Genomic DNA, 71642 nt, shown 5'->3' with positions numbered 1-71642 from the left:
CAGGTCTGCAGGTGTCTGTCTTTCTCTCCTCCTCTCTGTCTTCCCCTTCTCTCTCCATTTCTCTCTGTCCTATCCAACGACAGCAACAACAACAACAGTAATAATAACCATAACAATGATAAAACAACAAGGGCAACAAAAAGAAGAAAAAAGTGTTCTCCAGGAGCAGTGGATTTGTGGTGCAGGCACTGAGTCCTGGCAATAACCCTGGAGGCAAAAATGAATAAATAAATAAATAAATAAATAAATTTTTAAAAAGAGGTAAGTGGGGGAGAGAGAGGCCTACAGTGCTGTTTCACAGCTCATAAAGCTTTCCCACTTCAAGTGAGGGCTGAGGTCTTGAACCCAGGTCCTCTTGCACATTGTAACATGTGCACTGTAATGGGTGCACCACAGACCTAACTCAGCATTTTCTTTGAAATGAATCTTTGGCTAACCTGTGATCTGAGGGGTAACCACATCTCTGAATTGCAGGTTCTCTTCAGGAGTGTGATAATCCTCTCTCTAAAAGGCTGGAAGATGGTGTGGCTTTTGGTCTTTGAGAGCTAGAAGCGGTAAGATGAAGACATAAGAGGATTCCATCTTTTTTTTTTTCTTGCCTCCAGGGTTATTGCTAGGACTCGGTGCCTGCACTAGGAATACACTGTTCCTGAAGGCCATTTTTCCCATTTTGTTGCCCTTGTTGTTGTTATTATTGTTATTGTTGTTGGATAGAACAGAGAGAAATCGAGAGGGGAGGGGAAGACAGACACCTGCAGATTTGCTTCACCACTTGTCAGGCGACCTCTCCCCCACCTCCAGCAGTTGGGGAGTCAGGGGCCAGGGGCTCGAACCGGGATCCTTACGCCAGTCCTTGCACTTCTCCCCATCTAAGCTTAACCTGGTGCACTACCATCTGGCCCACCAGATACCGTCTTTTTAAACACACATTCCCCAGCAGGAGAGTGGATGGCATTTAATAGTGATTTCCAAAATTAGACCATAATAGGGGTGCTGTTCTGCACCACACTCACTGCCAGAGTTCTGTGTCCTCATCTCTCGCCATTGGAAACTGCACCAGTTCTCCCAAGGTCACAGATACGGGTTGACTGTGTCTCTATATCCACTTCTGTTATGCCCGGAGTTTTAGGTCCCGTTCCCGCAGAGAGGAGGCCAGAGTCACATGGAAAAACAGGAGCCTTTATTGAAACAAGCTGAAGCCTGGGCTACAAGCACTTTCCCAATAGTGGCTTGTGAGCCCTGAAGAGACGCAGACGGAATCTTTTTATCCACATCAGGAAGGGGAACTTGGGGGGGGAGGGGTCACTTAAAGTTCAGACCTGTTTGTCAGGGAAGTTTTGACCACAGTCCCTGGCAGTTTTGTCAGTTAAGCAAATTTGGGGTTTGGGGGCTATCATGACCTCTGTTTACAGAACAACTGCTGATAGGCAGAAACGTTGAGACTAGTTTTTCAAGGGTAACGTGCAGCTGCACTGCAGCAGTTGGGTTATGAGGTTTTTCTTGGCTGCCTTAGACAATATGGAGTAACAGTGGCCCCCACAATTTCTACGTCTATGTCTGTATCTTGCCTGTTTTTACTCATTTCAACAGCCCTGTCTTCACTTTCCTTCTAAGTCACACGAACTTATTACTACTTCCAAGTGTCCCTTCTTTTCCCTCTTCCCTCTCAGATAAGTGAAACAGTATCTGATTTCCTCTGGTGTCTTTCCAGATTGGAGGTATTTTTATTATCATTAGTAGTAGTAGTAGTGGTAGTGGCAGTAGTAACTTGACATTGATTTAAAATGCTAGGACAAGAAGGGTCTAATTCCACTCTGTCCCCACCACCAGAGCTCTGTGTCCCCATTCCCTCCACTGGAAACTGCAGTAGTTCTCCCAAGGTCCCAATAGGTTGACTATTGTTTCTCTAACTATCTATATTTTTAAATATTTAACCACTTTTTCCTGTGGTCCTGCCTTTACTTCCTTTTTAAGTCACACCTACACCTATTACTACTTCTGAATGTCCTTTTTTCCCTCTTCTATCCCCGGGTCCTGATGGAGTTGGAGTTCAGAGCCCTCTGGTCATCTTCCTCTATCATTCCTCCCCCACTGGACCAAAATTCTTTTTTGGGCGTGCAAAAGGTGGAAGAGAGGTTAGTGTAAGTAAGAAATTAACTGGGGGGCAGGTGGTGGCACACCTCGTTAAGCGCACACACTGCAGTACGCAAGGACCTGGATTCAAGCCCCTGGTCCCTACCTGCAGGGGGGAAGCTTATAAATAATGAAACAGAGCTGAAGGTGTCTCTGTGTCTCTCTTTCTCTATATTGTCCCCTCCCCTCTCAATTTCTCTGTCTCTATCCAATAATAAATAAATAATTTTTAAATACCTTTCAAAAAATTAACTGAGGAGTTTAAAATTTTGAAAAAAAAAACAACAGCATACTGATTTCCTGATTTGATAACTCTAGTGTGGTTTTGTAAGAGACATCCTTGTGGTAGATGTTGATGTACACTATTGACTGGAGGGGAAATTTGTTGTCTATGCATAAGGATAGGAAAAGTTCCCAAGACGGAGACCGGAAACAAAGAGAACTATTTCAGTCTCCACAGGAAGTTCTATCTAGGTCAGTCTCCACAGTGTGGGTCTGCTTCTAAATTCTGCTTCTAAGACCCCTTCTGTTGCACTGCTTAACTGCTGTGGCCTATGTACATAATCACTGTGTTACCTGGGAACTGCCCACTGGTTGGAGCTCTCTTTTTGCTCCATCCCCTTTCCTAGTCACACCCTGTTCTCCACCACTAGTTTGCATTCTTTTTTGACTCCACCCTCTCTATGTCACATCCTGTTTCCACCCTACTTGGCGAATATAAATACAGCTGCTCTTCTGATATAACACACAGTGGAATTGCCTTCCAACTCTGAGAGTCCCAGAGTCTCTCCTGCAAAGCTAGCACGAAATTAAGATCGAACTGCATCCCACTCAGCCACGAGTCCCTGGTCATCTCTCTCCTGCCTGCTAAGCTAGCCTGACACCACAGGAAGTTCTATCTAGGTCAGTCTCCACAGGAAGTTCTCTCTTGGTCAATCTCCACAGGAAGTTCTCTCTAGGTCAGTCTCCACAGGAAGTTCTCTCTAGGTCAATCTCCACAGGAAGTTCTCTCTAGGTCAGTCTCCACAGGAAGTTCTCTCTAGGTCAGTCTCCACAGGAAGTTCTCTCTAGGTCAGTCTCCACAGGAAGTTCTCTCTAGGTCAGTCTCCACAGGAAGTTCTCTCTAGGTCAGTCTCCACAGGAAATTCTCTCTAGGTCAGTCTCCACAGGAAGTTCTCTCTAGGTCAGTCTCCACAGGAAGTTCTCTCTAGGTCAGTCTCCACAGGAAGTTCTCTCTAGGTCAGTCTCCACAGGAAGTTCTCTCTAGGTCAGTCTCCACAGGAAGTTCTCTCTAGGTCAATCTCCACAGGAAGTTCTCTCTAGGTCAATCTCCACAGGAAGTTCTCTCTAGGTCAGTCTCCACAGGAAGTTCTCTCTAGGTCAATCTCCACAGGAAGTTCTCTCTAGGTCAATCTCCACAGGAAGTTCTCTCTAGGTCAATCGCCACAGGAAGTTCTCTCTAGGTCAGTCAGAAACTGAGGGAAGAAGAGGTATCAAGGGAGAGATGGCAGCCTATGCTGTGACTTATATCCTTGTGGCCACAGACATGAGGTGAACAGAGAGAGCCAACAACTGGAGTTTGACCCAAGGAAACACAGTTATTGTACCACTGGTTGCCTGGCTATGAGACCCTCCTATGATGCTGACAGACCATAATGAAGCAACCCATAGTAATCAAGGTAAACAGTAATTACTGGCAGGCCCATGAGAGGTCTACTTAGCTCTGTCCCGGAGAATGTCTGGGGAAGAATTCAGCCGTGGATTGTTCCTTAAGCTAAGGAGTGAGTGAGTGAGACGCCTTCAACATAATAAAACCATGTCCTTGAGAGATTCTAGGTGCTACTGATCTGACAGTTGCAAATGCATATGGTCTCACTTGTTCTAATCGTTGGCTTTGCTCTCTCTTTCTTAATTAATTCATTTTATTTACATATTTTTCTTTTTCTAATACATTTATTTATTTATTATTGGATAGAGAGAGAGAGAAATTGAGAGAGGAGGGAAAGAGAAAGAGACAGAGAGACGCCTGCAGCCCTGCTTCACCACTCGTGAAGCTTTCCCCCTGCAGGTGGGGACCAGGGGCTTGAACCTGTGTCCTTGAACATTATAGTGTGTGCACTTAGCCAGGTGTACCACCACCTGGCCCCTATTTCATTTTTCACCACTCCTGTCATCAAAGGTTTGTGTCCCCCTCCCCACTGCCATAGAAAACCACTCTAGTTCTCCCACAGTCCCAGGCATAGGCTGACATTTTGTTTTCACATGTGTATTCAGTTCTCTAGATTCCTCGTAGGAGTGAGGCTGTTCTGTAGCCGTCCTTCACCTCCTGAGTGGCTTCACTGAGCATGACCTTCTCCCATTCCATCTTCTTTATCCCAAAGGACACAAGAGCATCCTTTTTTTATTGCTGAATAATACTCTGTTGTGTATGTGCCCCATAAGTTTTTTTAAATATATTTTTAATTACTTTTTATCTTTTTATTTACTTATTAGTGATAAATATAGGAGAGAGAGAGAGACAGAACCAGACATCATTCTGGTACATGTGCTGCCAGGGATTGAATTTAGGACTTCATCCTTGAGAGTCCAATGCTTTATCCACTGTGCCTCCCGGACCACTATCCCATAAGTTTTGGGTTTTTTTAAAATATTTATTTATTTATTCATTCCCTTTTGTTGCCCTTGTTTTACTGTTGTTGTTATTGATGTTGTCATTGTTGGATAGGACAGAGAGAAATGGAGAGAGGAGGGAAGACAGAGAGGAGGAGAGAAAGACAGACACCTGCAGACCTGCTTCACCGCCTGTGAAGCGACTCCCCTGTAGGTGGGGAGCCGGGGGCTGGAACCGGTGTCCTTATGCCGGTCCTTGCACTTTGTGCCACCTCCACTTAACCCGCTGCGCTACCGCCCGACTCCCCCCATAAGTTTTTTATCCAGTCATCTGTCCAAAGGCATTTGGTTGTTTCCAGGTTTTTGCTATTGTGAATAAAGGCCTCTCCATCTTTAGGGAAGCCGGGTCTAAAATAAAACCAAGTACGACTCCTGGGGCCCAGGTGAAATCTCCCAGAGTTCAGAGAAAAGAAAGTCACCTCTTTCCCACTTATCACCAAGAGGGCTGCATTCCCAAATGGGCGACTTAATACCAAGATGTCCCCCTAAACTTAGAGTGGAAGCAACTGCAGGTCCTCCCCCCTTTTTTTTTAGTTACCTCCTTTCCCCTGCAACCTGGTCTCTAGCCCAGTACACACAACCTCTTGTTAATAGCTCGAATTTGACACTCCAGAAATTCTCTGAATGCATGTCCTTCTATTAGGATAGTTCCAGCCAGGCATTCCAATTATGTAGTGAATAGGTAACACCGCCTTTCTCAAGTTAAATCTCCTCACTTGTTTTTCCTAAATTTGAAGACTGTTTAGACCTCATTTACAATGTGGTAGGAGATTCTACAAAGCAAAGTAATTGTCTACTCGACATTATTTACCATTTACTGTGAAAGTTCTGACATGCTAGAATAAGCACGATCTAAATTTATTCCGTGATCACATTTTAACACTAGGCAAACTGAAAACATCTACAAAGGCCTCTTGAATAGTGAGTTCTCTTCTGTCAACATTTCATCCAGGAACATCAACATTTGCACTGGGTTATGTATAAACGACAGTTTCAAATCACGCTTGGCAGACACTCTTCTCTGCTTTTTTCTACCTAGAGACGCCAGAGTAGAGTGGTCAGGATTCTCTACACATGAGCATTTAGTATTTGTTTGATGCTAAAAAACTTTTACATATTATCTCCTAGTATATATGGAGTGGAAGTTTTTCAAAAAGTTGCATTTTATAGGCCCAAAAAGGATGACAGAGGACATAGTGGGGGCTGTATTGTTATATGGAAAACTGGGAAATGTTATGCATGTACTAACTATTGTATTTATTGTCAAATATAAAACATTAATTCCCCAATAAAGAAATTTTTTAAAAAGTTGCATTTTATTACACACCACCGCCACCACTATGTTAGAACTAATTAAAAAATAAATAAATTTCAGGATGTAAAAATCAACATTCAGCAGGGCCAGGTGGCAACTATTCTTTTGAACCTGGGTTCAAGTCCCCAGTCTCCACCCAAGGGAGAATACTTCATGAATGGTGACACAGTGCAGGTGTCTCTCTTTCTCTCTGTCTCTCCCTCACCTCTTGACTTCTACTTGTCTCTATCCAATAAATAAATGAAAGTTATTAAAAGAAATTCTGGTATGCAACCACTGTGTAATCTCTCTGGTCTCCTAATAAAATAAATCTTAAAAAAAACCAGGGGGAGTTAGGCGGTAGCGCAGCGGGTTAAGTGCATGTGGTGCGGCACTCAAGGACGGGCGTAAGGATCCCAGTTCAAGCCCCCGGCTCCCCACCTGCAATGGAGTCACTTCACAAGCAGTGAAGTAGGTCTGCAGGTATCTTTCTCTCCTCCTCTCTTTCTTCCTCTCCTTTATCCATTTCTCTCTGTCCTATCCAACAACGATGACATCAATAACAACAACAAGCACAACAAAAGGGAATAAATAAAAAAATTATAACAAAAAAAGACTAGTATAACCACAGGCCCTTTGGAATATAACTAAAATATGCCTACTAGCTATCTACAGAACGAAAATCCCCCCAACTCTTCATCTGCACTACTCCAGCCTTTAGGTCCATGATTAGTCAACAACTTTTTTGCTTTATATGTTAACTCTCTTTTCAGTCACCAGGTTCCAGATGCTAGCATGATGCCAACCAGACTTCCCTGGACAAACAACCCCACCAATGTGTCCTGGAGCTCTGATTCCCCAGAACCCTTCCCCACTAGGGAAAGAGAGAGACAGGCTGGGAGTATGGATCGACCTGTCGATGCCCATATTCAGCGGGGAAGCAATTACAGAAGCCAGACCTTCCACCTTCTATATCCCACAGTGACCTTGGGTCCATACTCCCAGAGGGGTAAAGAATAGGAAAGCTATCAGGGGAGGGGATGGGATACAGAGCTCTGGTGGTGGGAATTGTGTGGAGTTGTACCTCTCTTATCCTATGTTTTTTTTTTAACTTTAAATCTTTATATATTTATTGGGTAGACACAGCCAGAAATTGAGAGGGAAGGGGGAGACAGACAGGGAGAGAGACAGAGACACATGCAGCACTGCTTCATCACTCATGAAACTTTCCCCATGCAGGGGGGTACTGGGGACTCGAACCTGGGTCCTTGCACACTGAAACATGAGCACTCAACTAGACGCGCCACCACCCAGCCCCTATCCTATGGTTTTGTCAGTGTTTCCTTTTTTATAAATAAATAATAATAATAAAATTACCAGATGTGGTCCGGGAGGTGGCACAGTGTTAAAGCTTTGGACTCTCAATCATGAGGTCTCAAGTTCGATCTTCAGCAGCACATGTGCCAGAGTGATGTCTGGTTCTTACTCTCTCCTCCGATCTTTCTCATAAATAGATAAAACCTAAAAAAAAAAAGTTACCAGATACAGAATTTTCTATATTTCTTCTGTTAAACTTTTCTTGAATAAAAAAAACCTTATCATGCACTTCACTGTCTCTCCCTCTAAGTACAGAGACCATAAACCACGCTGTCCACTATTACTATACACCTGCATGCGTTTATAGACAGATAGATAGATCCCCCTTTATTAGGATTGCCAGAGAAATAAAATCACTAAGACATTAGACACAGAAGTGGCTAAGGATATCCTCTTTTTTTTTTTTTTTTTGCCTCCAGGGTTATTGCTGGGGCTCAGTGCCAGCACTATGAATCCACTGCTCCTGGAGGCCATTTTCCCATTTTGTTGCCCTTGTTGTTGTTATAGTTGCTGTCGTTGTTGTTGGATAGGACAGAGAAAAATCAAGAGAGGAGGGGTAGTCAGAGAGGGGAAAAGAAAGACAGACACCTGCAGACTTGCTTCGTCGCTTGTGAAGTGACCCCCCCCTTTAGGTGGGGAGCTGGGAGCTCAGACCAGGAGCCTTACACCAATCCTTGCACTTTGCACTATGGACACTTAACCTGCTGCACCACCGTCCAGCCCCCTAGGATGTCCTATTACATATGTGTTATATGACATCTAGATCTTGTGCACCCATATACATGCATGTCTGATTTATCTTGAGTAATTTGTTCATATGGTGACAAAGACTAAATCTTTTGATCTGCGTTGATCAACTGCAGGCCTGGAAGTTTGCTGGGGAAATTCCAGTCTGATCCTGAATGTCTGAGAACCAGGGCAGACAATGAGATAAATCCCAGTCCAAGCACGAGAGAAAATGTCCCAGCTCAAGCAGGCAGACAGGGAAAGAAAAAGAAAAAAAAACCATGTTGGGCAGTACACAAGCTTCCCCCTGATTATCCCTGCGGTCTATTTACATAACCAGTTACCTAGGAACAGCCCTGCCTGCAGGGCATTGGTTTAATCCCACTGGTTCATGATGTCTTTTTGCTCCGCCCCCTCTCGTAGTCACCCTGATTTCCACCAGTCTCTTTGCGCTCCACCCTCTCTACCTCACATCCTGTTTCCACCCTACTTGGCGAGTATATATACAGCTGCTCTTCTGTTTTAACACACAGGGGATTGCCTTCGAGCTCCGAGAGTTCCAGAGTGTATCTCCTGCGATGTTAGCCCAGCACGAGTTCCTGATCCCTCTCCTACGCAGCAGCCTACAACAATAAAACAAGGGCAACAAAAGGGAATAAATAAATATTTTTTTAAAAAAAAGACTCAGGAAGGGTGAGGATATTGGTCTGTTAACCATCCACAGATGTTAGCCATCCACAGACTATCCAGTGTCATGATGCTGACTTGTAGCCTGAGTCACTGGGAGACCAGAGGAGAATAAGCCCACTCAGAGCCATGCTGTAGATGTCTCTTCCCCTCTCTCTATCCCCCCTTCCCTCTCAGTTTCTCTCCATCTCTATCCAAATGATTTTTTAAGAGATACGTTTCTCCAATTAAAAAAATATATGGGCAAGGAAATAGCTCAACTGACTGATCATTAAACTTGCATGACTATGGTTCCCCAACACTGCATGTACCAGAGTGGTGCTCTTGCTTCTCTCTCTCCTCTCCCTCTTTCCTTTCTTCCCCTCCCTCTTCTCTCTCTCTCTCTCCCTCCCTCCCTCTCTCCCTTTCCCTCTCTCCATCCCCCTTTACACACACACATATATGTCTCATGTGAAACTTTCTTTCAGTATGTAATAAATGAAACCATTTTCTAAAGTTATTTCTGGAGGTATCACTAGCTCTAAGTAATCTGTATTCCTGAAGCTTGCTTGCAGTTCACGGTTCCTCCTGTGGCCCATGACATCTCAGAAGACCTTAGTCTCACATACCAAACGGTTACATATTAGAAATAGCATATGCTGGACTATATAGAAACATGCCTGTGTGGAATCTGTGGGGGCGAGAGTACTCTTGGTGCCTGCGACAAATGCCAGATGGCATCACCATGGGAGATGAGGGCTTCCCAGCAGAGCAGGCTTTGGGGAGCTGTGGTCTAGACGGACTGTTTTGTTTGATGCAGAGTAGTGTCTCTGCATGTGCTCCTGGGACTGCTGACAGCCAGCTGCTCTGCCACTTACTCTATGAACAGCTTGGCGATTTCAGAGAACAAAAACTTTAGTAAAAAGAATGTGTTTGGGGCCAGCAAAATAGCTCGCTTAGATAGCGTTCCTGCGTTATCATGCACAGAATCCAGGCTCAAGCCCAACCCCAGCTGCAGTGGAGGAAGTTTCAGTGCTGTGATGTTTTGGTTTTTTCTCTCTCTTTTTTTCTCTTTCTCTCTCTCTCTCTCTCTCTCTCTATCTCTCTCTTGTGCAGTTAAACCCTGATGGTGACAACAACAGCAACAAAAAATAGTGTGTTTACATACACTCCAACTTTGAATATAAAACTGATTACAATTTTCAAAGAAATTCCACAGTCTAAAAAGTTTACATGGTTGTAAGTTGCAGACACTACCATGACACTATCCTGACCTCCCTGCACAGACAACCTCACCAATGTGTCCTGGAACCCCACCTCCCCAGAGCCCTACCCCACCAGGGAAAGACAGAAACAAGCTGGGAATATGGATCCACCTGCCAACACCTATGTTCACCCAGAACTCCCACCTTCTGCACCCCATTAAGATCTTTACTCCACACTCCCAGAGAGAGATAAAGAATAGGGAAGCTTCCAGTGAAGGAGATGGATGCAGAACTATGATACTCTGATGGGGGAAACTGTGAAATTACACCTCTGTTACAACTATACACACTCCTCACGACCTTGTAAATCAATGTTAAATCACGAATAAAAATAAAACATTAAAAATTTACTTGGTTGCAAGGACTATTGGTCTGTCATTTTACTTAATTGTTTGAAGTTAGTCTGCTAACAGAGTCTGATGTTATTTTGGTCATTTCTATTCACTAGATTGGCAATTTTCATTCTTTCTCTTATGTATCTTTTATCTAAAAATTCCCAAGTGTGAAGAAGTGACTGAAAAGTAAATCATCAGGTAAAGCTAGTGCTGGGAATGCCAAAGCAACAGGATGCCAATACTATTGTAAAAACATACTTGAACATGATTTCAGTGAGAATGCAAAAATGTAAATCGGGCACCGAGCCCCGGCAATAATCCTAGAAACAAAAACAAACAAACAAACAAAAAGGAATAGGAGTCCTATGAGTAGAAATTTGAATATAGATTCAGAATAACCAGGTAGCTTAGTCATAGCAACAATGTAATGCCATTATCAAGTTTATATAGTTTATTGCTATATCATCTAAGATAAAATGTTTCCAAATTTGAAGATTGCTATATGATTTTAAATTTCTCATAATCTTCTGGTAGACAAATTATGGAATTTCTTTTAGAGATTATGGTGACTTTCCATATGGTCTTGACTCAGAACTAAACTGAAATTAATCTACCTTTCCTCTTCCAAATCAGAGAGCACGATTTGTCCTTCAAAGCTCCGAAGCATAGGAGAACTACTCTTAACACCCAGTGCTGTGTTTTGTCTTTTTACTAGAATACTGCTTAGCTCTGGCTTATGGTGGCATGGAGACTTGAACAGAAATCCAAAATATCAAGCTAGGTTTCCACGAACAACTATAATGCCACCAAGCTAGAAAACCTGGGAGAAAAGAAAAAGTTCCTAGAAATATATAAGCTTCCAAAATCTGAACTAAGAAGAACTAGACAATAGAATCACAGCCAAAGAAATTAAAACAGTTATCAAGAATCTTACCAACAATAAAAGTCCTGGGCCAGAGAGTTTTACAAATGAATTCTACAAAACCTTCAAGGACAATTAACTTTTTAAGCTCTTCCAGAATATTAAAGACACAGGAACACTCCCTTCCACCTTCTATGAAGCCAACATTATCTTGATACCAAAAGCAGACAGGGACACAACAGCAACAGCAACAAAAGAAAACTACAGACCAATATCTTTGCTGAACATAGATGCTAAAATATTGAACAAAATTCTAGCCAACCAGATTCAGCAGTATATTAAAAAGATTCTGGATCTTAGCTAAGTAGGATCTACCCTAGAGATGCAAGTCTGGTTCAATATATGTATTATATTTTTACAGACTTCAAAGATGAGCAATTTGTGCAATTATTGTGACAGTTTTCCAGAAGATGGCAGTAATGTATCTTGTTTTTAACAAAATCAATTTACATGGCCATTTTTGATAGAAAGTAGAATATGTGTGGTTTCTTTGTTAACTCATAAAGAGGGAACCAGCCAATAGTCAAAGGCTTGTTGCTCTGGCTCAGATTTTCTTTTTTTAATTTTTTATTTATAAAAAGAAAACATTGACAAAGCCATAGGATAAGAGGGGTGCAACTTCACACAATTCCCACCACCAGAGCTCTGTATCCCATCCCCTCCCCTGATAGCTTTCCCATTCTCTATTCCTCTGGGAGCATGGACCCAGGGTCATTGTGGGTTGCAGAAGGTGGAAGGTCTGGCTTCTGTAATTGCTTCCCTGCTAAACATGGGTGTTGACAGGTGGATCCATACTCCCAGCCTGTCTCTCTCTTTCCCTAGTGGGGCAGGGGACTCTGGGAAAGCGGAGCTCCAAGGCAAATTGGTGGGATTGTCTGTCCAGGGAAGTCTGGTTGGCATCATGCTGGCATCTGGGAACCTGATGGCTGAAAAGAGAGTTAACATACAAAGCCAAACAAATTGTTGAACAATCATGGTCCTAAAGGCTGGAATAGTGCAGATGAAGTGTTCGGGGAATCCTCCCTTTTGTAGACAGCCAGTAGTAGGCATATTTTAGTTATATTTCAAAGGGCCTGTAGCTATACTAGTATTTTTTTTTGGTTTGTTTGGTTGGTTGGGGTTTTTTTGTTGGTTTTTTTTTTTTTTTTTTTTTTCCTGAGCCTGAAATCTGATGTGCAGGTGGATCCAAGTTAAGTCTGAGCTTTTAAGTGAGGAATCTTAGGCCTTTTCAGTCTGCTGCACGAGTCAGCACTGTCTCCTCTGCCCATATTGCTATCAGTGCGCATGCTCAGCTTTGCCTACTTTCGAGTCATTGACTAGAGGTTCGCTAGAACAAAGTAGTATGAGCGAGTGCACAGTTTACATACACAATGCTTCCCTTAAAATAAAATGCCTAAAAGGAAACTTTCATGTGCCATTAGCAATCCATAAATAATATATTTTATAATATTGTGACTGTTTCATTTGTTTTTAGGGACACTTTCTCAATGGAAAAGTGCCACTGAAATTAAGAGAGTTGTTAAGGACATATTTTAAGTGAAAAAGCTCTACCATAAAAATTTTAACTATTATGTTATTTCTCCCCAAAATGGCAAGAAATTACTTTTTTGTTATCACTGGGACTTCACCTCTCTGAATCAACTGTTTTCAGATGGGGGGGGCGGGGACATGAGGTGGCGCACTTAAGAGTACACATTACAGTGCGCAAGGACCTAGGTTCGAGTCCCTGGTCCTCACTTGCAGGGGGAAAACTTCACAAGTGGTAAAGCAGGGCTGCAGGTGTCTCTCTGTCTCTTTCCCTTTCTATCCCCCTCCCTTCTTGATTTCTCGCTGTCTCTATCCAATAATAATTTTTTTAAATAATTTGATATGGATCAACCTGTTAACGCCCATGTTCAGCAGGGAAGCAATTACAGAAGCCAGACCTCCCACCTCCTGCAACCCACAATGACCCTGGGTCCATACTCCCAGAGGGATAAAAAATAGGAAAGCTGTCAGGGGAGGGGATGGGATACAGAGATCTGGTGGTGGGAACTGTGTGGAGTTGTACCCCTCTTATCCTATGGTTTTGTCAATGTTTCCTTTTCATAAATAAAAAGATAATAATAATAATAATTTTAAAATGTTGTTAACAATAAAAATAATAATAATAATTTGAAAAAAGAGAAAGGCAGAGGGAGAGACATCATGGCTCCAAGGCATCCTCCAGCATGGTGGGGGCGAGGCCTGGACCTTGCACATGTGGCAAAGCGAGCAAATCACCTAGGTGAGCCATTTTATCAGTTCAGGGGGAAAACGCAGGAGAATCAGAAAACAAACAAACAAAAATGATTACAATTATTTTGATCCCTAAGTAAACCTTTGAAAAAGGTAAAAGGGGGCCAGGCAGTGGCACATCTGGTTAAGTCTATATAATATAAAGCGCAATGACTAGGGTTCGAGACCCCGATCCCTACCTGCAATGGGGTCACTTGACAAGTGGAAAAGCAGATCTGCAGGTGTCTAGCTTTCTCTCTTCTTCCCTATTTCCCCCTCCTTTCTCAGTTCTCTCTATCCTATCCAAGAAATGTAAAAAAAGGAAGGAAGGAAAAGGTAAGTAAAAAATGAGAAAGTCAAGCAACTGCAGAGAAAACTGCAACACTTGTTTCTCCCATAAGCAGGGTATGGCTGTAGGTTTTGATTTCAGTCATAGTTGACAATTACAAGGAAAGCTGCAAGAAAAAAATTTAAGGCAAGCATTAAACCAAATACATGTTCTTCCCACCCAAGTACATAATCCTACCATTAGAATGTTCCAAACCAGATCCTCCTATTGGAAACTACCTACTTCAATAAGAAAATGTACTTTTTTATGAGTTTTTTTTTTTTAACTTATTCTTGGCAAGCGAGGGAGTGTCACATGAGACAGAAAGAGAAGGAAAGAAAGAAGAGTCAGAGAGCCACTCTGGTACCTGAAGTAGTAGGAATTTGACCCTTTAGGGACCAGGCGGTGGTGCACCCGGTTAACAGCACACATCACAGTGCACAAGGAGCAGGTTCAAGCCCCCGGTCCCCACCTGCAAGGGGAAAGCTTCACAAGTGGTGAAGCAGGGCTGCAGGTGTCTCTCTGTCTCTCTCCCTCTCTATCTCCCTTTCCCTTCTCAATTTCTCTCTGTCTCTATCTAATAATAAAGAAATAAATATATTTTTTTAAGAAGTAAAATTTGACCCTTCTGGTAATAGTATAGGTAAACATGGTGATCACAGAAATTGTATTTAGATACTAGGTCACAGTCTACTTTGGTCCCTATGCCTCCTTAATATGACCCTAAATGTGGCTTATCACTTGCCGAGCTATCTCACAGGAGGTCTGACAAGACCAGCTTACAATGGTCAGCTTTTGTGATTCACAGTTAGGAAATGAATCTCTGCTAGGGCATAGGAGCACAATAGGGATTGTTTTTTTAAAGTTAAAAGTTCTCTGCTGCACTAAGTTACATCAGAACTACAAAGACATACAAGGCAGTGGCCCCAGAGATGGTACAACAGATGCGCTGCTGGGCTTTCAAGCATGAGGTCCTGAGTTCAGTCCCTGTCAATGCATATGCTAGCAATGTTTCAGTCCTCCCCATTAAAAAATAAACCAGGGAAGAGGGTAGATCTCTCTCTCTCTCCCTCTCTCATTAATAAATAAACCAGGGCAGAGGGTAGATCTCTCTCCTCTCTCTCTCTCTCTCTCTCTCTCTCATTAATAAATAAACCAGGGCAGAGGGTAGATCTCTCAATATCTCTCTCTCATTAAAAAATAAACCAGGGCAGAGGGAAGATAGCATAGTGTTTATGCAAACAGACTCTCATGCCTGAGAGTCCCAGGTTCAAGCCCCCACACCACCATAATCCAGAGCTGAACAGTAAAGAAAGAGAGAGAGAATAAATAAATAAACCAGAAGAAGAAGAGGAGGAGGGTGAAGACAGAGAAGGAAAAGAAGGGAAAGAGAAAGAGGAGGATGAAGGAGAAGGAGAAAAAGGAGGAGGAAGAGAAGGAAGAAGGAGAAGAAGAAGAAGAAGAAGAAGAAGAAGAAGAAGAAGAAGAAGAAGAAGAAGAAGAAGAAGAAGAAGAAGAAGAAGAAGAAGAAGGTGGCAGGCCCCCTACCCACTAGGGGTGATCTTCTAATGGCATCAGTTCTGTTGAGTAAAATGGTCTGATGAAGGGTGTCATGGATGCATTGCAGAACTCTCCCTTATACTGAGCTCCACTGAAATCTGGCAGCCTCTTCTTCTTCTAGCGTTTGCCCTTCTTCCGTAGCCAGTCAACAGCGTCAGGTTGAGCCTGATGTCAAGTTTCGAGACCTCCTTTGAATCTGGAGAGGGGGCAGTCGTTGACTATGTGGATCATAGTCTGTCTGGAGCCGCAGGGGCAGTTAGGGTCGTCTCTGGCTCCCCAGTGATGGAACATAGCGGCACACCGGCCATGGCCTGTTCCATAGCGATTGAGGAGGGCCCAATCATAACGTGCTAGGTCAAAGCCGGGTTGACGCTTGCAGGGGTCTGTGATGAGGTGTTTGTTCTTTACCTCAGCTGATTGCCAACTCTGTTTCCAAGAGTCTGGAACAGAGAAGTTCAGTGTAGGCATAGGGGACCAGATTGGGTGACGAGACGTCAAGCGTTGGACAGGGTGGGCGAAGATATCCGCGTATATTGGCAGGTCCGGTCGAGCGTAGACGTGGGAAATGAACTTAGATGATGCCGCATCCCGATGAATATCTGGCGGGGCGATGTTGCTAAGAACTGGCAGCCATGGAACCGGGGTGGAACGGATGGTTCCAGAAATGATCCTCATGGAGGAATATAATTTGGAATCGACCAAGTGGACATGGGGGCTACGGAACCATACTGGGGCACAGTATTCTGCAGTGGAATAGCATAATGCCAGAGATGATGATCGTAGTGTGGAAGCGCTCGCGCCCCACGAGGAGCTGGCCAGTCTTGCAATGATGTGATTCCTCGCGCCCACCTTTGCTGCAGTTTTTATGAGATGTTCGTGAAATGACAGAGTGCGATCGAGAGTAGCGTCAAGATAGACTGGCTGGGCTTCATGCTGCATTCTTGTATCGCCAAGCTGTATATTAAGCTCACGCGAGGCCAAGGCATGGTGTAGATGGAAAACAGATGATACTGTTTTTGCAGTGCTAGGGATTAGTCGCCATTTTTTACAGTAATCAGATATCAGAGACATGTCTTTCGTGAGTGTTTCCTCGAGGATGTCAAACTTGGATGCCTGAGTTGCACAGCAGATGTCATCGGCGTAGATGATCTTCCTTGAAGAAGTTTCTGGGAGGTCATTGATGTAAATATTAAATAGCGTAGGAGCCAGAACAGAGCCCTGAGGGAGGCCACTTGAGACAAGTCTCCATCTGCTAGACTTGTCACCCAGATGCACCTGGAATCTTCTGTTTTGGAGAAGAAACAATATAGTGTTGGCCACCCATGGAGGCAGGCATCTTGAGATCTTGACTAGGAGACCACGGTGCCAGACCGTGTCACAGGCTGCTGTGAGATCAACAAAGACAGCACCCGTCTTTAAATTCTTCTGGAATCCATTTTCAATGTAAGTTGAGAGGGCCAGGACTTGTTTGCAGGTAGATCTTCCTGGGCGGAAACCAGCTTGGGCGGGTGATAGGAATTTCTCTGTAAGAGGAGAAATTCATGACAGAAGCAGCCTCTCAAGGAGTTTGTAACACACGGAGAGGAGAGAAATTGGTCTATAGCTGGCGGCCAGTGTTGGGTCTTTCTTTGGTTTCAAAACCGCTATAATCTTCGCACGACGCCAAATTTTGGTCATAGATTCGGATTCCAAGATGTGGGACAGGAATGTAGTGAGCCACTTCTTTGCCGCAGGGCCCAAGTTAAGAATGAGTTCTGGGGTGATGTTATCATAGCCAGCAGCCATTCCCGGTTTAACCCTCTTCAAAGTGTCTTCCAGTTCAGACAGTGTAAAGGGAGAGAGTTTTGGAGATGAACAAGATAAACGGAAGTGGGATGACCACTCATGGGAAATTTCTCTTTTCCAGACTAGGTCGATCTTAGCACGTCCAACTTGAGTTAGGTGACTGGCCACTGAGTTTGGAGATACAGGAGGATGGGAGAAGGGAGAGGGTTGGCTACCGGCACCCAGACTATGAAGAAGCTTCCAGGCCTTCCTACTTGAGTGGGTGAAGTTCAGACTTTCCGTGAGTTGTTGCCAGCGGGCTTGGCGTGCTGCATCCAGGGAGGCAATGAGATGGTCAGCCACATCTGGGCCGCCCGACTCATCATACTGCTTTAGTAGTTGCTCGCATTCAGCATCAAGACAAGGCGTATAGTTAGCATGTCTCCCACGAGGAATGGCTTAGGAAGCTGCTTTGAAGATGGCTTGGCGGAAGCGCCTGTAGGAATCTTCAGAGGGGATAGAGTTAATTGGAATTGCAGGAATAGATTTGTTGGTAAGATCACTGAACAGAAGCCAGTTTGCTTTCCAAAAGTTCCATCTTAGTTTCTCCGAGCACAGAATCAGTGGGAGCTGGAGACCAATGTGGATGATAGCTGGGCGGTGATGACTGTGCGGGAAGACCTTGAGAACTTGTCTCGTAGTGGGAAAGGCTTGGCCGTTGACTGTGCTAATCCAGCACAGGTCGGGTGACGAGTCTTTGGCAGCCTCTGAAATCACCAGATAAGTAGTGCTCCTGTGTGTGCTATGTGGTATGTCTCAAGTCCACAGAGGCTCACCTTGTGTTTTGTTTTGTTTTGCTCTGGCAAAGTATATAGCCAACCACTTCCCCTTTTTCTTCTTGCCTCAAATCACTAGATCAAAAAAAAAAAAAAAACCTTTATGATTTTTAGCAGATTTTGCATCTTTATGGGGGTTATTTCTTCCTCTCAGTTATATTTTACCAGAGTAACTAGATTTCTGACAATTTATAGCAGATTCAGTTAACATGTCATCAACAAAACGGGCCAGCACTGTGGTTTGTGGAGGGTCCGGATCATCACCGTTCCTATTGAATGTGTCATGATAAAGATTTTAAGGGATCAGGAAAGTACCAATAAACTTCCCTATGGATACTTTGAATAAAAATTTAAAAAGCAAACCCCTTTTGCATTCTTACTGATAATCATTGAGGAAAATCAATTGTGACATGACAAGTGCCAAAAAGAACTAGCCTGTTCCAAGAGTGGTGGGTGGTACTGTATTTATCACAGCCACCGCAACTCACTACAATTTGTTTAATTCTCAGCAACCCACTGGCATTTGCCATGATCTGCTGGACTGTCTAGGACTCTGACAGGGCATGGAACAGCACGCGAAGGGGCTCACCCTCCCCACATCTTCTGGTTTGACTGTAGCGGTAACCACTGCAATGTCTTCCAGGATGTGGTGTTGCTTTTGGCTTCCTGTCTAGACCAAGCAGTAAAAGGGGGAAGTTCTCATAGTCCACTGGTCCAGGATTCCTCACCAGGGTTAACTCCTGCATGCCTGGGTGATCATGCACAGGTGCTAAGCAAATGTCCTCATAGGGACCTGAGTGGGCATCCTGGGGTAGGGAGTGTGAGACATGGATATGGACCTGCCAGCTTGTGGCTTCACAGAGTTGGGCAGAGCCTGCACTGCTTGTCTGGCTGTGGTGATGCTGGAGTACCAAGCGTGGCTGGAAAGACCTGAAACAGCTCCAGGGATACTCAGTACACTGAATACTTGGTACGCCGGTAGGCAGATATGGAAAGACACATGCATTCTGAGTTGTTTAAAGACACTAATTCTTGGGAGTCGGGTGGTAGCGCAGTGGGTTAAACACAGGTGGCACAAAGCACAAGGACCAGCATAAAGATCCCAGTTCGAGCCCCCAGATCCCCACCTGCAGGGGAGTCACTTCAAAGGTAGTGAAGCAGGTCTGCAGGTGTCTGTCTTTCTCTCCCCCTCTCTGTCTTCCCCTCCTCTCTCCATTTCTCTCTGTCCTATCCAACAATGACGCCATCAATAACATCAACAATAATAACTACAACAATCAAACAACAAGGGCAACAAAGGGGAATAAGTAAATAAATATTTAAAAATACATATCTTTAAAAAAGACACTAATTCTTTTCTAAATCTCTATCAGCCAGGACAAGACTGTCAAGTAGGTGAACTCAATACCATGCGTTGGATACATAAACTAAGAAGTTAATTCAATAAGACAATATTGGAATGAAAGATGAAGGTCACATTAAAATCTGTGGCAATATAGTTTGCCAGACCGCACAACATTAAATGCTGTGCTTATGCCAAGATAGCCCCAGTAAGCTGGTGCAGAACTAGACAAGGAGGGCAGTGGGCAGTTGGGCATCTGTCTTGATACAGACTAGGGAACTCAACATAGTCCTGACTAAGGACTCATGCAAGGAGAACCCCAACAGATAAACCCTCTGCACCTGGCAGAGAAACCCATTTGCACTCTTCAAATCTCATTAATACATAGTCAGAGCTAAGAAACTGGAACTGTCATCAGGAAGCAAAGACAAAGCTTTAATCCATTCATCAGAAAGGTCAGGTGACTTTCTGTGGCAGAAGGCCATGGCTGGAGCACAGAGTGAGGATTTTCTCTGTCTTCTGCTCAGACAGCAGGATGGAAGGACACAAGGAGGTAGGCACAGACCTTTATTTCTGACTGCTGGTTCCTCTAGCCTCCATTCCTTACCGGGAGAGGTCAGTCACTGGGCAAATGCTAAGACGTCTGTGGGCCCAACACTCAGGTGGGTGCCTTGCTTACTATATGGAGAGACTGTGGCGGGGAGAGAATGAAGAAGAAAGAAATGGGTGAAAGGGGGCTAGAAATTAGATTTCTGGGAGTCGGGCGGTAGCGCAGAGGATTAAGTGCACATGGCATGAAGCATAAGCACCGGCATAAGGATCCCGATTCAAGCCCCCGGCTCCCCACCTGCAGGGGAGTCGCTTCATAGGCGGTGAAGCAGGTCTGCAGGTGTCTGTCTTTCTCTCCCCCTCTCTGTCTTCCCCTCCTCTCTCCATTTCTCTCTGTCCTATCCAACAACGATGACAGCAGTAACAACAATAATAACTACAACAATGAAACATCAAGGGCAACAAAAGGGAATAAATAAATTAAATAAATGTTTTTTAAAAAACAGGAATTAGATTTCTTTTAACTTGTTCCATGTGTGGCAGGAAAGCACCGTTCCCTCATTAACAAGCCATTTGTCTAATAAAAGGGAGACTCCCAGTTACTGGGGAACAGCAACTTCAGACTTTGGGGGTGAAGTCTAGGTGACAGCGGGACTCAGACCCATGATCTTGCAAACACGTAGCGTGGAGCAGCTTCTCTTGGACTGACGGATCCACAGGTGTGAGCGCTCGGTGCAGGACAGAGTCACCTGGAGAGCCATCACTGCAGATCACAAACACCTGTGAGCACATTCTGTGACTACGATTTGAATTGAACCTTCAAATCACAATGTTTCCTTTAAGGATGATCGTGAAAAAATATTTTTTAATTGCACGACCTCAGTGAGTAAACCCAGGAGAATATTTGAAACCAATAATAAATCTCTGATCTTGGTTAGGAAACTAATCTTGCAAGGTTTTAAAATCATTTATGAACCTTTTTCTTTCTTGTTTGAGGTAGACACTGATTCATTATAGCACCATATTTTTTTCTTTTTTTTTAATTTGATAGGACAGAGAGAAATCGAGAGAACAGAGAGGAGAGGAGGAGTTGCAAATCCACCACTTCCAGCAGCCATTTTTTCCTTTTTTTTTTTTTTTCTATTTTATTTGATAGGACAGAAATGGAGAGAGGAGGGGGAGATAAAGAGGGAGCGAGAGAAAGAGAGACACCTGCAGACCTGCTTCACCAACAAGCATCCCCTCTGCATGTAGGGAGCAGGGGATTGAACCTGGGTTCTTGTGCATGGTACCTTGTGCCCTCAACCGAGCACACCACCCGGCCCCTGTGTTTGTGCTTTTGTAATGGGAGATGGTTTCAATCAGAATACAGCTGGGGAAGAAAAAGCATGAACAGAAACAAAGTGAGAAAAAAATTATAAAGCTTTATTTATTTATTAGTAAAAAAGAGAACCAGAGCATCACTCTGGCATATGTAATGAATAATTACATATCATTCATTGAATTTCAGACTTGATGCTATTTTTTTCCAGATAGATGTTGAAAGAGAGAGAGGAAAGACAGGTACCACAAAACTTGTCTACTGGGAGTTGGGCGGTAGCGCAGCGAGTTAAACGCATGTGGTACAAAGCACAAGGACTGGCATAAGGATCCCAGTTCAAGCCCCCGGCTCCCCACCTGCAGGGGAGTCACTTCACAGGTGGTGAAGCAGGTCTGCAGGTGTCTGTCTTTCTCTCCCCCTCTGTCTTCCCCTGCTCTCTCCATTTCTCTCTGTCCTATCCAACAACAATGACAACAACAATAACTACAACAATAAAAATGAGCAACAAAAGGGAATAAATAAATAAATAGACAAACTTGTCTATCACTCATAAGGTTTCTTTACTCTGTGAGTGGCAGTCCTATGTAGTGATAGGGGCTCGAACCCGGGTCCTCACACATGTGTGCTCTCAGGTGAGTCACCTCCAGTCCCTCTCCCTAAATTTGATTTATTTTATTTTATTTTTATTTGTGATTATAGCGGTGTTACAAAGCTGTGGGACTATAGGATATACTTCCACACTACACCCACCGCCAAAGCGCTGTGTACCCACCTCCCACCTCCCAGAGATCATCACCAGAGGTCTCACAAGTCTTACAACTAGGTTGCTTGCTTTTTTTTTTTTCCTTCTTTTTTGCAAGACTGTACGTACCAGTTCTCTAGATACATAGGAGTGAAACCACCCAATAACCGTCTCTCATCTCTTTACTTATTTCGCTAAGCATAATCACCTCCAATTCCATCCATTTTCCCCCAAAGGATACAATATCAGATACAATATCCTTTTAAATTTCAATATATACATAGTCTCTATCTCTATCTCATAGAAAGATAGAGTCTTGAAAGAGAAAGAGGGTGGGAGAAAGAGAGAGGAGCCAGAAGTTACTCTAGTTTGTGTGGTGTCAGGGATCAAACCTGGAGCCTCAAGCATGCAAGGGCCATGTTCCACCATTGAGTTATATCTCCCCAGCTGCAATAAAAAAAAAAAATTAAATCTTTGAAAAAGACTAACAATTCCTTTTTCTTTTTTTACCAGAGCACTGTTCAGCTCTGGACTATGGTGGTGCTGGCCTTTCTACCAAGTGATTCTTCTCATCCCTGAGTGTTCTCTGACAACCAAGGCAAGCTATTTAGGCAGTGGTTCCCTTCACTGAACTTAACGAAAGACTGAGAGAGCTGGGCCTATGTTCCTGTAAAGACACTGGTACTTGTCATTCTCAGCCCCACTCACTTAAATGCTTAGAACTGAGACGGCCTTACATAATCCCTCTGTGTACACTGGTCACAGCAGTTCTTGTCTTATCACTAGTCACAGCATGCCACAGAAGGAGTGGGCACTGCTGCACTACTGTCTTCTCTGTCTCTCTCAAGTGAAATAAATAAATCTGGGGGAAAAAACAACCCTACAAACACAAAGTTACACATGATGTTTGTAACCAGTGGAGTCAGTTGAATGAATAAAAAGTAACTGGCTTCCTAAAATTGGGGATCTCTGGGATGGACCAGGTCTGGGTACTTTGGAGTACACTTAGTGATTATGTCTGATTGGTCTTGGTGAGAAATAACTGGGAACAGAAATGTGACATCAGCTCACAGGGTTGCCATGCCTGAGACCTAAGGATTGAATCACACAAGAGAAGACTGAATGTTTTAATACTGTATATGTTTTCAATTCATGGGTGAATCATATAAAAATAAAGTCATAATCAAACCGTGTTTTTAAACTTGCATGATCAAGTATTTTATTCAATTAAGACATCTCCTAAACTCTATTTCCATGGTTTCAAATTATTCCATCAGAGGGAAATACCATTTATTTTTTCATCAATTCTCTGTTGTTGGATGTATAAGTCCCCACCAACTTTAATAAGGTGACTGTTACAGTGTGTTCCCAGTTTCCAAGTCTGTCTATGTGACACTATTGATAGAACCTTTGCTTGAAAGATGGAAATGAGTGAAAGTGTTTTGCTTTGTTTTGTTTTGCTTTCTACATAGACGCCAACCGTGAACCACAATGAGCTAGTCATTCATTGCAAGACTCTACAGACCTGGCACTGAAACATTTGAGATTTCTCTAAAGGCACTGGGTTGAGAGTAAATGTGAATGACTCTTTTCACAGCCAAGTTTCAGAAACAATTCAGTTAAATATCATCCAACAGTTCTAGACTGTGTTGGGAAAGAGATGAAAGGAGGTTGGTCAGTTATGTACCTCATTATGCAGTCACTGGGTGAAATGGCATATTATGAGTGTAGAAGTTACATTGTCTTCTTTTTTTTATTTTTTATTATTTATTTATTTTATTTTCCCTTTTGTTGCCCTTGTTGTTTTATTGTTGTAGTTATTATTGTAGTTGTTGTTGATGTTGTTGGATAGAACAGAGAGAAATGGAGACAGCAGGGGAAGACAGAGAGGGGGAGAGAAAGACAGATCTACTTGCAGACCTGCTTCACCGCCTATGAAGCGACTCCCCTGCAGGTAGGGAGCCAGGGGCTTGAACCAGGATCCTCACGCCGGTCCTTGCCCTTTGCGCCACATACACTTAACCCGCTACGCTACCACCCAACTCCCACATTGTCTTCTTGGGCATGTAGACTCACCTCTCTCTTTTTAATTTTTTTTTATTATGTTTATTTATTGGATAGAGACAGCCGGAAATTGAGAGGGGATAGGGAGAGACAGAGAGACACCTGCAACAATTTCACCACTTGTAAAACTTTCTCCCTGCAGGTGAAGACTTGGGGCTCGAACCCAGGTCCCTGCACATTGTAACATGTGGGCTCAACCAGGTGTGCCGCTGCCCAGCCCCAACCCAGCTTTCTCTCAGTCATCAGTTAAAGTCAGTGAAAGGAAGGACCACCAACCCAGCTTTCTCTCCGCCGTCTGTGAGTGTTGAGAGAAGAGTAGCAGCATGTTGGGAACAGGGCCAGGCTGACAGACGGTGACAGACTGTTGGATATGCAAGTCTGAGGTCTCAAGATTGAATCCAAACCTCTCTTCTCTGCCGTGATTCCACCTGACACCAGGACTGCCAAACTAATGACAGAGGGAGAGAGAGGCAAGATAAAGAAGGCAGAGGGGAGAGAGAGGCCACCTCCTAATACATCTTTTATTACTTTTAAAACCTTTTAGTATGATAAATGAATTTCATAGGAGAAATTTGAAAAATATTAAATGAATATTCTACAATGCCCATATGACCCTGCTAATGTCTCTTAAATGTGACTAGGAATTGTCCTTTCTCCGTGAAAAAACAATTTTCAAAATCCTGATGATTATCTTTCAGTGGTGTGATTATGGGTCTCCCGGCTCTTTGTGTTTGTAGGAGGAAGCAGACAGCTGTAATCTGTGCCTCCCGGCTGGCTGACCACAGCATCTACACTGCTCACCTACACGTTTTCTACCGCCCAACTCACGTCTAGTTAACTTCTAAGGTAACTGGGGGCTAGGATTGCAACACATGAATTGGAGAGACTAGAAGGACAAAATTCATACCAAACACTCTGCTTCTTTTTTATTATTATTATTGCAAGTTATTATTGTTATTGTTATTGATGTCGTCATTGCTGGATAGGACAGAGAGAAATGGAGAGAGGAGGGGAAGACAGAGAGGGGGAAAGAAAGACAGACACCTGCAGACCTGCTTCACTGCCTTTGAAGCGACTCTCCTGCAGTTGGGGAGCCGGGGGCTCGAACCCAGACCTTTCCACCAGTCCTTGCGCTTTGCGCCACATGCACTTAACCTGCTTCACTACTGCCTGACTCCCAGCATTCTGCTTCTAGTTTCCAGTTCCTGACTGCAGCACCTCCTGAGGCCTGGTTGCACTGCCCACCATTGGGGACCAAGATAACTGTAGTGATCATTGGAATAGATTCACGGTCTTGCCAAACCAATCATTCCTGACAAAGATGACTCCTCTCCTCTATCAACAACTCTGTGAGGACCAGAAACACTAATTCTGCATTCACACACAACGCTGAAATAGCAACAGATTCTGCTTTGCTCTCTTATGTTTGGCTTTGAACAGAGCTGAACCTTTTCCAAATTTCTTCTTCCAGATAAAATTTACCTTCCAGTGTCTGTGTAATGTGCCACAGCCAAACTGCTGTCCTCAACAGTCCTGCCGTCACTAAAGCCATCGATCGTCAGAGACGTTTGGTAATCGCACTGCAGTTCCCATTCTCTGAAAACTGGGTGCTCAGAACACTTTCCTGATTAAGTACTTGGTTTTTTCAAGAAGAACTAAGATTTTTGTTTTTAATGGAGGAAAATGGCAATGAAATAGTATTTTGCTCAGTTCTGTCTCTTGTTTTTTATACTGTTTTTTTGTTTTGTTTTGTTTTATTTAAGAAAGGATTAATTAACAAAACCATAGGGTAGGAGGGGTCCACACAATTCCCACCACCCAATCTCCATATCCCACCCCCTCCCCCAATAGCTTTCCCATTCTCTATCCCTCTGGGAGCATGGACCCAGGGTCATTGTGGGTTGCAGAAGGTGGAAGGTCTGGCTTCTGTAATTGCTTCCCCGCTGAACATGGGCGTTGACTGGTTGGTCCATACTCCCAGTCTGCCTCTCTCTTTCCCTAGTAGGGTGGGTCTCTGGGGAAGCTGAGCTCCAGGACACATTGGTGGGGTCTTCAGTCCAGGGAAGCCTGGCCAGCATCCTGGTGGCATCTGGAACCTGGTGACTGAAAAGAGAGTTAACATACAAAGCCAAACAAACTGTTGAGCAATCATGGACCCAAAGCTTGGAATAGTGGAGAGGAAGTGTTAGGGGGGTACTCACTGCAAACTCCAGTGTACTTCTGCTTTCAGGTATATATTTTGCAGTAGTTTACAAATACATGTGAAGATATGCTCTCTCTCACAGAAACTGGTGTATATCTAGGTTTTGGGACTTTGTTAGAAAGTGAACCACCTGAGATGAAATTAGAGTGTACTATGAAAGGGAAGGTCTCACCCGAGTAATGAAGCTGAAGGGTTGTCATTCCACACGTGAAGTCTCTGGACACAGTCTGAAGTGAAACATGTTGAGGTGGCAATCGTTGCGTTTGTCTCTTTCTTTTTTAAAGTGAGTTCTAAAATTTATTTATTTTGGGTCGAGACAGAAATTAAGGGGGAATGGGGAGTAGAGAGGGAAACAGAGAGACACCTGCAGCCCTGCTTTGCTGCTCGAGAAATTTCTCCCCTGTAGACAAGAACACCATTTTCTTTTTTTAATTTTTTATTATCTTTATTTATTTATTGGATAGAGACAGCCAGAAATCTAGAGGGAATCGGGAGATAGAGAGGGGGAGAGAAAGAGAGAGAGAGAGAGACCTGCAGCCCTGCTTCACTACTCATGAAGCATTCCCTCTGCATGTGGGGACTGGGGGTTCGAACCTGAGTCCTTGCTCACTGTAACATGTGTGCTCAACCAAGTGCACCACCACCTGGCCCCTCATTTTTGTTTTTCTAGTGCTGGTGAGAAGACAACAATTTCAGCCTATATGCACAAAACAATGCTACTCAAGAAACCTACTTTCATGATCTGTCCTTTGACTTACAGTTTCCTTTTTATATTAGTGATTTAATATTGATTTATAAGACTATAGGGAGTATAATTGTAATAGAGTTATAATTCTAAACAGTAAAAAAATTATATATATATATATATATATATATATATATATATATATAAAACCTCCCAACACCAGAGTTCCGTGCCCCATCCCCTCCATTGGAAGCTTCCCTATTCTTTATCCCTCTGGGAGTATGGACCAAGGATCTTTATGGGGTGCAGAAAGTGGGAGGTCTGGCTTCTCTAACTGCTTCTCTGCTGGACATGGACACTGACACATTGACCCATACCCCTCAGTCTGACAGTTTCAGTTTCTCCTTGATCCTGAAGGTCATAAAATGGGTAGATCACAGACTTGCAAACAGGAGATTCCAAGTTCAAGTTCTGCCTTCACAAATTCAGTGATGCTCTTGTTTTTTCTTGTTCTTTCTTATGTAAATAAGCCTTTTAAAATTAAAATAAAGTTTTAGTTTCCAAGGGTAAATGGGCAATATATTTTTTTCAACCAAATCAATTAATTGAGGAAATGTTGATTTACAAGACTGTTATCACAGGGCTATGACATTACACCTCTTCAACACACCTCGCTTGTCACCAAATTGTCATCTCCCTCCACGCTAGGACATGGGGCTCTCAACTCTCTTTCAACTCTTAAATCTTTGGGTCTTCTGAAATAGATGCCAGTCGATTCATCTTTCACCTTTCCTTTCCATTACTTTGTTTCCTAAATCCCACCTGTGAGTGCAAACATCCCTCTGGCACTCACATATGAAGGATATTAAATGAGGACTTACCTTCTATGATGAGATTAAAGGAATTCCAAGGAAACAAACATGACCACAAGGTGGCAGTAACACACAAACAGGCTCCATCAGGTTCCACTTTTGGTTTGATTTTTTGTTTGTTTGTTTATTTGTTTACCAGAGCACTGCTCAGCTCTGGCTTATGGTGGTGCAGGGGATTGTACCTGGGACTTTGGAGCCTCAGGAGTGTGAGTCTCTTTGCATAACCATTATGCTGTCCCTCCCACCCCCACTTTGGTTTGCATGCAGGAAGTCCCTCACCACAGGAAGAAGTCCAGAGACTGCACAGAGACAAGCATGGAGAAGAGGGAGGGACGAGGGAAGCCCCTCAGGACAAAGGAATAAAAGGAAGGGCTTGTTTACCTAGGTGATGCGAGACTCAGCAGCACAGCAGAAAGTCTCTGTGTCGGAAAGTTTTGGACTACAGTACAGCAGTGACTTTGGGGGCTTTAAATCTGTTTTATCTGTGGTTATCAGGGGGTCATGGAATTTTCTTTTTTTTTTTTTAAACTAGAAACACTGTTCAGTCTGACTTATGGTGACGCTGGGGAATTGAATCTGGGACCTCACTCAGAGCCTCAGGCTTGAAAAAAGAAAAAGAGAAGGAAGGAGGGAAGGAAGGAAGGAAGGGAGGAAGGAAGGGAGGAAGGAAGGAAGGAAGGAAGGGAGGAAGGGAGGGAGGGAGGAAGGAAGGGAGGAAGGGAGGAAGGGAGGGAGGGAGGGAGGAAGGAAGGAAGGAAGGAAGGGAGGAAGGGAGGAAGGGAGGGAGGGAGGGAGGAAGGAAGGGAGGGAGGGAGGAAGGGAGGAAGGAAGGGAGGGAGGGAGGAGGGAGGAAGGGAGGAAGGAAGGGAGGGAGGGAGGAGGGAGGGAGGGAGGAAGGGAGGAAGGGAGGGAGGAGGGAGGAAGGGAGGGAGGAGGGAGGAAGGGAGGAAGGAAGGGAGGGAGGGAGGAGGGAGGGAGGGAGGAAGGAAGGAAGGAAGGGAGGGAGGGAGGAGGGAGGGAGGGAGGAAGGGAGGAAGGGAGGGAAGGAGGAAGGAAAGAAGGGAGGGAGGGAGGGAGAGAAGGAGTTGGAAGGACGAAGGGGAATTCCAAAGCCCCATCAGAGAGTAAGACGGTTTTGAAGTCTGACATCTTCTCAGGTTGTTCGATGGAGGAGGGCCCGATCATAACGTGCTGGGTCAAAGCCGGGTGGACGCTCGCAGGGGTCTGTGATGAGGTGTTTGTTCTTTACCTCAGCTGACTGCCAACTCTGTTTCCAAGAGTCTGGAACAGAGAAGTTCAGTGTAGGCGTAGGGGACCAGATTGGGTGACGAGACGTCAAGCGTTGGACAGGGTGGGCGAAGATACTAATGATAATTAACATTAAATGACATTTTGGAAAAATGTCCTACTGGACGTAATGTTTACACATAGCACAGTGAAATGACTGAGAAGATGGAGCAGCCTGGGAGATGGCACAGTGGGTAGAGTGCTGGTCCTGGAGACACCACGGGTCCTAGACCCAACCCCTGCATTGTATGGGCCAAAGTGATGCTCCGGTTGTCGCCTTCTCCCTTCTTTTTCCTCTTCCTCTTCCTCCTCCTTCTTCTCCCTTCCTTTTCCTCCCCTCCTCCTCCTCTCCTCTCTCTCTCTAGTTCTTTCATTAATAGTAAAAGAAGGGGAATCGGGCAGGAGCGAAGCTGCGCAGCGGGATAAGCGCACGTGGGCGCAAAGCTCAAGGACCGGCATAGGGATCCCCACCTGCAGGGGAGTCACTTCACAGGCGGTGAAGCAGGTCTGTAGGTGTCTGTCTTTCTCTCCCCCTCTCTGTCTTCCCCTCCTCTCTCCATTTCTCTCTGTCCTATCCAACAACAACGACAACAACAACAATAACTATAACAACAATAAAAAAACAAGGGCGACAAAAGGGAAAATAAATATATATAATTTTAAACGCTTTTTAAAAATAGTAAAAGAAGGGGAAGAAGAGGAAGAACAGCAACATGTTAAAAGCATAAGAATTTGTGGTCCAGGAGGTGATGTAGTGGATAAAGCATTGGGTTCTCAACCATGAGGTCCTGAGTTCGATCCCAGCAGCTTACATACCAGAGTGATGTCTGGATCTTTCTCTCTCTCTCCTCCTATCTCTCTCATGAATAAATATTTTTTTAAAAAAAAGTATAATAATTCACCAGGCTACAGAAGCAATATGCACTCCTAGACTGGCATCACCATAAGCCAGAACTGAGCAGTGCTCTGGTACAAAAAAATGAGAAAGATGTTCACTCCTTGTGACATGTTATATCAATATAGCAAGAAGATAAAGAACCTTGTTAGTGTTTTTACAAAGATTTAATACACACTGCTTAAAAATTTTTTTTCCACCCAGTGGCTATATTTTAATTTTTTGTTTTTGAAAGAGAAAGAGAATTGATAGGGAAGAGGGAAATATATATATATATATAGAGAGAGAGAGAGAGAGAGAGAGAGAAAGAGAGAAAGAGAGAGAGAGAGAACTACAGCACTGCTTCACCACTCATGAAGCTTCGCCCCCTGTAGGTGAGGACTGGAAGCTTGAACCCAGGTCCTTGTGCATGGTAATATCTATCTTCTTGTTTGTTTTTTTAAATTTTTTTATATTTATTTATTTTCCCTTTTGTTGCCCTTGTTGTTTTTTGTTGTTGTGGTTATTATTGTTGTTACTAATGACATTGTTGTTGGATAAGACAGAGAGAAATGGAGAGAGGAGGGAAAGACAGAGAGGGGGAGAGAAAGACAGACACCTGCAGACCTGCTTCACCGCCTGTGAAGGGACTCCCCTGCAGGTTGGGAGCCCGGGGCTTGAACCGGGATCATTACACCAGTCCTTGTGCTTTTGAGCCACCTGCATTTAACCCGCTGCACTACCGCCCGACTCCCGGTAATATGTATCTTCTATAAAGTGTACTACAGCCCAGTCCCTTAAATGTCTCTGTGTGTACATGTGTGTCTCTGTGTGTGTCTATGTATGTAGTGCTAGAAATCAAACCCATGCTTCACACATGCTAGGCATGTGCTCTACTGAGCTACATTCTTGGGCAAGATAATATAATTAGATTGGTCATGCTTCTCTCTTTTTAATGATTTTTTTCCCACTAGGATTATCACTGGGGTTGGGTGCCTACTCAGTAAATCCACCACTCCCAGCAGCCTTTTTTTTTTCCTTTATTTTTAAATTTTATTTTATAGGACAGAGAGAAATTGAGGGGAGGGGGCGAGAGAGAAAGAGAAAGAGAGACATCTGCAGACCTGCTTTACCCCTTATGAAGCGTTCCCCCACACACTCCCCTTACAGGTAGGGCACAGGAGCTTGAACCTGGGTCCAACCTCCTGGCTCCCTCACTACAATCATTTCTATTAAAAAGAAAGAAGAAGGAGAAGAAGGAAAGAAAGAAAGAAAGAATAAATTCACAGCTCTGTGTGGATCTGTGACTTTAAGTGATAAAGCTGTGTTTAAAATAATAGAGAATCCATCGTATTTTAATTATTACAAAATGTAGTGAAAAGACTCTTGCTATGATTAGTTTTGAAAACCTAAGACTTCTCCTAAATGATTGTTTCTTTCAATATTCTTGAGGGAAATGATAAATTATTAAAAACCAGGCTTGAGACATGCTTGATGTCCTATGCATTACTACAGCAAGTTCCTACAGCGAGTTCTAAATAAAGCTGAAATTTGGTGAGTAACGTGACCATTCTTGGCAGATGTGTCAGCTCCTATCATATTCAGAACCCTGCGTTCTGAGGTGCTCAAGTTCACACTGAGGAATTTGCTAAACAAGTCCCTGGCAAGGAATCAGGGTCGTGCTTTTCTGTATCTTTAAGTCCTGTAAAATGGCAAAACATTTTTATCCAAGTCGATAATCCCAAAACTTCAAGAGCTTCAAACTAGAGAGTTGTTTTGTGTTTTTTTTTTTGTTTTTTGTTTTTGACCACTAAGTTTTGGAAACTGAAACAGGTGTTGTTGCCAGGTGTCACGGTGAGGCCCATTTCAGAAATTGCGAGGCTCCATTTTGAGTCTGCAGCCACGATTTAGAGGCTATCTCATGAGAGTGAGCATCTAAGGTTTCAGAGGAAAGAGGAGTCCCTAACTAATAATGTGTGTGGGGTGGGGAAAGGAAGAACTGAAAAGGGGGAAAGGGAAAAGGGCTGGGGGAGGTGGTGCACCTGGTTAAGCGCTCACATCACAGTGCTCAAGGACCCAGGTTCAAGCCCCTGGTCTCCACCTGCCGGAAGAAAGCTTCACAAGTGGTGAAGCAGGGCTGCAGGTGTCTGACTCTTTCCACTATCTACCTCTTCCGTCCCTCTCAATTTCTTTCTGTCGCTATCCAATAATAAATAAGTAAACATACAATTTTTAAAAACTTAAATAAAAGTTGCAAGGACCCAAGTTCAAGCCCCTGGTCCTCGCCTGCAGGGACAAAGCTTCAACCGAGAGGTGAAGCAGGGCTGCAGGAGTCTCTTTGTCTCTCTCTCTCTCTCTCTCCCTCTCCCCTCTCGATTTCTGTCTATATCCAGTAATAAATAAGTAACTGTATAATTAAATAAATAAAACTGTGCAAATACCCAGGTTCAAGCCCCTTGTTCACACCTGCAGGAAGAAAGCTTCAACCGAGAGGTGAAGCTGGGCTGCAGGAATCTCTGTCTCTCTCTCTCCCTCTCTCTCCCCCTCCCTTCTAGATTTCTGTCTATATCAATAATAAATAAGCAAATGTATAGTTAAAAAAATAAATAAATAAAACTGTGCAGAGACCCAGGTTCAAGCCCCTGGTCCACACCTGCAAGGAGAAAGCTTCAACCGAGAGGTGAGGCAGGGCTGCAGGAATCTCTGTCTCTCTCTCTCCCTCTCTCTCCCCCTCCCTTCTAGATTTCTGTCTATATCAATAATAAATAAGCAAATGCATAGTTAAAAAATAAATAAATAAAACTGTGCAGAGACCCAGGTTCAAGCCCCTGGTCCACACCTGCAAGGAGAAAGCTTCAACCGAGAGGTGAGGCAGGGCTGCAGGAATCTCTGTCTCTCTATCTCCTCCCGCTCTCTTCCCCTCCCCTCTCGATTTCTCTGTGTCTATATCCAATAACAAATAAGTAACTGTCTAACTAAAAAAATACATAAATAAAACTGTGCAGAGACCCAGGTTCAAGCCCTTCGTCCCCACCTGCAAGGAGAAAGCTTCAACCGAGAGGTGAAGCGGGGTTGCAGATGTCTGCCTCTCTCCCTATCTACCTCCCCTTCCCCTCTCTGTCTTTAACCAATAATAGATAAAAATAATTTTTAAAATTAAAAAAGAAAAGAAACGGGGAAAGGGGGAACGAGCAAGCGAAGGACCGCGAAGAAGAGAGCCCCCAGGAGCGGCGGCGGGGTAGCGTAGGCCAGCGGGGCGCGCGGTCCTCCCGCCGGCAGGGGGCGCCCGAGCTCCGGGCCACGCAGCGGGCGCCGGCCCCGCGCCCCGCCCGCGCAGCCCCGCGGCGGAGCTTCCTGCCCCTCCTCGTCCGGGATGCTTCTGCCGCTGCTGCGGAATAGCTGCTTCCCTCCCTCCTCTCCCGGCGGCGGCGTGGACGGCGGCGCCCAGCACCGGCCGGCGGCGCAGGGGCCTCGCGAGCGGGGCGGGGAGCCCGGGCCCGGGGCGGCGCGCGGCCGGGGGCAGCCGTGTGCGCGCATGGATCCGGGCGCCGCGCTGCAGGGGCGGGGGGCGGCGGGCGGCGGGCTGGGCCCGGGCTCCCCGGCGCTGTCGGGCGGCCAGTCGCGCCGGAGGAAGCAGCCCCCGCGGCCGGCGGACTTCAAGCTGCAGGTCATCATCATCGGCTCCCGCGGGGTGGGCAAGACGAGCCTGATGGAGCGCTTCACCGACGACACCTTCTGCGAGGCCTGCAAGTCCACCGTGGGTAAGGGCGCCGCCGGCCGGGGCTGGGGGCTTGCGTCCTCCCGGGCTGGGTGGCCCTGGGGTCTGGCCTCCCCCCTCGGGCCCGGGACTGGGGGGCTTGCATCCTCCCGGGCTGGGGGGCCCTGGGGTCTGGCCTCCCCCCTCGGGCCCGGGACTGGGGGGCTTGCATCCTCCCGGGCTGGGGGGCCCTGGGGTCTGGCCTCCCCCCTCGGGCCCGGGACTGGGGGGCTTGCATCCTCCCGGGCTGGGGGGCCCTGGGGTCTGGCCTCCCCCCGCCGGGCCCGAAGCTGGGTCCTCTCGGCCGGGTGACCCTTGGGGGGCTTGCTTGCATCCCGGGCTGGGGGGCCTGGGGTCTGGCCTCCCCCCTCGGGCCCGGGACTGGGGGGCTTGCATCCTCCCGGGCTGGGGGGCCCTGGGGTCTGGCCTCCCCCCTCGGGCCCGGGACTGGGGGGCTTGCATCCTCCCGGGCTGGGGGACCCTGGGGGTCTGGCCTCCCCCCGCCGGGCCCGAAGCTGGGTCCTCTCGGCCGGGTGACCCTTGGGGGGCTTGCTTGCATCCCGGGCTGGGGGCCCTGGGGTCTGGCCTCCCCCCTCGGGCCCGGGACTGGGGGGCTTGCATCCTCCCGGGCTGGGGGGCCCTGGGGTCTGGCCTCCCCCCTCAGGCTCGAAGCTGGGTCCTCTCGGCCGGGTGACCCTTGGGGGGCTTGTTTGCATCCCGGGCTGGGGGCCCTGGGGTCTGGCCTCCCCCCTCGGGCCCGGGACTGGGGGGCTTGCATCCTCCCGGGCTGGGGGGCCCTGGGGTCTGGCCTCCCCCCTCGGGCCCGGGACTGGGGGGCCTGCATCCTCCCGGGCTGGGTGGCCCTGAGTTCTGGCCTCCCCCCTCGGGCCCGGGACTGGGGGGCTTGCATCCTCCCGGGCTGGGGTAGCCCTGGGGGTTTTGCCTCCTCCCCCACCTGGGCCCACTCCCGGGCTGGGCAACCCTGGGGGCCTTGCCTCCCCTCTCGGGGCCTGGGCCCTCTCCTGCCGGGTGGCCCTGGGGGCCTTGCCTCCCCTCGCCGGGTAGCCCTTAGAGGGTTTGCACTCCCGGCCTGGGAGGCTTTGGGGACTTTGCCTCCCCCGTCGGACCCGAAGCTAGGCCCTCTCCGCCGGGTTCCCCGGGGGCAGGGGGAGGCTTGCACCCCCGGGATGGGTTGCGCTGGGGTCTTGCCTCCCCACTCGGACCCGAAGCTAGGCCCTCTCACTCCGCCGGGTTGCCCTGAGGGGCTTGCATTCTCCAGCCGGGTGGCCCTGGGGGGGGGGCTTCCATTCCTGGGCTGGGGGGCCTTGCCCTCCCCCCTGCCGGGTGGTCCTGGGAGCCTTGCGCTCCCGGGCTGGGTGACAGTGGGGCCTTGTATTTGCGGCGCGGGCAAATACAAGATGGGAGCACAGTCCCCCCTTAGAAGCCCGTTGATCCCATTCCCAAAGACAGACGTGTAGACACCACTGACACTTGTCCTTGGGGCCTCCGAGTCCTCATACTTTCTTTTTTTTTTTCACCGTATTTATTGATTGATTGGTAAGAGACAGCCAGACATTGAGAGGGCGAGAGAGACAGACACCTGCAGACCTGCTTCACCACTTGCAAAGCTTTACCCCTTCCGGTGGGGGTCGGGGGCTTGAACCTGGGTCCTTGCACATTGTAACATGTGCATTCAACCAGGTGCACCGCCACCACCCGGCCCTTCGGGTCCCCCATCCTCTCCTGGCACATGTCCTGAGCCTCTATGAACCTTTTCCTCTCCCACTGGGTGGCCCCGTATGGCACAGTCCCCTTAGAAGCCCGTTCCCAAAGGCAGCAGTGTAGTCTCCACCGACACTTGTCCTTGGCCTCGGGGTCCCCAATTCTCACCTGGCATCTGCCCCTAAGCTCCGACCTATATCCCGAGCCCCGGTCAAGAGTCCCCGCCTGCACCCATGAGGCGGGAGGGATGCCTTGGTTCACAATTGGGCTCTAGGAAGCAGTGCTAACAACGCCTCTTTCTGGAAGCCCCTAGTCCTGCCTTTTTCGATCTCGAAAAAGCAAAAAGGTGGAGGTGGGAGGCAGGCCGTGTGAAATTGTGTGCCCCTGGCTAAGATAGCCAAGGCAGCTAGGTTATTTGTTACCCGTGTTGATGTCTTTGCCTTGATGGAGAGGAGTGTTTGCACTGTAAGCCAAGGCTTTTTTTCTTTTTCTTTTTTTCTCATTTGAATCTTATTTCTATAGTGCACAGAAATAATAAAGTTTAAAACTGTGAAGGACTGGTGGAGAATATTAATACCTGTGTAGACTATGCAGTTTTGTTTGTTTTAATTACAGTTGTGCACATGACTGGGGGGGGTGCTTATACTTGGCAATGACCTCGAATAACCCAGGGCCTCTAACCGGTAGGGAAGAGTTCTCCCTCTGCCACCCCAGGTCAGTACAATAATGAACTAAATACAGTAGCTCCAGGTCAAGAAGTATAATGTCCTCCAGCTCTAAACTTGAAACTGCAAAGGAAGCAAAGGAAGTTTAATAATGAAGTCAAACTTGTAGGACTTAACTTTGAGGTTTGTCATGTTAGAGAGGGAGAGGAACCATTGCTTTTATGGAAAATGCCTTTAAAAGCTGACAAAGTTAGGGGAATCCCATAGATTAATGGTTCTTCAAAATAAAGGCCAGCCACCTTCCCTGGTGGACAGTGAGGCATTCCTCCCCAAGAAAGGGCCAAAAACAGTGAATTGCACTTAAATTCGAGAGGCAGAATTAAGTTTCTTTTCATATACTTGTGTGTTTAATTAGCTTTGTCAACTGGTTGTTTCGAAGGTTGCTTAGTTTTACACTCTCATGAAACAGATCTGTATTGCATTTAAAATTAATTAGAAAGAATTTTAAATTATTAAGTTGTTTGGCTTTGTTTGGTGTTTTGAGAACATGTTCCCCCTAATACTCATCCTTTTAATAGGCCATTTTGGAAATGTGTGTGCTGGCTGTTCCCTAGTTGTTTTTAAGTTTTAAAGATTTATTTATTTGTTGGCACGAGTTAGAAAGGATCAGAGGGGCTTGGGAGACAGTATAATGGTAATACAAAATGACTTTAGTGCCTGAGGCTCTGATGTCACAGGTTCAATCTCCAGCACCACCGTAAGCCAGAGCTGAGCGGTGCTCTGGTAAAAACAAACTAATAAAAAACTACTTATTTGTGGTCCGGGAGGTGGCACAGTGGTTAAAGCACTGGATTCTGGAGGGTGGGGTCCCGTGTTCAGTCCCTGGCAGCACATGTACCAGAGTGATGTCTGATTCTTTTTTCTCTCTCTCCTGTCTTTCTCATGAACAAATAAATAAAATCTTGAAAGGAAGGAAGGAAGGAAGGGTCAGAGCATCAATGGCACATGGAGTGCTGACTGTTGAACTCAGGACCTCATGCTTTGAAAAGGCTCAGCACCTTATCTCCTGTACCACCTCCTCGACTGCACCCTGTTTGCTTTTTTTAAAGTGTTGGCCTGAGTATTAAAATTCACTACTGAGGGGCCTGGTGGTGGCGCACTTGCTATAATGCGCAAGGACCCAGGTTTAAGCCCCCCGGTCCCCACCTTTTCCCACTGCAGGGGGAAAGCTTCACAAGTGGTGAAGCAGGGTTGCAGGTATCTCTCTGTCTCCCCCTTTGCTCTTGATTGCTGGCTGTCTGTATCCAATAAATAAAGATTAAAAAAAAAATCACTACTGTAACCATGCCTGTTTTTAAAATGGGAGATGATACAGTTGTGCCACGGTACGAGAAATCAGCACAGGCAGTGATGTTGGGAAGTCAGGCGGTAACACAGCGGGTTAAGCGCTTGCACGTGGCGCAAAGTGCTAGGACCCGCAGAAGGATCCTGGTTGGAGCCCCCAGCTCCCCACCTGCAGGGGAATCACTTCACAGGCGGTGAAGCAGGTCTGCAGGTGTCTCTGTCTTTCTCTCCCCCCTCTCTGTCTTCCCCTCCTCTCTCCATGTCTCTCTCTTATCCAACAACAACGGCATCAGTAACAACAATGATGACTACAACAACAGTAAACAACAAGGGCAACAAAAAGGAAAATAAATAAATATTTTTTAAAAAAAGAACCAAGAAGAAAAGAAAAAGAAAAAAGTGGTTCAGACTTCCTTGAACTTCTAGAGACGATTGATAGATAATGTTTCTGTGAGGAGGAGACTAGAGTACACCCAGCTCTGGCATACGAATGACAGTGGCGGGGAGTTGAACCTAGAGCCTCAGGCATGCAAGTTTTGTGTTCTAATGCCCAATTATCTCCTTGGCACAACTTAGGTTTGCTATAATAGATCTCTAATGGAAATCCTGAGTGATTTGAGATAGTGAAAGGAGAAAGATAGTCTATTGTTAATTAAATTCTAAGTTGCTTTGGTTGAAAAGACAAAGTTCACAATACAAAAAAAATTTTTTTAGTTTTTTTTTAATAATTTACCTAACAGAAATTGTCCTGGCAAAGTATTTTCAGGTGGGATGTTGGCATCATGACTTCATCTGATATAACTAGCACAGTTTGACAGGTCTTGTTTTGGCTTAGTTTTAATTAGTCTTCATATGTACTTTCTTTTTTAGTATTTTTATTAGTGATTTTGTAACAAGTTGACGAGGAAGGTCCCAGCAGCCGGGAGGGCATGTGGGTTCTCAACTTCAGTCCCCTGTGTCACGTAGGCCAGAGCGATGTGCTGGTTCGTTTTCTCTCTCTCTCTCTCTCTCTCTCTCTCTCTCTCAATAAATAGGGACTCCCTTAAGCCCCATAACATCACACATGAAGACAATACATTCGTGCTAAGTACTGTTTGTCGAGCAGTTACTTTGGGCCAGCAAAAGGGGCACTCTCTCTACCCCCCACAACAACCCTGAAAAGGACCCTGTTTCATAGAAGAGGAGACAGGCGAGAAGTATACGGCTTGTCCGTTGGGGCCTGATGATCAGGGCTGGATGAGTCTTTAGTTGCCCTGCTCTGAGATTATTTATTAGGCCGTTTATTTTGCTTTGTGCAAGTTCTCACGGCCTAGGGGCAAAACACTGTGCGACTCTTTCCTGATAATCCGATTTGGTCCTCCCTATAGCCCTCTGAAAATAAAGAGGTCGCTGATTTATACTACATACTAGTTCGTGTTTATACTGGAGAGCTTGACTTGATTCATCTCGGACTCTACCATCACTTGTCACTTGCTTTCTGGATTAGAATATTGCTATAGGAATTGCGTTTCTTAGGTAAGTGTTCAGTCACTCAAGTGTTAAGCTTCTCAGATATGTTATATAAATTCCCCAACTTGACAAAGGAACCCTCCTGCCCTGCTGGTGGTAATGCCAGTGGGTCCAGCCCCTGTGGAGAGCAGCCTGGAGAACTCTCAGAAGGCTAGAAGTGGACCTACCCTATGACCCTGCAATTCCTCTCCTGGGGATATATCCTAAGGAACCCAACACACCCATCCAAAAAGATCTGTGTACACATATGTTCATAGCAGCACAATTTGTAATAGCCAAAACCTGGAAGCAACCCAGGTGTCCAACAACAGATGAGTGACTGAGCAAGTTGTGGTCTATAAACACAGTGGAATACTACTCAGCTATTAAAAATGGTGAATTCACCTTCTTCACCTCATCCTGGATGGAGCTTGAAGGAATCATGTTAAGTGAAGTAAGTCAGAATTAGAAGGATGAATATGGGATGATCTCACTCATAGATAGAAGTTAAGAAATAAGAACAGAAGGGAAAACACAAAGCAGAACTTGGACTGGAGCTGGTGTATTGCACCAAAGTAAAAGACTCAAGTCAGGGCAAGGGTTCAGGCCCTTAAAGACAGGAGGACCTAGTGGGGGTAGAATTGTTATGTGGAAAACTGGGAAATGTTACACGTGTACAAACTATTGTATTTTACTGTCATCTGTAAACCACTAATCCTAATAAAGAGATTTAAAGAATATTAGAGGGAGTCGGGTGGTAGCGCATCGGGTTAAGCACACATGGCACGAAGTGCAAGGACCGGCCTAAGGATCCCGGTTCGAGCCCCCGGGTCCCCACCTGCAGGGGAGTCGCTTCACAGGCGGTGAAGCAGGTCTGCAGGTGTCTGTCTTTCTCTCCCCCCTCTGTCTTCCCCTCTTCTTACCATTTCTCTCTGTCCTATCTAACAACGACAGTATCGATAACTACAACAGCAATAAAAAAGGGGCCACAAAAGGGAAAATAAATAAAATATTAAAAATAACAATAGCTTAACATTGGGGGAAAAAAGCTCCCCAAGTTTGTTAGACCGTGGGCAAGTTTCCCCATAGTGCTGGAGACCAGCCTAAGGTTGCATTCTATTGCCAACCACCCCCTACCCCAACAGGTAAAGTGTCCTCACTCAAAACTAGGGGAGAGAGAGTATCAGAATTTGAAAGTTCTTTAAATGTACTGTCAAACTCATCTGAACTACTGCATCTACTCAGTCTTCCTCTGACTTCATTTTTCTCATTTTGTAGCCGTGTGTTAAACGTCACGGCTGGTCTTGTTTCTCGGGTCTTGCTCAGTTAAGGGCCATAACTCCCACTCTGTTTTCAAGAACAACCCTTTCAAGCCCCATGCTGCAATGAGGGTAGGTTGGGCATGCCCATCCCAAAGAGGGTGGGCAAACTTGCAGCTGTTGTAAAGTGCACTTTACCGGAGCTGGCAGTCGAGGTGAGAGCAGAATTCACAGGTGAGATAACCCCCGCCCCCTCCCCACCGTAAAAAATATGACTTTCGTGAATCGGGCCTTGAGCGCTAGCTGACATGAGGATGGGTCAGAGACTTCAGTTAGTGAAGCGGTCGCCGGGTAGCTGTCAGTAGGACTGGGTTATGTTAATCATTGCAGCGCGTGTTTTATTTTGGTCTTGGGTGTTGATGTATCATCTCCCCAGCCTTAGAGAAAGAGAAAAGGAGAGTCACCCAGAGCGCCCGTCAGAGCACATATGGTTTTTTCATTGATTTTTTTTTCTCTTTTCATGGAATAAAGTTCTCGCTTCTAGGCCTTTCTAACATCATTCTGTGCTCACACTGAGAAAGAAATCTTTTATTCTACATGATAGAGATCTAGATAGTTTTTTTTTTTAATTTTTTATATTTATTAATTTTTTGTTGCTTTTTCTTGTTGTAGTTATTATTGCTGTTGTCTGTCTTCGTTGTGGGATAGAAGAGAGAGAAATGGAGAGAGGAGGGGAAGACAGAGAGGGGGAGAGAAAGACAGACACCTGCAGACCTGCTTCACCGCCTGTGAAGCGACCCTTGCAGGTAGGGAGCCGGGGGCTGGAACCGGGATTCTTAAACCGGCCCTTGCTCTTAAGAGATTGTCTTTCCCTCCAGCTCCTGGAATCTGCCAGGAGCAAATCTGTTCTTGGATCTTGAAGCTGTCTTTAGCAGGCTGAGTAGGCTCCTTTTGAGAATAAATAGATCCTGGTATTTTACATTATTGTACGGCGTTGTGTGCCAGATACATTCTTCTAATTAAGCATCTGTTCAGATTTGTCAGGAAAACAGCTTTGTGTTGAGAGGTTATTTCTGTTTATCTAAGTTACCTTCTGCTAGCCTTTTGATAGCACACAAAGCCAGTGTGCAAGCATGCATACCTGACTTGACTTTTCAGAAGGGGAAATGAGTCAGAATAGCCATGATGCAATGTTAGAAATATAGTAAAGTGCCAACTGTTGCTGCTGTTGTCTGTCTTCATTGTTGGATAGGAAAGAGAGATGGAGAGAGGAGGGGAAGACAGAGGGGGAGAGAAAGACAGGCACCTGCAGACCTGCTTCACCGCCTGTGAAGTGACTGCCCTGTAGGTGGGGAGCCAGGGGCTCAAACTGGGATCCTTACACTGGTCAAAGGAAAAAATAGGGAGTCGGGTGGTAGCGCAGTGGGTTAAGCGCAAGTGGCACAAAGCGCAAGGACAGGTGTGAGGATCCCGGTTCGAGCCCCCAGCTCCCCACCTGCAGGGGAGTCGCTTCATAGGCGGTGAAGCAGGTCTGCAGGTGTCTGTCTTTCTCTCCCCCCTCTGTCTTCCCCTCCTCTCTGCATTTCTCTCTGTCCTATCCAACAAAAATGACATCAATAACAACGATAATAGTAACCACAACAAGGCTACAACAACAAGGGCAACAAAAGGGAAAATAAATATGAAAAAAGGAAAAATCGATTCTTTTCTTTTTGTTCTCTCATTACACATCTTTCACATTTGGAAATAGATACTTTCTATCTAAAATAGTGTCTTCACTTTTTCTTGTCTCTTTAAACCCTTATCCTTCTTAGTTTACAAAACAACCTGTGATTCCATCTCAGACATTCTTACGATTAAAGTGGATCTGTTTTTTTTCAGCCCTTAATGCAAGAGCTTCATAATATCCCCCCCACACACACACACCCTTTCATCAAGACCCCTAAATGAAAAACAGGGCTGCCCCCCCCCATCAAGTCTGCGACCTTGGCCTCGTGTTCACTGCTAAAGAGTCACACACTTATAATCAGATTTTCATTTTTCACTTCAAAAAACCTCTGCTGGGGCAGTGTGCTCTGGCTTCTTCTACCTCTCACAAGATACATCAAAGATACAAGCAAAGATACACAAGATATAGCAAAGAAAGGAAACCAGTAGACTTTGCCCTTCTTCATGAAACTGTTTCGTCACTCTACTCCTGGGAGGCGTGGCGTTGTTAGATGAATAGAATTTGGAAGTAGTCCTGGGTTTAAGTCAACTCTACTCCAGGCTATTTGTGTGTCTTCAGGCATATGCAACTTCAGTTTACTCTGTCATAAAAAATAAATAAGCACAGATAGCGCGAAGCGCAAGGACTGGCGTAAGGATCCTGGTTCAAGCCTCTGGCTCCCCACCTGCAGGGGAGTCTCTTCACAGGTGGTGAAGCAGGTCTGCAGGTGTCTGTCTTTCTCTCCCCCTCTCTGACTTCCTCTCCTCTCTCTGACCTGTCCAACAATGACAACATCAACAACAACAACGATAAACAATAAGGGCAACAAAAGGGGGAAAAATAAATAAAATGAATGACTTAAAAAAATGAGTAAGTAGGACAGAGAAACTGAGAGGAGAAGGGGAAATAGAAAGGGAGAGAGACACCTGCAGGCGGGGGCTGGGCTTGAACCCAGGTCTTTGTGCACTGTAATATGTGCGCTAACTGGGTGCACCATCTCCCATCCTGACAGTGCTCGTATTTTTATGAACTCTGAGCTGAATAGTAATTCAGTTCATGCTTTTTATATGTAAAGAAAACGTGACAGACATCTAGTCTTGGGTTTTGTTTCTCAGATTCTTCTCTCCCTCAGTATTCTCTTCCTCTTGTGACCAATAAATCAAAATAGCATGGTGCCATTAAAAATGGAGAAGAATCTAGAGGGGCCTGGTGGTAGCACACTGGGGTAGGGCCACATGGCATGAAGCGCAAGAACCAGTGTGAGGATCCCAGTTCAAGTCCCGGCTCCCCACCTGCTATAGGGGCGGTGAAGCAGGTCTGCAGGTGTCTGTCTTTCTCTCCCCCTCTCCGTCTTACCCTCTTCTCTCCATTTCTCTCTTCTCTCCATTTCTCTCTGTCCTATCCAACAATGACGACAGCAGTGGCAACAATAACAACAGCAAAAAGGGCAACAAAATGGGAAAAATGGCCTCCGGGAGCAGTGGATTCGTAATTCAGGCACCGAGCCCCAGCGATAACCCTGGAGGCAAAAAATAAATTAAAAAAAATAGAGAAGATGTAGCCGATGAGCATATGGAGACTTGCTGGTGCAGAAAACTTTATCCAAGCCAGCACACTTCACTCCTAGAGTATTTCCTTAGGAAGGTAAAGTCGCTTGTTCAAGATTAAATGCATGTTTATACCGTATTCCCTTCTTTACTCACTAGGTGAGGCTGCACAGTGAATCAGTTTAGCCAAGAGTCTGACAGCTCACACTCAAATCTGTGGCCTAAATTTCTAAGATCTTGGTGACCTTGAGGAAATTAGTTACTAGCCTCTCTGACTCCAGCTTTTTTATCCTTAGAGTGGGGTAAGAATAGTATCAACCTCATACATTTGTGAAGACAATGAGTTAATCCCTTTAGAATAGTACTTGAGGGAGTCAGGCGGTAGCACAGTGGGTTAAGTGCAAGGACTAGAGTGAGGATCCCAGTTCGAGCCCCCAACTCCCCACCTGCAGGGGAGTCACTTCACAAGCGGTGAAGCAGGTCTGCAGGTGTCTGTCTTTCTCTCCCCCGCCTCTGTCTTCCCCTCTTTGTATTTCTCTCTGTCCTGTCCAACAACGACAATATCAATAACTACAACAACAACAAAAAAAAAACAACCAGGACAACAAATAGAAATAAATATTTAAAAATAATAATAATACTTGAAACAAGAAGGCCATCACTAGAGGCTTTTTTTGTTTTGTTTTTTACCAGAGCACTGCCCAGCTCTGGCTTAATGCTGCACAGAGGTTGAACCTTGGACTTTGGAGCCTCAGGCATGAGTCTCTTTGCATAACCATTATGCTGTCTACCCCTATCCCGTCACTAGAGTTCTTACCCTTTTGTTTTTTCTACTGTTCCATTATTAGAAATACTAGGTCCAGGGAGTCAGGGTGGTAGTGCAGCGGGTTAAGCACACATGTGCAAAGCACAAGGACCGGCGTAAGGATCCCAGTTCAAGCCCCCGGCTCCCCACCTTCAGGGAAGTTGCTTCACAGGCGGTGAAGCAGGTCTGCAGGTATCTGTCTTTCTCTCCCCCTCTGTCTTCCCCTCCTCTCTCCATTTCTCTCTGTCCTATCCAACAATGACATAAATAACAATAATAACTACAACAATAAAACAAGGGCAACAAAAAGGAATAAATAAGTATTTAAAAAGAAGAAATACTAGGCCCAAAGTTTAATATATAAGATCCCCCGAATTTGCGACTCACAACAACAAATATATATATATATATATATATGTTTTGTCTTAAATTAAGAAATCTTATCACCAGAAAATATCAGTTCTTTTTTTTTTTTTTTTTTACTCGTTACTTATTGGATAGAGACAGCCAGAATTTGAGAGGAAGAGGGAGGTAGAGAGGAAGAGACATAGACACCTGCAGCCCTGCTCCACCAGTTGTAAAGCTTTCCGCCTGCCGGTGGGGACCGGGGGCTCCAACCTGGGTCCTCAGGCATCAACACATGTACTCAACCAGGTGTGCCACCACCTGCCCCGATATGTCAGTTCTTAAGATTTGTGGAAGACAAATACAAAGATTAAAAAAATGCCAAGTTAAGCTTTAACAGCTTGATTCTGGTGATTCCGGGTCATCTGCAGAGCATTTCACTTTTTCTTTTTTCCTCACCCATCTGACTTTCATTATAAGAATCTCTGTGGGCAACAGAAAAGAAATGGAATCTGCGTTTGTCTTTTCCCCAGTGTCCTGTTCTAAAATGCGGGTGATGGTGCCTGCCTCGTTGCACTGCTGTAGTGTAGGAGGGTTCCACATGCTGGAAGTCAGGCACAAGTTTGACAAAATGTCCATTATCATTTTTGAGGCCTTCTAGAACGTTCAGAGTCTAAACCTGGAAACAGAAATGAGGAATGATCATAAATAAATGACAGAGCAGTCAGAAAGGCTCATTCGGGACATCAAAAGAGCTTCAAAGGTTTCTGGGCAGATCAGGAGACTGTCTGAGAGAGGCATTTCTGCGCCAAGTGCACAGGGTGCTAATTTAGGTCAGTATGGCTCTGAGAGAACTTTCCCCATCAGGTGTGTGGGGGTAGGGCTGGAGGGAGTTGTTTACTTACCCGCTTAGCCTAGAAAACTGTGTTTTCAACCAGCATGCTCCATGAAAATGAAGTTAAAGCCCTTTATGTCTTCATGGATGAGAACTAGGAGTCTCTGCTTGGCATCTGACTTTTCCTAAAACCAACTCACTGAGTATTTGAGGCTGTTGATGGCTTAGCTTTTATTAAGTAGTTTCTATGACATCCTCTTTCTGGTTTAATCTAACACACATGATTCCTTTAAGCTCCTTTGGTCACCTGGGTTGCTTCCAGGTTTTGCCTGTTACAAATTGTGCTGCTAGGGTAGCGCAGGATGACCAGCCCAATAGTCATGCAAACAGATTCTCCCACACCTGAGGCTCCAAAGTCCCAGGTTCTGTCTCCTGCACTCAGCATAAGCCAGAGCTGAACAGTGCTCTGGTGAAAATGAATAATTATTTTTTTTTTTTAAGTGCTGCTGTGGGGGGTCAGGCGGTGGCGCAGTGGGTTAAGCACATATGGCGCAAAGCGCAGGGACCAGCATAAGTAAGGATCCCGGTTCGAGCCCCTGGCTCCCCACCTGTAAGGGAGTCGCTTCACAGGCAGTGAAGCAGGTTTGCAGGTGTCTGTCTTTCTCTCCCCTTCTCTGTCTTCCCCTCCTCTCTCCATTTCTCTCTGTCCTATCCAACAACGAACAACAACAACAAGGGCAACAAAAGGGGGGCGGGGGAAATGGCCTCCAGGAGCGGTGGATTGCAGGCACCGAGCCCAGCAATGACCCTGGAGGGGAAGAAAAAAAAAAAAGAAAGAAAGAAAGCAAAACATGCTGCTGTGAACTTGGGTAAACACGGATCTTTTTTGGATGGATGCGCTTGGTTCCTTAGGATCTGTTTCCAGGAGAGGAATTGTGGGGTCCATTTCTAGCCTTCCAGAAGGGCTCTTTGAGTAAACCCTTCTTCCATAGAACTTAAGTTGAGCCCCTGAGTGTTTTTCTTATTTATATATTCATGAGAGCGGTGGAAGCCAGAGCCGTGATCAGCTCTGGCTAATGGCTGTGCAGGGGATTAAGGCTGGCACCTCTTGGAGCCTCTGTCATGCAAAAGCCCATCCCCCTGGGCCTGGGTTGTAGTCATCAGTCTACTCACTGAGATTGTAGTCTTCATTTGACTAAACAGACTCTTACTCTTTTTTTTTAATTTATTTCATTTTTTACTAGTGATTTAATATTGATTTACAAAATTACAAGATAGCAGGTATAATCCCACAGAGTTCTGGATCCCGTCCCCTCCATTGGAAACTGCATTAGTTCTCCCAAGGTGACAGATAAGGGTTGACTATTTCGGTAACAATCTGTCTATATTTTTACCCATCCCCCCCATGGTTGTGCCTTCTCTTCCTTCCTGTAGACTCTTACTCCTCTCCTCTGTCATTTTGTTTTGTTTTTCTGTTAAAAATAGAGATGTGTTTATAATCACATGGTGGCAGAATTACCACTTCCCGATTTTGAATATTAACACCCTTTTATTTTTACTCATGGGGCTGTGGTTACAAGTAGCCCTAGTGTAGGACTGCTTAACTGGATAAACTGTTTGAGTTGGGGAAGAAAGTATCCAACATACCCAGACTCAGAAGCATTCTCGGAGATTATTGCCCCATCAGAACAAAACTTAACTTGCTCTGTTTCAAGGGATTCTTGCACAAAGGTGGTTTCAGTGTCATTTGGCTCTGAAAAGCAGACTCGTTCAAGAACTGAAAGCGAAATCAGTGGATTAACCAGCTTTTCCTCAGTCACAGGTGTGAGATGCAGGGTAACCTAGCTTCGTTTTCGGCAGCTTTTCGTATTGCAGCTGCAGTTTACTGCAGGGACCTCACCTGCCCTGCCCCGGCCCGGCCTGGCCCAGGATCGTAAACATGCCTTTTGGTATCCCATTGGTTTCTACAGCGGCTTTCTATTTATAAAAGTCCGTCACGAGTGTTTCGCCACCCCTCCAGAGGCTGAATCACATCGTCTGACCTAAGTGCCGTCTCAGGTCCTGAGGTGGAGCTGAGCTGGTGCGCCAGCCAACGGGCAGGCTGGGCCTTGGGCTGCTCCAGGCTGGGGACCTGGCTTCCGAGCAGTCGGAAAGGAGTCCTTGTCTGCGCTGTCTCTAGTTTGGGAATTTTGGTAGCATCCCTGTGGGCTGTTTTTCTTAGCTGTGAAAATTGTGTGAAGTGTATCGTTGTGAAAAGTTTGTTTTCTCTGAGAAGCATAAAAGGTAATATACAGACATAGAAATTTGGTTTTTAAAGTTATCTCAACTTTTGAAGGACTGAATTGAAAAAAGAACAATGATACATGATGCTTTGTCTACTAGTGTCAAAAATGAATAAGAATTGAATGGGGTAAGGGAATTTTCAGAGTAATGTGTTCACACTAAGTCTTTGTGAACGCTAAAATAGTCAGGACCCGATTTTCTGAATTAGATTTTTGCCTGTTTGAAGTTAAGGTTGTTTCCGCCGTTCCATTTAAAAACTTCTAGGACAGTGTTCTTTTAAAGCTGTTCACACTTGTCGATATGCTTAGTGAATGAAATTTGAAGTGATTTAAAAAAAAAATACTAAACTTGTACTATGAATCGCAAACACTAGATAGATTGAAGTAAATGAGGGAGTAGAGATATTGATATTGATGAACTTCTGTTTTGTTTTGTTTTTTTCCCCTCTTGGGTTTTAGTGACTTCGGTTCTAACAGATATAAAGTGAAATCATTACAGATCACATCATTATTGCTTTGCTTCACCTTTATTTTGTTTTTACTCACAGGTGTTGACTTTAAAATCAAAACAGTAGAACTACGAGGAAAGAAAATCAGGTTACAGATCTGGTAAGTGGGGGAGCCTGCACCCACAAGTGACTCTGTGTGCTTAACAGTCCATGCGCTTGGCTCCTGGCTACTAAAATTGTTTGAGCTGGTTTGTTTCATCTACTTTCTTCTCTCTCTCTCTCTCTGTCTGTCTGTCTGTCTCTCTCTAACAGAATAAGTGGTGCTTTCATCAAGAGAGAATTTAGATAAGGGTCTGCTTGTTGCATACTCCATTTACAGGAGATGTAGAAAGAATGTTATTTTAGGGACTGGGTGGTGGCACACTGGTTGAACGCACATGTTAACAATATGCAAGGACCCAGGTTCAAGCCCCTGGTCCCCACCTGCAGGGGGAAGCTTTGCCAAGTGGTGAAGCAGGGCTGCAGGTGTTTCCCTCTCTCTCTTTCTCTCTCTCTCTATATATCTATCTCTTTATCTCCCCCACCCCTCAATTTATGACTATCTCTATCCAATAAATAAATAAATAAGGATTTAAAAAAGTTTTTGTAAAGAATGTTATTTTAGCGATAGCCAGTCACCTGACATAATGTCAGAATCATCATCACCAGAGTGATCTCTCCAGTGCTGCTCTCCATGCGCTTGGTGTCTGTTTGATGACATCCGTAGAAACCCCAGCATACCCCTAATCACATCTGCCGCGCCTGCAAATCCTAGGCAGGCCTCCTCCTATGGTGCAGGGATCACCCTCGATGGCCAGTGGCGCGCTCGTGCGTGTGCACGTCCGGCTCTTGACTCCGTAGAACATGAGTCCACAGCCACTTCCCCACATCCTGGTCATGACCAGAGCTAAGGCAGAAGCAGGTGTTAGATCTGTTTCCAGTGATAAGGGTTTTTCTGTGGGCGTTCAATAGCTCACCTGTTGCGTAAAGAAATTCCTTGGAAGAGCTTCTGTTGAGTGTACAAGTTACCAGGTTCATGTCCCCAGCCCTCACCTTACAGCAGGGGAAACTTCACAAGCAGTGAAACAGGGCTGCAGTTCTCTCTCTCTCTCTCTCTCTCTCTTTCTCTTTCTCTCTCCCTCCCCCTCTCCCTCTCTTCCCACCCCCTCTTAATTTCCTTCTAGCTATTCAAATAAAATAAGTAAATTTTTTTAAACAAAAGAAGAAACCCTTAGGCAGAGAAAGGATTATTCTGGTGGTGGTTTAAAAGCTATGGGGCAGGGGCCGGGCAATGGCACGCCTGGTTAAATACACACATTCCAGTGTGCAAGGATCTGGGTTCAAGCCCCTGGTCCCCACCTGCAGGGGGAAAGCTTCTTGAGTGGTGAAGCAGGGCTGCAGGTGTCTCTCTGTCTCTCTCCCGCACTATTTCCCTCTCCCCTAACAATTTCTCTCTGTCCCTGTTCAAAATAAATAAAGATTTAAAAAAAAAAAAAACAAAGCCAAGGGGCTCTGTAAGCACTCTGGTCTTTAACCGTCCGCTGTAGCTTCTTCCTCAGCTTCCTAACCCTTCTCGGCAGGTCACCAGCTCTGAGTGTTTGTCCACCGTGTGTGTGTGTGTGCTTTCATCCGCGTGAATCACTGCCTCATCTGTGGCACCATCGGTCACCTAACGCTTGAATGTTAGTGCCATGTGCCTTCACTCCATCCGTGTCCATGTCTGTGGCACCGCTGCAGCCGAACTACCTACTGGAGGTGTCTGAGGTAATGTCTCCTTTCGGTCCTCTGTGACTTACCTGACCCACTTTAAGGACTTGGGGTAGTGGTGCTGGGTGGGTGTGTGTGTGAGTGTGTGTGTGTATGTGAGTGTAAGTGTGGTGTGTGTGTGTGTGTGTGTGTGTGTTTTGACTTGATTATATTATAAAATATTGATTTCTTGTCTAAAGATTTAGCGAGAAAGTGAGATTTTTTTTCTTATTCTATTAGCTCATGGATGAAAAAGACAACACATTTTGTTTTGTATATTATTACAGGGTGTAAATTTTTATATTTTATTAATGAGAAAGAGAGAGAGAGAGCCAGACAACCAGACATCACTGTGGATTGGACTTGGGGCCTCCTGCTTGAGAGTCCAATGCTTTATCCACTGCGCCACCTCCTGGACCACCTGGGTGTTTGTTTCCATTTTTTATTTGTGCTTAATAGTGGGTTACAAGACTGTAAGATTACAGAATATAGGTCCACACCAGGCTGGGTTTTTTGTTGTTGTTGTTGTTTGCTCCACAGTAGCCACAAACTGCCTTTCACATGAGCTGCTCTTTGTAATTACAAGCTCTTCAAGGTGAAGAACATTCGTAAAGGAGTCTAGGTGTAGCCACCTCTGTCGCTGGCCCCCTGCAAAGAGACTGCATTTTGATGACGGCGGGGGCGGGGGGGGGGGTTTTTCTTCACCCCAGCAAAGGGCTTCACGGGGATAGTTCCCTGCTTGGCCATGTGCAGGACCCAGGCCTGAGCCCAGCCTCTGCCACACTGAAGGAACATGCAGTGATGTGACTTCTCTCCTCTCTGCCTCTCTGTCTCTCTCTCTGAAGGAAAAAAAAAAAAAGTCAGCCCAGAACACTGAAGCCCCAAAGTTGACCAAATAAATAAATGATGCTGTCAGTGGCCTTGAAAGATGTCTCTTGGGGCCAGGTGGTGGCGCACTTGGTTGAGCACACATGTTACAATGCGCAAAGACCCAGGTTCAAGTCCCTGGCCCCCACCTGCAGAGGGAAAGCTTCACAAGTGGTGAAGCAGTACTGCAGGTGTCTCTCTGTCTCTTTCCCTCTCTATCACCCCCTTCCCTGTCAATTTCTGACTGTCTCTATCCAGCAAATAAATAAAGATTAAAAAAAAAATTTTTTTTTAAAGAAAGATGTCTCTTTTTAAAATTTAATTATTTAAATTTTTTTTCTATTTATTTTCCCTTTTGTTGCCCTTGTTTTTTGTTGTTGTTGTTGTTGTTGTTATTGATGTTGGACCGTTGTTGAAGAGGACAGAGAAATATGGAGAGAGGGGAAGAGAAAGACAGACACCTGCAGACCTACAGTGAAGCGACTCCCCTGCAGGTGGGGAGCCGGGGATTCGAACTGGGATCCTTAACATCGGGTCCTTGTGCTTTGTGATACCTGAGCTTAACCCGCTGCACTACCGCCCAACTCCCAAATTTAATTATTTTTAAATATCTTATAATACTTTTGGTATATTTATAGAACCAAGAACCTGATAGGGGAATGGGAGACGGAGAGGGAGACGGAAAGATACCTGTAGCCCGGCTTCACCACTTGAGAAATCTCCCCTCTGCAGCTGGGGACTGGGGACTTGAACCCATCCTCCTCGCACACGGGAACGCGTGTGCTGAACCAGGTGTGCCAGCATAGAATTTTTATTTAGTTAGTTAGTTAATACTTTGCTTATTTTATCTTTATGAAAGAGAGATACAGCAAGATAATAAAGTGACCAGAGCACTACACCGTTCTGGTTGATGGTAGTGCTGGGGATTAGACCTGGGAGCATGGTGTGAAAGTTAAATGTTTTATTAGTGAGGGAGGAAAACCAAGAATCACTCTGACACATATAATGCCAGGCATCAAGCTGTGTATTTCATGCTTGAGAGTCCAGCGCCACTAACACTTCTTAATATGTTAACTGAACAGTTTTCATCTCGAGCAAGTGGGTCTCCCTAGATCTGTGACTTCTGTGATGGTGCCATCAGACTGGGTGCTTACGGAGTGAGTCTCGCTGATTCACTGAATTTTTTTACTTATTTACTTACTTACTGAATTTATTGAAAAATGGATGACAAGTTCTTGTGATTGGGGCCAGGCGGTGGTGCACCTGGTTAAGCACTCACATTACAGTGCACGAGGACCCGGGCCCCACCTGCAGAGAAAGCTTCACGAGTGGTGAAGCAGGGCTGCAGGTGTCTCTCTGTCTCTGTCTCCTCCCCTCTCAATTTCTCTCTCTGTCCAATAATACATAAAAAACAATATCTTTTCTTTTAAAAAGAAAGAAAAGAGACTTTAGTCGTCAGAAACACACCCCTGAACGCTTGCTAGCTACTTGCTAGGCACATAACATTCTAACTATAAGATTTTTTTTATGTAAGTTTTTAATTTTGTTTTATTTATTCCCTTTATGTTGTCCTTGTTGTTTTTTCATTGTTGTAGTTATTGTTGTTGTTGTTATTGGTGTCGTCGTTGTTGGATGGGACAGAAAGAAATGGAGAGAAATGGGGAAGACAAGAGGGGGAGAGAAAGACAGACACCTGTAGACCTGCTTCACCGCCTGTGAAGCAACTCTGCTGCAAGTTGGGAGCCCGGGGCTAAAACCAGGATTCTTACTCCGGTCCTTAACCCGCTACGCTACCACCCGACTCCCTGGAAGTTTTTTTTAAAGGGGGGGACACACCTTTTTCTGTGTTACTGCTATCAGCAAGTGAAAGTATTTGTGTCATGCTCTATTTAAAGCAACCGTGGCTTATTCTGGATCAGGATCAGTCTGTGTAGTTGCTGTCATCCTCTCTGTTGTCACTTTACTGTCACCGGTTGAGGATGTTCCAGGAGCCAATGTTGCAGGAGAGTGTTGAGAGAGCCAGCTGACTGTCTACTGACTTTGTGCTCTGTGCACTTAACCCGCCGCACTACTGCCCAGCCCCTGTGCTCTCTCATCTTGTAGACTTCCGATCCCATGTAGACAGTTGCCAGTCAGTTTTCATAGAAAGACCTGTCTGTGCGTGTGTATGTGTATTTTTATCTATTTTATTTATTTTTCACTAGAGGGTAAAAAACAGAAGAGACACCTCCATAATCCTTGGACCCTCAGGAAGCCTCCCCTCTGCGGGTGGGGCTGGGGTCTTGAACCCAGGTCTCTGCTCATGACCATGTGTGCACTGCCACCTGACAGCAGAGGGTTCTGAGGTCCCCTAGAACAAAGCAAATGACTCTACCGGACGTGAAAATGCATTTACAAATGAGCTTTTTTTTGTGTACCATAATAATGCATCCTAAATACAAACTGGCCTAAAGGAAGCCAGAAGTGATAGCAGAACTGCTAGAGGTATCTTCAGGGACATCGTGTCACAAAATACATGGCAGGGAAGGGGTTCTAGTCTACAGAGTCCCAACACTGGTCGGCTGTGTTGGTTAAAGGCCATGAAAGGAGACTTAACTCGTAGAATTAGCATTCGTCTCATCGTTGATAACTGCCCGCTGTAGGTAGTATTATATTTCCTGTCACTTGACATGTCAGGAACCTGAGTTCAGTTCAGAAAAGTTAGGTTCTTAGGGCTAGGGGTATAGCATAATGGTTATGCAAAGAGACTTTCATGGTTATGCCTGAGGCTTTCAAGTCCCAGGTTCAATCCCCCCACACCACCATAAGCCAGAGCTGAGCAGTGCTCTGGTAAAAAAGAAAAAAGAAAAGAAAGGAACAAAAAAGTTAGGTTCTTCAAAGAATCAAAAATGGTGCCTTTCTGCTGCTCCCCAGACAGGATTTACTGCAGTGTCCTTGCAGGAATGACACGGTACATGTACTTGTTATTATGCCAGTGGATAGAAGCACACTCCTAGAAACATCGACTTGGACACAGTGCTCACAGCTAAAACCTGAACACTGTAATAGCAGCTCACTGCTTTACACATCTTTGTTTTTTATATAGAGTCTTTTTCTTTCTTTCTTTCTTTCTCTCTTTTTTTTTTCCCAAGAATTTATTTATTCACAAGAAAGATGAGGAGAGAGAGAGAGAGATCGACCAGACATCACTCTCGTACATGTGCTGTTGGGGATTGAACGCAGGACCTCATGCTTGGGAGTCCAGTGCTTTATCCACTGCACCACCTCCCAGACCATTTTCTTTAATTCTAATATCACATCTTTGCTTTTTAAATAATACTCATATTATTTATTTGTAAATTTCCGTCTCTTTATTTTTTATGAGAAGAGCAGACCAGGACCCTGGTCGGTTCTGGCATGTGGTGGTGTCAGGGCCCGAGTCAGAGGCTGACGGGGACTCCGGCGCCCGTAACCCTTAGTCTGTGTCTCCATTCTGCTCCTTCAGAGTGCAGGCGATTCAGAGCATAGATTCTTCTAGAATCACATGTATGACTTGTGAGGAGGAAGTCAGGTGCACTTGGGTAATTTGTTCTATTCAGTTACCGTGGGCGAGTGTGTGTGTTTATTTATCTATTTATTTTTAACCAAAGCACTCATCAGCTCTGGCTTATGGTGGTTGGTGCAGGGGGACTGAACCTGGGACTTTGGAGCCTCAGGCACAAGAGTTTTTTTGTATAACCATTATGCTACCTACCCCCACCCTTACCTTATACATTTATGATTTAAATTCTAGAACGTAAAAATATTATACTAATATTAGCTTAAGTATGCCCTTTAGGGAAAAATGAAGAAATCAGAATTTATTTAAAAAAAAAAAAAACTGCCACCACGGTTATCATTGGGGCTTGGTGCTGGCACTACAAATCCGTCACCTCGGTGGCCATTTTTCCTCCCCCCCCTTTTTTTTTTTCCTATTTTATTTGACAAGATGGAGAAATTGAAAGATGAGAGGCAACAGAGAAAAAGACACCCACTGAACTGCTTCACGGGAGTTGGGCGGTAGTGCAGCAGGTTAAGTGCATGTGGCACAAAGTGCAAGGACCATATAAGGATCTCTGTTCGAGCCCCCGGCTCCCCACCTGCAGGGGAGTCGCTTCACAGGCGGCAAAGCAGGTCTGCAGGTGTCTGTCTTTCTCTCTCCCTCTTTGTCTTCCCCTCCTCTCTCCATTTCTCTCTGTCCTATCCAACAATGACGACATCAATAACAACAACAATATCAATAACAAAAAAGGCAACAAAAGGGAAAATAAAAAGTTTTAAAAAAAAAAAGAAGAAGAAGAACTGCTCCACTTGTCATGAAGCATCCCCTCAGGTTGGGGGCAGAGGCTCAAACCCTGGTCCTAGTGCATAATAGCACGTGCGCTCAGCCCGTGATGAATCAGGATAAATTGTCACATTGGAAAGACAGTTAACAACAACAAAAAGACATTAACAAAAATTTTTAAAAAGCACTTTGAAGATTTTTCTGTGGGGGGCCAGGTAGTGGTGTACTTGGTAGAGTGCACACATTACAGTCACAAGGACCTGGGTTCAAGTCTCTGGTCCCCACCTGTAGGGGGAAAGCTTCACAAATGGTGACACAGTGCCAAAGCAATGCTCTCTTTCTCCTCTTTACCTCCCCCTTCCATATCAGTTTCTCTCTGTCTCTATCCAGAATAAATTCACAAACAATACCTTTTAAAACAATGAATAGTTTTTAAAAAAAAATTTTTTTTTTCTGTGTACAGAACATTCAGTATCTTTAGTTAGATTATTGTGAAATCCACCAGCTTCCACCCTACCAACCATGACTGTCTCTTTTTTTTTTTTTTTTTTGCCACCGCACAATCTCACAGTTTTCTTATTTTTTAGAATGTTGGTTTGAAAGAAATTGGCACTTGCTTATGTTTTGGTCTGCAAGTCACTAACTCTGCCTAGCAGCACTCACTGCTGCTCCTGACACAAATGAGAGGAGTTGCCTGGGGTCTTGAATGGAAGCATCCAGTCTGCTTTGGAGTATGGAGTTGCTTCCTCTGGCTAATGGTGCGGGGACCACCCTGTGCTGCTATTCCTTAGGGACACGGCAGGGCAGGAGCGATTCAACAGCATTACCTCAGCTTATTACAGAAGTGCCAAGGGGATCATACTAGTCTATGATATCACCAAGAAGGAGACATTTGATGATTTGCCAAAATGGATGAAGATGATTGACAAGGTAGGTGTTGCCTTTTCTCACGGGTGTATTTATTTACCTGTGGCTATTTGACTTGGGTGAAGTCTTTGCTTGTGGATTACTAATTCTTAGGAAAGGAAGACAGAGGAATCATATTTATAAGATGTTCACTTACTTGTCAGACATCATCTACTGCATGTGACAACATCCCAAGAGAAAATCTATTCTTGAATTGTAGATGGGAAGGAAAATCTATTCTGAATCGACTTATACATAATAAAAATGGGGTTTTTAATTGGGTACCTTGAACTGACTTTCCCCTTTTTTTTTTGCTCTTGTTGTTTTTATTGTTGTTGTTGGATAGGACAGAGAGAAATGGAGAGAGGAGGGGAAGACAGAGAGGGGGAGAGAAAGACAGACACCTGCAGACCTGCTTCACAGGTGGTGAAACGACTCCCCTGCAGGTGGGGAGCCGGGGGCTCGAACCGGGATCCTTACGCCGCCATGTGTGCTTAACCCACTGCCCCACCGCCCGACTCCCGAACTGTGACTTTAAAGCCCAATATGTTCATTCCAATATGCTCGGCTGCTGTGGACTTGAACATAAGACATTTTTGCTTCTGCAAAAATTTTCCCTTGGGGGTCAGGCGGTAGCACAGTGGCTTAAGTGCAGGTGGCGCAAAGCGCAAGGACAGCAGAAGGATCCCAGTTCGAGCCCCCAGCTCCCCACCTGCAGGGGAGTCACTTCACAGGCGGTGAAGCAGGTCTGTAGGTGTCTGTCTTTCTCTCCCCCTCTCTGTCTTCCCCTCCTCTCTCCATTTCTCTCTGTCCTATCCAACAATGGCATCAATAACAACAGCAATAATAACCACAACAACCTTAAACAACAAGGGCAACAAAAGGGGAAAAAAATAGCCTCCAGGAGCAGTGGATCCATAATGCAGGGACCGAGCCCCAGAAATAACCCTGAAGGCAAAAAAAAAAAAAATTCACTTGACGCTCATTGTATTTAGAAGCTAGGACATTTGAACCTAGCAATGCTTGCCTCTTTAAGGTATGTTAGGGCCGGAGTCACCAAGGCTACAGAGATGCCCCAAGCCCCCAGCAGTCCTGCTCTCAGCAGCCTGAAAGCTCCGTGTGGGACCAAGTTGTAGGAATATTTGCTAGATGGCTTCAGTGAGTGGCAGGGCAGCAGTAGCAGCAGGTTTTCAGACATCTTTAGGCTCCCAGACCTGCCCCCTGCCAGCTGTCTGTCCCTCAGGCCTGGCTCTGAGCTCAAGATGTCTGGCCACTGGATCCTGAGTTCCTGCCTGCTAAACCCACAGTAGGTGCCCAAGGGAATTAGGAAGGGCCAGTGCTTGTTACTGAGGAACATTTTCAGCGTAATGAAAACTAGAAGCAGTGACCTCTGTCCCTTATTCACCTCTTCAGCTGGTGAAACAGCCAAGGCCTTTAGAGCTCCTTTCCTCTCCCTCTAATGCTCCCATCTCTCTCTATAAATATTTTTTAATGTGGTAAGCAATTTTATTATCTTAGAATATATATTTTGTGGGGTTGGGATACACAAACAACCAGAAATTAAATCCGAAATACTCAGGAAGGAAGGAGAGATGGGTCAGATAAGTGTTCAACGGTACAGTGTTGCCTAGGCCATATTTTCCCTTTTTTTTTTTTTTAATATTTATTTATTTTCCCTTTTGTTGCCCTTGTTTTTTTTTTTGTTGTTGTTGTTATTGATGTCATCGTTGTTGGATAGGACAGAGAGAAATGGAGAGAGAAGGGGAAGACGGGGGGGGGAGAGAAATAGACACCTGCAGACCTGCTTTACCACCTGTGAAGCGACTCCCCTGCAGGTGGGGAGCCGGGGGCTCGAACCAATTCTTATGCCGGTCCTTGCACCACATGTGCTTAACCCGCTGTGCTACCGCCCGACTCCCTTTTCTTGTTTTTCTAATGCCCCTGGAAGTCTTTGTAGTTTCAGTCGCTTACTACACTTTTTCCTGGTGTATTTAAACTCTAATGTCAACTTCTGTTGTTAAGTTGGTGTTAGTTGTATACATAATTTTTTTGTGGGTAGGTGCTATTCTTCTGGTACACTTAAATTGTTCCAGGCACTGTACTCACCCCTTTCTGCGGGGCACTGTTACCCTTACTTGGGCACTGCTGATAGAAAATTTTGATCCCTAAGTAGCTTGACCAAAAAAAAAAAAAAATCATGCTGTCGGATGCCTTTTGCTACAGTCAGACTCAAATAATATTTTTCAGATACACAAACGTAGTGAATTCAAGAGATTTCATTTTAAACAACCAAAAAAGATTTGAACAGGGGTAGGTAGCATAATGGTTATGCAAAGAAACTAAACAAGACAAAAAAAAAGATTTATTTCTGTATTTCTGGTATTAGAGAAAGCTAGAGCTTCACTCTGGCGCCTTTGAAGTGGGGACTGAACTCTCTAGACTTTGTGCTTGAGGGTTCAGTAATTTATCTACTGTGCTATCCTCTGGGATGTGATTTGACTCTTCCTATCATATTTATATAGCTTCATAACTTGGTAACACAGTCATAGAATTAATTAGGAAAATTAATCACTTTAGAAAAGTTGGTAGCCTGACAAAAGCACAGAAGTAAATTTAAATTTCTATTGTTCTTAAGAAAAAAGGATTCATACTCCACTTGGGTTCTGTTTTTTTTTGTTTGTTTGTTTTTTGATATTTATTTATTCCCTTTTTTTTGCCCTTGTTTTTTAATTGTTGTTGTTGATGATGTCGTTGTTGTTAGATAGGACAGAGAGAAATGGAAAGAGGAAGGGAAGACAGAGATGGGGAGAGAAAGACACCTACAGATTTGCTTCCCCGCCTGTGAAGTGACTCCCCTGCAGGTGGGGAGCCGGGGCTCGAACCGGGATCCTTATACGGTCCTTGCGCTTTGCGCCCTACATGCGTTTAACCCGCTGCACCACCGCCCGACTCCCTGTGTTTTACTTCATTGCCTGTGAGAGAGGAAATTTCACATGAGGTAGAGAGGAGGGGTTTCCCTGGCCACACTTTCTAGTTTGAATCTTGGCGCTTTTTTTCCCCCACTAAACATTGTCATATGAGTCTTACTGTGTGATACTGATGGTCTCCAATTTCCTCAGAATAAATCCCGAAGACTGATTGGTAAAAGACATTTGTGTTTACCGGCTGCAGACACTGTAACTGTTGTGTTGTTTTCAAAAATGCTCTAGCAACTGTCTTAACTGTTCTAGTCCTACCTAGAACAAAACAGCTGCTCATTGATTTTTGTGCAGTGGGTAATAATTGAGTAAGCCTACATTTCCTGTTCATGTATGCCAGTGTCCATCTTTCAAATGTGGCTTCTTTTGAAAATCCCACAGTATGCCTCAGAAGATGCAGAACTTCTGCTCGTTGGAAATAAGTTGGACTGTGAAACTGACAGAGAAATCACCAGGCAGCAGGGTGAGAAGGTGAGAGCGCCCGGGGAGAAGTCAGTCACAGGTCTGACTTCTTCGACAGCTGGTAGGCTCTTGTTAGAAAAGAAATTGCTCTTAGTTCAGCTATAAAGTAATTATACAGTTTTTACTCAAATCACAGCCTTCTCACTTGTTTGCTTTTTGGAAGACTTTTCTATTCCTTTGAATCTGTTTTGCCGTGGGGTGGGGCAGTATTTTATTTAGGGAAATTTTGAAGCTGTAAAATTGTGGGAGTTGACTGTACTTATGAACTTTATGTTTGAGCTTGAACGGGAGGTTAGAAACCTTTGGTCCACCCCTTCGTTCCCTTCAAACCAAAGTTCAGGGGTCATCTGGGGGCACAGCCGAAACACCCAGTAGCATGTGCGCATCACCATGAGCAAAGACCTTTGTTCAAACCCATGGTTCCTACCTGCAGAGGAAGGCAGGTTTGTGAGTGGTAGCACAGCGCTGCAGGTGTTTCTCTCTCCACCTCTGTATCTTCTCTCTGCCTCTGTTGGGGGAAAAATACTCCTTGTCCCAGTCATAAGCCTCATGCTCTTAGAGTAGACTGTGTTGCACCCCACACAGAGGAGATAAACATGTTTATTTTAGTTTGCACAGCAGATAACTGGGATGCGGTTCTGTGAAGCAAGTGCCAAGGATAACTTCAATGTGGATGAGATCTTTCTGAAACTTGTCGATGACATTCTAAAGAAGGTAACAATACAAGAGTACTTGTCCATACACTGTGAGAATATTTCATGTGAAACCTGTTGTTTCTTTGGTTAGTTTCTCAGTGAGAGCTTTGTATTTAGACAGGGGAGCACTCACTATTTTTCTCACACTTGAGGTCGAGTGGAGTAGTTGGCTCTGCCAAAGGGTCTGGCTTGCTGTCGTGGCAGCTGTTCCCCACCAGGGGTGTCCGTTGCCCTTAGAACTAGCATCTTTGTATTTCCTCAGACTTGAGCAGAGTTTAGAATGGCTCCAGCCGTACAATGATTTTTTTTTAACTAGACAGACAATTGCTTTTCTTGACTCAGCAGAAGTCCCAGCCCCAGCTTCTCCGTGTCTACTCAGACAGCAGCCGACCGGATGCCTCATCACTGAAGCCTCTGTGTGGTGCTGACTTAGAGGGAGAGTTGCTGGACAGCCTCAGTGAGCAGCACTCATTTCTTACTTCATTTTTTTTTTAATTTAATTTTTATTATTTTTAACCAGAGTACTGATCAGCTCTGGCTTATGGTGGTGTGGAGGATTGAACCTGGGACTTTGGAGCCTCAGGCATGAGTCTCTTTGCATAACCACCGTGCTATCTCCCCCCCCCACCCTGCAGCACTTGTTTCTTCAAACATGTTAGATATACAAAGACTTTTGGGGGGGAGAGTCGGGCGGTAGCACGGTGGGTTAAGCACACGTGGTGCGAAGTACAAGGACCAGCGTAAGGATCCCGGTTCGAGCCCCCGGCTCCCCACCTGCAGGGGAGTCGCTTCACAGGCGGTGAAGCAGGTCTGCAGGTGTCTGTCTTTCTCTCCCCCTCTCTGTCTTCCCCTCCCCTCTCCATTTCTCTCTGTCCTGTCCAACCACGATGACATCAATAACAACAATAACTACAACAACAATAAAAAAACAAGGGCAACAAAAGGGAAAATAAATAAATATTTTTTAAAAATCAAAGACTTTTTTTAGGTGTAGTATTCAAGTTTCTTTTTATTAAGATTGCATATGATCAACTTAGTTCAAACACGGTTGTTGTTGTGTTGTTGTTGTTTTTTTTAAAGACGCTTGTCTAATTGCCAAGACAGATTGCAGCTTTCTTCAGAAATCCTATAATCCATGGAAACATAGAGCCATCCTATTCCTTCTGCCTGTTAATGCACTGCATTCTGATCGCACTGGGCTCTGTGAAAGAGAGAACATGTCCACACAGCCCATCTGGTCTCTTCTGTCACGGGGTGTGAAGGAGGGCGGACAGTGTTCCTTGAACATGGTTTTCTTTTCGGCCTAACGTTCAGTGAGAGAGCTAAAAGTAATTCATCTTTATAGCAGTATGATGTGCAGAGCACTGGTTATTCTGTGTGGCCAAGCCGCATCTATGTTTCCTTTGTCCTCAGATGCCTCTGGAGGTGTTACGGAGCGAGCTGTCCAACAGCATACTCTCCTTACAGCCAGAGCCTGAGATCCCACCAGAACTGCCTCCGCCGAGACCCCACGTGAGATGCTGTTGATTCGCCGCTTTGGAGACGGAATGGAAATGAATCCTGGAAAAGGGGAGAAATTTCCTATCCTGCACTACAATCATCCTGACAATTTCCTGTCGCACTTTGTGATCCAAGTCAGAGCTAGACACTAACTTGTAAATACGCAAATATTGCGATCCTGGGTAAGTTTTGGTTAGAATTCACTTATTTCCCTCCAAATTATATTTCATGCTAAGTTATCCCAGTACCTAGTGTACACACACTGGAAAACAACAGTACTTCCATTACAGAGAACGGGAGAAACAAGAGATGGTTTTGAAATGGATTTAATTGTCCTTGTTGATCATTTGATGAGGATGGAAGATATTCTGATAAGAAGAATGAATGTTGGTGCTTTGCTTACTGTTTTAAAGGAAATTTGTAGGACGGAAGACTTTTTTGTTGGGGAGGGGGCGTAAAGGCTGTCTTAAGTGCTTTTTCTTTATTCACAAGACATTTCCCCCACCTGTAGCATCTTTGAAATATCTGTGCTCTGCCACAGAGCAAAGCCCCACTCATAGCTGACCTTGAAGGTTATTCATTATTGTAAGTAACAGTAGAATATTACTACTTAGAGAATAGGATTTGACTCGGTTCTGAGGCTACAGAATCTCTCTTATGGATTCCTAATGGACAAAGGAAAACCTTATGCTTTTAAGGACTATAAAGACTCAATAAAGGAGTGTTTTGAAACTAGAAGATTTTAAAACAACGCTGCTGTCCTAAACAAATCCTGTTGAAAGGAACTTTAAAGAAATACATTTTACTATATCAAAGAACATACATGTATTTGCCTAAACATTCTATACCTTTGTAATGATAAAGTTTCTCCCCATTATTACATGGTGAAGATTATTCCTATTAAGCCTAAATTGTTTATTTCCCCCCCCCCTTTTTTTTTTCCTGGTCGGAAATGAATTTGTGAACTCTTTGGTATATCTTTTATTAAGCTGCACTGTTTTGTTTAGTCAAGGTAAATAAGTAATTATGTATTTGAATAACTCAGCGTGTCTTGAGTGTTGTGATATGAAAAGCATTGTGGTCTTTCTACACTAATGAAGTGCAAATAAAATTTTGTATTTATGAATGACTTATGAAACTGAGTATAATTTATAATATAATGTCAATATAAATTACATACAGGCCTTTGAAATGCCCACATCTTAATCTCCTGAGTATATGTACATGTAATGTGTCAAGAAAACGTTCTTTTTAACATATACCTACCTTGGGAGTCAGGCAGTAGCATAATGGGTTAAGCACACGTGGCACAAAGCATAAGGATCCCAGTTCCAGCCCCCGGCTCCCCACCTGCAGGGGAGTCGTTTCACAGGCGGTGAAGCAGGTCTGCAGGTGTCTGTCTTTCTCTCCCCCTCTCTATCTTCCCCTCCTCTCTCCATTTCTCTCTGTCCTACCCAACAATGATGACATCAATAACAACAGTAATAACTTCAACAATAAAACAAGGGCAACAAAAAGGGGATAAATAAATACAAATTTAAAAAAAAACAAGCATACACCGACCCACCTTTTGCCGCCCAACAGTTAATCGTGAGCTATACCGGTAACGTGCCTGTCACCTCGCTGTGCTCCACTCTGGAATACTGGGCAGAGCCTCTAAGTAGCACTTGCCAAATTCTCTCATTCTTGCCATGGATTCTGCTGATAAAGAGACTCAGAACTTAACAAGGAGAACACTTGCTTCCCACTTGTCCATTCCTGTCAGTGCCTGGTGGTAACAGCCTCTGGTCATTTCTGGCTTCCAGCTTCCTTCGAGACCCTCAGCTCTATTCCTGTCTCTCCATTCCTCTATCCGCCGCCGCTGCCCCACACTCCTCCAACAATGCCTGCTAGGAACAGGGTTGTTGTGCGGGCACCGAGCCCCAGCCATAATCCTGGTGATAATAACAGCCTGAACCCACGGCCCCTCGGCCTGTGGTGGAGCAGCTGGCAGGCTCACCCTTCTTCAGGTGGGGCTTGTGCAGATCTCTCTGTAGAGCTAAGATGTAGCAACACTGCCTCGGCGTCTTTGTTCCCCCAGCCTTTCAGTTGGTTCTGGTTTCCATAGTTGTTTCCTGCCTTCACTTCCTGTTAGTGAAAAACCATTTGGGGGTCAAGACACTAGTGCACCTGGTTAAGAACTCACATTTCAGTGTGCAAGGACGTGGGTTCAAGCCCCTGGGCTTCTCCCCTGCAGGGGGAAAGCTTCAGGAGTGGTGAAGCAGGGCTGCAGGTGTGTCTCTGTCTCTTTCCCTCTCTATCTCCCCCACTCCTCTCAGTTATTCTCTGTCTCTATCCAATAATAGATTAAAATATTTTTGAAAAGTCATTTAGGGGAGTCGGGCTGTAGTGCAGCGGGTTAAGCGCAGGTGGCGCAAAGCACAAGGACCGGCATAAGGATTCCGGTTCGAACCCCGGCTCCCCGCCTGCAGGGGAGTCGCTTCACAGGCGGTGAAGCAGGTCTGCAGGTGTCTGTCTTTCTCTCCTCCTCTCTGTCTTCCCCTCCCTCTCTCCATTTCTCTCTGTCCTATCCAACAACGATGACAACAACAATAATAACTACAACAATAAAACAACAAGGGCAACAAAAGGGAATAAATAAATAAAAGTTTAAAAAAAAAAAAGGAAAAGTCATTTAGTTCTTAATATAGTGCTGCTTACCTCTACCTTCTGCTGGTGTGTTGGGGTTGAACCAGGGATCTAGAAGTCTCAAGCACAAACGTCTTTTGCATAACTACCATGCTGTCTCCCTACCCCAAACAATATTTCAAACAAAAGGAGAAAAAACTCTTAACAGTTGAGTGAGCCCTCCCAAATTTAGAGAAGTCGGCAAGCCCCCTGAAGAAGGTAATTGTGCTAAGGAAACTGAGAATCTGCTATTAAGAAGTCAGAATTACTGGGGGTCAGGCGGTAGTGCAGCAGGGTGAGCCCACATGGCACAAAGCGCACAGGACAGTGTAAGGATCCCAGTTTGAGCCCCCAGCACCTCACCTGCAGGGAGGGTCGCTTCACAGGCGGTAAAGCAGGTCTGCAGGTCTCTATCTTTCTCTCCCTCTCTCTGTCTTCCCTTCCTCTCATAATTTCTCTGTGTCCTATCCAACAGCAACAACAGTGGCAACAAGGGCAACAAAATGGAAAAATGGCCTCCAGGAGCAGTGGACTTGCAGTGCAGACACGAAGCCCCAGAAGTAATCCTGGAGGCAAAAAAAGAAAAAAAAAATTCCTGGGCAAGCACAGAGGCAGGCCCCCACTAGCACACACTGCTGAGTCTTGCAGAGGTCAGCCATTCAGACTGCAGTGGAAGCCTCACCTTGGGAAGACCACCTTTGATTGTGTTATCTCTTCCAACAGCTAAGTAACCAGTTAGTAAACATTTTAGCAATTGTTCCTAGTTCCCTGTATTAAATCTCTCTTCAAAAATTCATCTTCTGGGTGGGGGTAGATAGTATAATGGTTATGCAAATAAACTGTCATGTCTGAGGCTCCAAAGTCTCAGGTTCAATCCCCTGCACCACCATAAGCCAGAGCTGAGCAGTGCTCTCGCTAAAAAAATAATAATTAAAAAAAAAAATCATCCTTTGTGTTATTTTCCTAATTGCTGGAACATGTGCTTCTATCTTATTGACTCTTAATAATACTTGGTGTTGGGGGCCGGGCAGTAGCCCAGAGAGTGAAATGCACATTGCGTGAAGTGCAAGGACCGGCATAAGAATTCCGGTTTGAGCCCCTGGCTTCCCACCTGCAGAGGAGTCACTTCACAAGTGGTAAAGCAGGTCTGCAGATGTCTGTCTTTCTCTCTCCGTCTTCCTCTCCATTTCTCTCTGTCCTATCCAGCAGCAGCAACAGCAATAATAACAACAGTGATAATCAACAAGGGCAACAAAAGGGGAAAATAGCCTCCAGGAGCAGTGGATTTGTAGTACAGGCACCAAACCCTGATAACCCTAGAGGCAAAAAAAAAAAAAAAAAAAAAAAAAGAATACTTGTGTTGTGGGGTAATGGTGATACAAACACTTTCATGCCTGAGGCTCTGAAATCCCAGGTTCAATCCCCTGCACCATCATAAATCAGAGCTCTGGTTAAATATATATGTTTGCATCAGGAATTATCTTGGGAAATATTCTCAGAAAATTCTCCAAGGTGAGTTTCAGGAATTTTTTTTTGTTGTTGATATTTAGTACTAGATAGAAACAGAAATTTAGAAGGGAGGAGTAGGTAGAGAGGGAGAGAGACAGACAGATACTGCAGCTCTACTTTTCTACTTTACCACTCAGGAAGCTTTTCTCTTGCAGATCAGAACCAGCGGCTTTCCTGACCTTGGTCTTTTTTTTTTTTTTTTTTTTTTTTACAAACTAATCTTAGCTCTTGCATTTGTGACTGAACAGCTGTAACATTTGTAACATTCATGAAAATACCATTCTTATTCCACTGAGCAGTTTTAAGAGTTGAGACAGTACTTTTTTTTTTCTTATGATTTATTTATTGAAGAAAAGGGAACCAACCACAGCCCCCTTTTTTTAAATATATATTTATTTATTTTCCCTTTTGTTGCCCTTGTTGTTTCTCATTGTTATTATTGTTGTTATTGATGTCGTCATTGTTGGATAGGACAGAGAGAAATGAAGAGAGGAGGGGAAGACAGAGAGGGGGAGAGAAAGACAGACACCTGCAGACCTGCTTCACCGCCTGTGAAGCGACTCCCCTGCAGGTGGGGAGCCGGGGGCTCGAACCAGGATCCTTTCGCCGGTCCTTGCGCTTTGCGCCATATGCGCCTAACCTGCTACGCTACTGCCCGATTCCCTACAGCCCTCTTTTTATCAGTATCCACTCTCTAAGAGGTTCTAGTGACTGTGACCAGTTGAGGATCCAGTAGATTTACCATGTGACGAGCTGCAACATTTTGTCTTGTTCAAGAGAAACTTCTTTGAAAAGCAGGTGCAAGTGATACATTGTCTTGTCCGAGATGATGTTCTCATTCCCTTCTCAAAGAAAGAGATAAGTAGAAATGGATATAAAGTGAATTTTCAGTTATTCATATATATGTGGAGAATAAAATGCAAAAAAAATACATAACTAAAAATCACCTAAAGCCACAAAATCTGTACATTTGTGAACATAAAGTTTTTATTTCTTGTCTGTGCACCAGACATTGAGCTCAGACTTACTTTCCATGAAGAATTAATCATGGGGGCTGGGCGGTTACGCACCAGGTTAAGTGCACATAGTACAAAGTGCAGGGACTAGGGCAAGGATCCTGGTTCGAGCCCCCGGCTCCCCACCTGCAGGAAGGTCACTTCACAAGCGATGAAGCAGGTCTACCAGTGTCTTATCTTTCTCCCTCTCTATCTTCCCCTCGTCTTTCCATTTCTCTCTGTCCTATTCAATAAAATGGAAAAAATGGTCTCCAGGAGCAGTGGCTTTGTAGTCCAGGCACCGAGGCCCAGCGATAACCCTGGAGGCAAAAATCAGCACCGTCATCGTGGATTGAATTACTTTGAATGCAGTAGAAAAATATTAGGATTTTTCTGTAAGCAACTTTTTCCTGAGATCTTTGACATGGTGTTCCAAGTTTAAAAGGGAGTCTTACTCAACTACTATAAGCCAATTGAGTAAATATTGAAACTGAGGGATTAATATTAGTTGATAATGCAGCAAAAAGTGAGATTAGTTTTGCTTGTCCATACTTAGTAAAACTTCCAAACGATACTTGGTCTATTATTGTTGGTTTTTTGTTACATGATTTACATGATTGGGGGAAAGTACTTGTCACAGATTATTGCCTAGAAGCTGTAACTAGGAGGGAGCCGGGCGGTAGCGCAAAACGCAAGGACCGGCATAAGGATCCCGGTTCGAGCCCCCAGCTCCCCACCTGCAGGGGAGTCGCTTCACAGGCGGTGAAACAGGTTTGCAGGTGGTGTCTTTCTCTCCTCTGTCTTCTCTCTCCATTTCTCTCTGTCCTATCCAACAACAGTGACATCAATAACAACAATAATAACTACAACAATAAAACAAGGGCAACGACAATGAATAAAAAAATTTTTTAAGTCTAAAAACAAAAAGGATTTTATACTAATAAACCCCCTTCTATCCGGATCTATTAAACTTTTCCATAATGTAGTGGTTATTACCAAATACTTTCCTCTTTTCTCTGTCTTTTTTTTCTTTGATTTACCAGAGCACTACTCAGCTCTGGCTGATGGCGGTATAGGGACTGAACCTGGGACTTTGGAGCCTCAGGGATGAGTCTCTGCATAACCATGATGCCATCTACCCCCACCCAGAAGTCCTCTTTTCTCTAGAACGTTTTCCTCAAATGGAGAAGTTTTCTTCCAGTTCCATGCAAGGCTCAGCAGCTGCTCCCCTGTGTGCAGTAGATGTTATTTTATCTCTTTCAGTCTCAGGGAAACTAGGAACTTGTCCAAATCTGCAGAGCTTGAAAGGAGTAGAGATAGGATAGAAACCCACGTACTTAGACTCCGTGTCTTTTTTTCAGTCTTTGAAAAGATTGACTAGCCTTTTGGGTTACAAATGTAGTAGCATCCTCATCTACTTAAAATAAATACTCTGCTAATCTCAAGGAAACATGCAAGGTTTCCAGTTCAAAGCCCCCCACCTTGAACACTGGCAGGAGGGATGTTTCACAAGTGGTGAATCAGATCTGCAGGTGGCTGGCTATCTCTCTCTCTCTCTCTCTCTCTCTCACCCCCTCCTCTTGACATTTCTCTGTCCTATACAAGAACAGCAGCAACAAAAATAGGGACAAAATGGCCTCCAGGGGGAGTTGGTGGTAGCACAGCAGGTTAAGCACATGTGGCACGAAGCACAAGGACCAGTGGAAGGACCCAGATTCGAGCCCCGAGCTCCCCACCTGCCGGGGAGTCACTTCACAGGCGGTGAAGCAGGTCTGCAGGTGTCTGTCTTTCTCTCCGCCTCTCTGTCTCCCCTCCTCTCTTGATCTCTCTCTGTCCTATCCAACAATGATGACAACAACAAAGGCAACAAAATGGGAAAAATAGCCTCCAGGAGTAGTGGATTCAAATGAGCCCCAGCAATAACCTAGAGGCAAAAAAATTTAATAATAAAAAAAAAAGTGATCTGGAAGATGGTGCAGTGGATCAAGTATTGGACTCTCAAGCATGAGGTCCCAAGTTCAATCCCCAGGAGCATATGTACCAGACTGATGTCTGGTTCTTTCTTTCCTATCTTTCTCGTGATTAAATAAATAAAGTCATTAAAAAAGACCTTGAATAACTGATATGCAGTCACTTAAAGAAACTAGAGTAGTACAACAGTAATTAATACTCAATATAAGCAGAAGAAAGAATGTGAAACACAAGCCAATGAAAATAAAGACAAAAATTAATGAGAAAAATCAACAAGCAAAAAAAATGTATTCATGCAACTCAGCAAAATGAACAATGCCATGAAAATAAGCAGTGGTGGGAGTCGGGCGGTAGCACAGCAGGTTAAGCACATGTGGCGTGAAGCACAAGGTCAGGTGTAAAGATCCCAGTTTGAGCCCCCGGCTCCCCACCTGCAGGGGGAGTCGCTTCACAGGCAGTGAAGCAGGTCTGCAGGTGTCTGTCTTTCTCTCCCCCTCTCTGTCTTCCCCTCCTCTCTCCATTTCTCTCTGTCCTCCCCTCCTCTCTCCATTTCTCTCTGTCCTATCCAACAACAATGACAACATCAATAACAACAATAATAACTACAACAATAAAAAGGGCATCAAAAGAGGATAACTAAATAAATATTTTTTTTAAAAATGAGCAGTAGTAATTAGCATGGCCTGGGAGCTGGTGCGGTGGGTGGACTTCAAAGCATAATGTCCTGAGTTTTATCCCTGACAATACAAGTACCAAAGAGATGGACTGGTTTTCTCTCTTCCTCCTCTCTCAAGTAAAGAATTTTTTTAAAGAATTTATTCATGAGAAAGATAAGAGAGAAAGAACCAGACATCACTCTGGTACTTGTGCTTCTGGGGATCAAACTCGGGACCTCATGGTTGAAAATTCAGTGCTTTATCCACTGCACCACCTCCCAGACCACATAAATAAATATTTTTAAAATATAAAATGCAACTAAAGACCTTGGCTATAACAGAAAAAGGAAGTGGAGAAGTAGGAACATTTGGGGCCATTAGGTGGTAGCGCACCTAGTTGAACGCACATGTTTTAATTTTCTTTTTATTGTCTTTACTTATTGGATAGAGACAGCCAGAAATCAAGAGTGAAGGGAGTGGTAGAGAGGGAGAGAGACAGCTGCAGCCCTGCTTCACCACTTGTAAAGCTTTCCCCCTGCAGGTGGGGGCTGGGGGCTCGAACCCAGGTCCTTGTGCATTGTGATAGGTGTGTTGAGAGCACATGTTACAATATGTGCAAGGACCTAGGCTCAAACCCTGGCGCCCCACCTGCAGGTGGTGAAGCAGTGTTGCAGGTGTCTCCCTTTCTATCCCCCCCTTCCCTCTCAATTTCCGACTGTCTCTATCCAATAAATAATAATAATAAACACAGAAAAAAAGGAGTCTGGTGGTAGCGCAGCGGGTTAAATGCACGTGGCACAAAGAGCAAGGACCGGCGTAAGGATCCCGGTTTGAGCGCCTGGCTCCCCACCTGCAGGGGAGTCGCTTCACAGGCGGTGAAGCAGGTCTGCAGATGTCTGTCTTTCTCTCCCCCTCTCTGTCTTCCCCTCCTCTCTCCAACTCTCTCTGTCCTATCCGACAATGATGGCATCAATAACAACAATAATAACTACAACAATAAAACAACAAGGGCAACAAAAGGGAATAAATAAATATTAAAAAAAAAAAAAAAACCCACCATGAACATTAGCAGAGTCACGCAGCAGAAGCGTGCTGGGCCCATAAACAAAACCCTATGAACGTGTGGGCTGGGGAGACAGCATAACGGTTATGCCAAAGACTCTCTTGCCTGAGACTCAGAGGTCCCAGATTGAGTCCCAACAACATCATATGCCAGAACTGAGCAGGGCTCCGGTCTGTCTTTCCTAATAAATGAATAAAGTGAAACAAAATAGCAATCATAATAATGAAACATCATAAACCACTTTATATCTATAAATCTAACAATGAAAAAGATGAAGATGAACAATGTCTTGACAAATGCAAACTACCAAAACATGTTCAAAAGAAAGAAACACTAGAGCACTGCTCAGCTCTGGCTTGTGGTGGCACAAGGGATTGAACCTGGGACTTTGAAGCCTCATGCATGAGAGTTTCTTTGCATAACCATTATGTTATCTCCCCTCCCAAGAAAGAAATACCTATAACTTCATACTTAATAGTGTGGGGCAGATTGTTTTCTCTGTAAAATTAGAGCAAAGCAAATAGGACTGAGGAGACAGCATAATAGTTTTGTAAAATGACTTCCACGTCTGAGGCACCGAAAGTCCCACGTTCAGTCTCCAACACCACAACAAACCAGAGCAGGAATAAAGTTAAATAATATGAATTTCAAGTAAAAACAAGTTTTTTATCTGGCAGCATACTAGAGACCCTAGCCTGTAGTAAGGTAAGAGAAATAAGTATGTAGAGTCAGTGAAGTAGGTCTGAGATAATGCACTGGTCTTCCATGCCTGAGGCCTTGAGGTCCTAGGTTCAGTCCCTGGCACCCCCATCACTAGAGCTGAGCAGAGCTCTTGTCTCAGCTCTTACTTGCTTTCTCTCTCAGCAGGATAAATGAATAAATCTTTCAAGAGAAGCTGTTTCTATAGGTAGATGGCATCATTATCTACACCAACATGCACAGAGTAAAGCAAACTAACATCAGTTTTATTAGAACTAATTGAATCCCCCACCCCAACTCTTCATCTGA

At 44.9% G+C, this 71642-nt stretch overlaps 1 protein-coding gene across 1 annotated transcript; it reads left to right on the top strand.

Annotated features, from left to right (window-relative positions):
* Nucleotides 1-33407: 33407 nt before the first annotated feature.
* On the top strand, nt 33408-62902 carry RAB12 (RAB12, member RAS oncogene family). Its single transcript, XM_060200691.1, has 6 exons — nt 33408-33832; nt 48377-48437; nt 56024-56162; nt 59498-59587; nt 60188-60292; nt 61687-62902. Exons 1-6 carry the CDS (start codon nt 33445-33447, stop codon nt 61798-61800), a joined length of 897 nt encoding a protein of 298 aa, XP_060056674.1. The 5' UTR covers nt 33408-33444; the 3' UTR covers nt 61801-62902.
* The last annotated feature ends 8740 nt before the right edge of the window (nt 62903-71642 follow it).

Source organism: Erinaceus europaeus, chromosome 10, assembly GCF_950295315.1.
Source record: "Erinaceus europaeus chromosome 10, mEriEur2.1, whole genome shotgun sequence".
Lineage (NCBI taxonomy): Eukaryota > Metazoa > Chordata > Mammalia > Eulipotyphla > Erinaceidae > Erinaceus > Erinaceus europaeus.
The sequence above is the reverse complement of the archived record's forward strand: the minus strand, read 5'-3'. Positions and strand labels throughout refer to the sequence as shown.

Bases quoted from the DNA above. Each gene is read 5' to 3' on its own strand.
- RAB12 (XM_060200691.1), top strand. From the start codon at position 33,445: ATGCTTCTGCCGCTGCTGCGGAATAGCTGCTTCCCTCCCTCCTCTCCC. The intron at 56,163-59,497 runs GTAGGTGTTGCC...AAAATCCCACAG, and splicing joins GGATGAAGATGATTGACAAG to TATGCCTCAGAAGATGCAGA. The intron at 60,293-61,686 runs GTAACAATACAA...CTTTGTCCTCAG, and splicing joins TCGATGACATTCTAAAGAAG to ATGCCTCTGGAGGTGTTACG.